The sequence below is a fragment of the Gymnoscopelus microlampas genome (assembly GCF_963454915.1).
Source record: "Gymnoscopelus microlampas genome assembly, chromosome: 21".
NCBI classification, from domain to species: domain Eukaryota; kingdom Metazoa; phylum Chordata; class Actinopteri; order Myctophiformes; family Myctophidae; genus Gymnoscopelus; species Gymnoscopelus microlampas.
The window spans coordinates 45,191,508-45,263,596 of NC_139958.1; the positions used below are offsets into that span (position 1 = coordinate 45,191,508).

At 42.0% G+C, this 72,089-nt stretch overlaps 3 protein-coding genes across 3 annotated transcripts; all 3 read left to right on the forward strand.

The window, feature by feature from the left end:
- Window positions 1-8,021: 8,021 nt before the first annotated feature.
- On the forward strand, window positions 8,022-8,510 carry LOC311038037 (mitochondrial fission 1 protein-like; the record flags this gene model as incomplete). The annotated part of the gene is made up of 1 exon (XM_084047332.1): window positions 8,022-8,510. One exon carries the CDS (start codon window positions 8,022-8,024, stop codon window positions 8,508-8,510), a length of 489 nt encoding a protein of 162 aa, XP_083903458.1.
- Window positions 8,511-11,952: 3,442 nt separating this feature from the next.
- On the forward strand, window positions 11,953-31,460 carry tbca (tubulin cofactor a). The gene is made up of 4 exons (XM_084046923.1): window positions 11,953-12,141; window positions 22,344-22,449; window positions 28,446-28,532; window positions 30,705-31,460. The coding sequence occupies exons 1-4, from the start codon at window positions 12,086-12,088 to the stop codon at window positions 30,783-30,785; spliced, it is 330 nt and encodes a 109-aa protein (XP_083903049.1). The 5' UTR covers window positions 11,953-12,085; the 3' UTR covers window positions 30,786-31,460.
- An 11,875-nt stretch (window positions 31,461-43,335) lies between these two features.
- Window positions 43,336-51,657, forward strand: LOC311037451 (homeobox protein orthopedia B-like; the record flags this gene model as incomplete). The annotated part of the gene is made up of 3 exons (XM_084046625.1): window positions 43,336-43,411; window positions 44,059-44,528; window positions 51,148-51,657. 3 exons carry the CDS (start codon window positions 43,336-43,338, stop codon window positions 51,655-51,657), a joined length of 1,056 nt encoding a protein of 351 aa, XP_083902751.1.
- Between the last annotated feature and the right edge of the window lie 20,432 nt (window positions 51,658-72,089).

The following is a 72,089-nucleotide window of genomic DNA, read 5'->3' on the forward strand; positions in this document are numbered from 1 at the left end:
GTTTTTTTTTTTTTTTTGGTCGCATTCCTAAGCCAATAATTTGATGACCGCCAGCGGTTCCGGTAGGAGACACAAAGAGTCCCCTTTGTATCACCTACCGGAAGAGCTGCCTACCGGTCTGCTGCATGGTCATCAAATTATTGGCTTAGGAATGCGACAAAAACGAAAAAATATCCATGAATTCATGTGTCCATGGGGTGACTAATTGATAGAAAAAAAAAATGTTTTTGGGTGAACTATCCCTTTAAGTTGCACAACGTAAATTAGGCACAGGACGTTCAGAACGTCCTTCTTTTGGGTCACAAAACAGAGTGGGAAAATGTATTTTTCAAAAGAAATCACCGGGAAAATAGCACCAGAGAGGGAGAGACCTAGGGGAGCCTAGAGGAAAAAGAGAGAAAATGAGAGTGAGAGAGAGAGAGAGAGGGAGAGAGAGAGAGAGAGAGAGACACACACGCACGCACACACACACGCGCACGCACGCACGCACGCACACACACACACACACACACACACGCGCGCACGCGCGCGTGCGCAGAGATAGGTTGGGGGTGGTGGTGGGTGGGGGGGGTAGAGCAGGTGGTCTCTCTGGCTCAATAGAGAGAAGCTGTGTGCCCCTCCTCTCGCTAATTGGTCGACTGCGTTCATGCACACATTTCACTCTAATTTCACATTTACTATTCCACCAGTGGCCGAGGAGGCGAGAGGAGGAGAGGAGGCACGTACCCCCCCCCCCCCCCCCCCCCCCCCCACACACACACACACACACACACACACACACACACACACACACACACACACACACACACACACACGCACATACACACACACACACTCACACTCACCGCAGTCCATCAAGCAGGGTTTTTCTTTTTTTTCTTCTTCCTCTGATAAATTAGCTGCTTTGTTTCATAATCAAATCTCCGTGATTCAGCCTTGTTCTCCCATGCACACCGAACCAACCGAACAGGCCCGTCGCCCGTGCAAAGTAGGGATGCACGATATTAGGAAACCACGTGATTGTGGGATAACATTGTTGAATGACGAAATGACTCGCGATATGTAACTAAATACTGAAGTATGTACGGTTTGAATGTCTTTGTCTTTCTGCCTCAGGCATGCTGCTAGCATAGAAGCTCAACTGTATGCACACACTGGAAAAAAGAAGAATGAAATATTTATCCATTCCAATAACATGGATTTAGTGAAAACATTGCACCTGGCTACAGCTGCTATTGACAATGAATAACTTAACAATATACCGTTTCTCACTGCTGCCCTTAAAACGTTTTATTCTACTCTAAACAAAAACGTCCGTTACCTGGATTGTTGAAATGATTAAAACACACTATGTGAGTCTTTTACGATACATTTATTGTGCATGTTGATATTGCAATGACTATCAATTTTCAATATATCGCGCAGCCCTAATACGAAGGCAGATACCGCCTGCACAGCCACGCACGCACGCACGCACGCACGCACGCACGCACGCACGCACACACACACACACACACACACACACACACACACACAAACACTCTCTCTCTCTCTCTCTCTTTCTCTCTCCCTCCATCCCTAGAAATAGAGGCCTGTAGATCGCTGTTTGCCTTCAAATATGACAAAAATACAACCTAGCTCTTCCTTTCAAGTAGTTACAAGCAGCGAGCGCACACACGCACAGTCGCACGCACGCACGCACGCACGCACACACGCACGCGCACGCACGCACGCACGCACACACACACACACACACACACACACACACACGCACACACATTAGAGAACTCCAAAGTCATCCAGTTTGCTCTAATCATTACAATTAGTCCTAAATTATCGCCGGACTCTGACAGACGTTCCTTGTAACTCTCTTTTATTTTCCAGGCCCCGCCGCTAATCAGCGCCTCTCATTACAAACGCTGATTAAACCGCAAATTAGCCAGCAGCTCCCCTGTCCGCGCCTACCAGCCGCCCGCTCAATATCAATTAGGCGGCGAGCAGGCCCGTCTGTACTCTCAACTGCGCTTCCAAATGCTTGATAGTGCCACTTATTAGTTTAGAAAACTCGGAAAATACCAATAATCAACGGCAAATGAAGCTAGAGGGGGGAAGAGACTTGGATGTTCCCTCGATTTATCGCTGTGTCGCGTGAAAACCTTGTAAGTCCAAAAAACTTTGCTTTTCAGGAAATGGCAAAAAAAAGAGCCTGGTGTTCCAATGGATTGAATGGATTTGGTCATAACAAGCTCTTGTTAATACTTTGTTTTGGTTCAATATTTATACAACCCACACACACACACACTTTCACTTACAAGAAATAATCAAAATTAGCAAAAATAGCTAACAACTCGTTGCATGTGACACGTTGTGAGCTTGTAGAGTATTCTTGCTACTTTTGGGTGACACTGCATGAAGCAGCACATTCATTTACAAAAGAAAGCATATAAAGTTGAAATATGGAGATACAAGGTTTCTGCAACAACAACAAAGGCTACAGGCTCATAGTACACACAGAATATGAGATTTCTCTTTTTTGGTACCAATTTGAAAATAGACTTCAATAAGCACCATTGATCTAGTCTAATACTGTAAACCGCATTAGACAAGGTCGTATGTTTCACTGTTGGGGTAATTTTAGGGAATAATGAGGGCATTAACGCATGGCACAGCTAAACTTTGACATCATTAGGTCGTTCCGCGGGCATAGACAATGAATCTCATTTGAAGCTCGTTGGTCTTGGTGTAATATAGTGCTGCTGGCGGGTAGAAACCTTGTATTTCTATATTTATTTATTTTTTGTAAATACATGCCATACATAATAATAATAATAATAATAATAGCTCAGATTTATATAGTGCTTTTCTAAGTACCCAAATTTGCTTTAGATAAAAGAAAAGCAACCAACTTTATTAAGAAAAACAAAGACTAAAAATAAAAGTGCAAGATTAAAAATGTTAGTGCAAGATTAAAAATAAAAATGATAGAAGGCTAAGCATGGGTTAGGGCGGGGTCATCTTAACTCGACCTCAGCTGGGAAAGGCTATCCATCCAGGCACATCATCATCTTCATCATGCTACAGTGTCACACAATAGCAAAAATAGACTATTTACATGTACAAGCTCACAACACACACACGTTGTGAGCTTGTTGATTGGCAATCTTTCCTGGGATTATGTTTTTTCCTGAGATTTCTTTTTTAGGTGATACACTGTAGATATTGAACCAATGAAAAGTATTAAAGGAAAATTTCGCCCCACGTTATTCTTACCTTTATTATGACGCTATGATATCCTAGGACGAGTGGTACAGTACAGAAATTCCATAACTCCATAACGGATCCGCCACAGTTACTCATCCACTGCCAGACTTATTGCTGGCCGCGTTTGCCCACTGCCAGAGATTTTTCATTGAAAAAAAAAGTACTCAGGAGCTGAGATACAGAATTTTTAAGCTTTAAGTTAACAAGGAAGTGGATGGGAGTCTTTTCCTTCGAAAAATCATATCTCCTTGGTCCTTGCTCCTTTGGGCAAAAAAAAAAAAAAAAAAAAAACTTTTTTTTTGGAAAAAATTAAAATTACGTTTTTTACGTCTGTGGCAGGGTTGGTAAATGGGAATAATTACGTTTATTACGTCAGTGGCAGTGGATGAGTTAAAAACACGCGCCTATGGCTCTTGCTTTAAATCACGTATTTTAATAGCTTTTCTTTTTTTCTTTTTCTGGAGAGATCTGACGTTTACTGTGAGAGAGCATTATGCAACTTGTTGTTCTTGAATGCGCTCGACCACAAGCCGCGCTTTCACGACACGTCCGGTCGGGGGGAGGCATACGTAAGTCCGACATCCCATTTCTCCGACTATGTGGCATCCGCGTGCGGTTAGGGTTAGGGTTTGGGTTTGGTATAGGGTTAGTATAGTAAACGTCGGAGGCATGCGCTGTCGGAGGAATGGTTTGTCGGACTAACATATTGCACCCCCGGTCGGGCGCCGGAAGTGTCGTGAAAGCGCGGCTTAACTGTGGCAGATCCGTCATGGAGCTATGGAATTTCTGTACTGTACCACTCGTCCTAGGATATCATAACGTCATAATAAAAGATACGAATAACGTGGGGCGAAATTCTCCTTTAACATGAGCTCAGCTTCTTTTCTTTTTTTTACATTTTCTGAAAAGTAAACGTTTTGGACATACAAGGTTTCCACCTGACAGTGACGATAAGTTAATAAGAACTCATTAGAATATTATTTACTATATTAGAGCTGTTCTTTCTTTCTTCATCAATTGTTATTAGGCCTAACATCAATTCGCTCTCTGACTGTCAATATCAAGGTGACCTTGAGTTATGTACTTAAACCCTATATATGTCCAGTAGAGACCCCGAACGGTGTCCCTCGGGGTTCTATCCTTAGGCCCCTCATTTTGTCCCTCTGCATCAGAGAAACTATGGGTCGTGACCCCAAGTGGGGTCGCAAGAAGGTGACAGTGGGGTTGCGTATTGGCACAATACGGACCATTTAGATATTTAGCAAACAGTCTGAGTCTCCAGTGTGACTTATTACCATAATAAGCATTACTTACAATAAGCAAGGTAAATAATAACACACTGTACATAGAATGCAGAGAGACAGTAGTGCCTCAAAAGCTAGGATACCTGTCTAAGCAATATACTATACACAATTAACATGTAAACAATGAACCTAGCATCTGTTTAATGCTATCCAATTACATAATATTGGTCAAGAAAAAAAACTAAAACGAAGACATGCATGGTAACCATATTTTATTCAGTCGCGAGCATCAATCGAGGCAGAAGGTGGCAGGAAAGTTTACAGGGAGAGAGAAGTGCTAGGGAGATAAGTGGAGTCTGAACAGGTGAGTGCTAGGGAGTGAGGTGGAGTCTGAACAGGTGAGTGCTAGGGAGTGAGGTGGAGTCTGAAGAGGTGAGTGCTAGGGAGTATAAGGTGGAGTCTGAACAGGTGAGTGCTAGGGAGTGAGGTGGAGTCCGAACAGGTGAGTGCTATAGGAGGTGAGGTGGAGTCTGAAGAGTTCTGACTGGGGAGTTTGTTCCACAGTTTGGGAGCCAGGAGGGAGAAGAGTCTGGGACGTGCGGATCGTTGTCCAGGGTGTTTTAGGGAAGGTCCAGAGAGCTTCCCTGTGTTAGTTGATCTGAGTGAGTGGGAGGGGTTGTAGGGTTGAAGATTATTGCGAATGCTGGTTGAATGTGCCTGCTCAGCTCTGTTTTCTAAACACACTGACAGCATTGTTATAATATTAGTAATTATTATTATTTTTATTTACACTATTTTTACACTGTATATTTGTAATGTAAGAAATAGGCAATGGTCACTTGCAAGAAAGTCAAAATCAGCTCATGATTGGCTTCTGTTTCGTGTCTTGAGAAATAAATGTACGGTCCTCACTAGGACGTTGAGATCGGAACGTTATTTATCTCTCACTACTGATACCTCCAGTAATCACTGTCATTTCTGGAGAGTAGTCAAAACCCTTCAACATAAAGGAGCAGCAGGCCCCCCGCCTAAGATTCGGGTTGGCGATTCCTTCATTTCCGACAAAAAATGTATGTCTAATGAATGCTTTTAATTTGCATTTTAAAAAGGGGGGACACATTTTTGATGAGCAAAACGCCAATGCTCCTCAGCAAGACGCCCAGGAAAACGCTGGCTCAGCTGTTGTTTCGGATTTAAATTTTGACTTCTCTCCCATCCTGGTATCGGATGGGAGAGAAGTATAGTGCATACCCTGTCCACCCTAGACCCTAAAAAGTCTGGTGGCCCAGATGGCCTTGACCCTTTCTTCTTAAACTTATCATCGGCTGTCAATGCCCAACCTGTTACTGATATGTTCAACATCTCTCAATCCATCCAAGTTTACCTGAAGCGTGGAAACAAGCAAATGTTTCCCCGCTTCTCAAGGCTGGCGACCCTTGTGACATAAACAACTATAGGCCTATCTCTAACCTCTCTGCCTTGGCAAAGATCCTAGAAGGTAAAAAAATGTCCTTCATTCGCACTTGATTTTAAATCCCATGCAGTCAGGTTTTAGAGAAAAACATAGTACTGTAATGGCGTGCCTTAATGTTATTGATGACCCAGCCTTGGGTAACAAATCTTTTTGTGCTGCCTTATTCATTGATTTGAGCAATGGCTTTGACACCGTAGATCCTAAAGTACTGCTCAAGGTTCTCTCTAAAGCTGATTTTTGTCACAATGTGCTAGGCTGGTTCAAAAACTACTTGGTTGGCCGCACACAGTGTGTTAAATTTGGCGATACTGTTTCTTATTCCATCACCCTTGAGAAAGGAGTCCCCCAAGGCTCCGTTATTTTTCTGTTGTATGTCAATCATATTTGCAGTCAATCTAAGTATCACATGTATCCTGACGACACAGTTCTGTATTCTTGTGCCCCTTCACTTGATGTGGCAGTGTCAAACTTGGCCTCAGATTTTGTCTCTCTGCAGCATGAATTGGTAAACAGCAAATTGCTACTAAACGGCCAAAAAACCAAGGCCATGCTATTTGCTCCAAATAGTACTGTCATTAGCCCACCAAACATCACCACTTTGGATGGAGTAACCATCGAATGGGTGGGGCTTTACAAGTACCTTGGGATTTGGCTGGACAATAAGCTAAATTTCAATCACCACATTGATGCCTTGGCTAAGAAGTTAAAATTTACGTTGAGCTTCTTTTACAGAATGAAGTCCTTTTTTTCTTCTGCCTCACGGAAAAGGCTGGTCACTGACTTTTATGTCGCAACTTGATTATGGCGATACTGTGTACCGATTCGCTGTTCCTCAACATTGGGCAGACTTGATCCTCTTTTGCATGCTGCATTGAGGTTCATTAGCTCCACCTACAGGACACGCCATTGTATTTTGTACTCCTTAGTAGGGTGGTCCTCCTTAGCATCTCGCAGGTTGCTACATTGGTACACTTTTATCTACAAAGCCATTCTTGGTAATTTCCCTTCTTATATTTGTTCAAAATTTAAACTGGTCCAAAATTCTCTTAACCTCAGATCAAACGCTTGGATGCGCTACGTCGTACCCAATACCAAATCTGAGGCAGGGGAAAAAAGCAGTGTTTGCGTTTTTTGGGCCCTGGTCGTGGAATGATCTACAGACCAGATTAAAACTGGCTTCTTTGATCCCCCTAGTGACTTTTAAGAGGATTGCCATGGGCACACTCTCCAGCCATTGCTCCTGCTTTGACGAGTAGCAAACGCTGTGATCTTAGTTTTATATTAGCTTATTAGTTTCATGATATATTGTTCTTATTAGTCTTTTTATTAGTCTGTTATTGGTTAGCTGTTTAGACTCTCTCTGAGCCTCCCTGGTAGTAGGTTTTTGGTATTACGGATGTTATATGTTATGTCATGCTTGCTTCATACCTTGCTTATATATATATGTCCTGTCCTGTATTTGTTGTTACTGGCAGAGCTGTGTAACATTTATTTGCCTCTTCTCTTGGCCAGTGCACAATCGTAAAAGAGACTATGGTCTCAATGTGATTTTACTGGTTAAATAAAGGTTAAATAAAAAAAAAAAAAAAAAAAATAAATTGCACATATTGTACAGTGAAATATGTTCTCTGTATTTAACCCGGGAGCAGTTGTGTCTTGCACAGGGACACTTCAACACATGCGAATAAGCCTCTGTGCTGTGCCTCCCGGCACGGCTTTGAGTTGTTCCGCCACTGCCTACCGCACCCTTATGATACACCTTAATCTTATCCTGTAAATACCCTTTAAATGGACCCCAGGACATATTCATCGCTTTCGGTATGTGTATGGGCAGGTTATGCCGTCATATGGTCATCTTTGACGTCACAGTACTGACATCATAGCTGAGTGACATCATAATAGTCTCAAACGTATATAGACTCGCCATGCACTGCGCGTGTGGCCTCCAAGACCTCCGGAATTAAGTGTGTGTAGGCCTACTAGTGATAGTCCATATAAAACACAACGGTCGATACAAAACGCCTCGCCACGGTTTCAAAAGCATGGAAGCCGTTGTGAGCGAGGTGGTCGCACCAGAAGATCTTTTACGGTTGGAGCGGAAATACAACGGCGAGGCGCTGAAAGGTGTCGCGTCCAAAGAGACCACGTTTGAATACGCGTCGTGTCTGATCAGGAGCAAGTACTCGGATGACATCAAGAAGGGCATCGTTCTGTTGGCTGAGCTGATGCAGAGCGGAGGAACGACGGACGGGTCAAACAACAACAACAGAGACCTGCTGTTCTACCTGTCGGTGGCCAACTACAGACTGAAGGAATACGAGAAGGCCCTGAGGTTCATCGGGACGTTGCTGAGGAGCGAGCCGGAGAACCGGCAGGCCGCGGACATGGAGAGGCTCATAGATGAGGCGCTGAAGAAGGACGGCCTGGTGGGCATGGCGATCGTGGGAGGGATTTGCCTGTCCGTGGTCGGGCTGGCGGGCCTCATCGGGTGGGCGACGTCAAAGGGAGCATTAGGAATATCTAATGAATGATGAACACGGTACACTGTTCTCGACGTCGGGCCTGGGGTCCAAACGTTTTCATGTCAAGGACCCCCAATTAATATGTGTGTTTGTCTGTGGAACCCCTGAGAATATTTTGTGCCAGAACCCAAATAAAAAATAATGTGTTGTTAAAATGGTTCAGAAATATTCAAAATGTGTCACGTTTTTTCGAGATTGTTTTGAAAATAGCTAGAGCTTGTAGATCGGCTATTTTCGGCGATTCTAAAAACGCCTTCTAAATCCTGACCTAAGTTTTCTGAAAAACTTCAAATATTTATTCAATAATTGCTATAAATGTATATTGCTATATACTGTACTGTACACAAAATGGGTTAAGTCATTTTGCTGGGGACCCCCTGAACCCCCCTCAAGGACCTCTGGGGATCCCGGGACCCCATTTTGAGAACACTGATCTACACATTCTCCCTGTCATATATGTCACATATGTCGCAACTTGGGAGCAACATCTGACCATCCATCAGATGTTTAACATGGTCACACCACTTTGTAACGTTTTTTTGGGGGCGAATGGCCGTGCCAAGTGGTGCGGAGTCCACTTCAGCCGACTCGGTTGCATACCTGTACTGTTAATGAGCTTGGGTTAGGCTATTCAATCAATGAATCTAACCCGTTTGATGTCACGGGTGTGAGAATGTGCTGCGCTGTTTGGTGTGTTTAGCTCCAGACAGACGCAAACAAACAACAGGCACACACACACAGGGGTGAAAACATAATCTCCCTGCTGGTCTTTGGCCTGACAGAGATGGAAGAAACAACAAAACAAGGCGTGGTCCAATAAGGACGTGGCTCCCATGTGGATCCATGACATCATACTGATGGTGATGTCTGTCATGGCCAAATACGGAGTGACAGTGCCGGGACGGTGTACGTGAGGTTGTGAATACACAAAGACAATTTTACAAGAATACATCAACCCTGGCGCTCGGGTGGCGCAGTGGTAAAGTCCCTGCCCACCACCACGGACGTACCTGTCAGCAGGGAGTGTTGGGCGGGAGGAGTAGGGTGAAGGCTCTTCATCCTCCTGGTGGGGGCTCCTCGCAGAAATGTGGGGAGGAATCAATTGGCATAACGACTAAATTGGGGAAAAAAGGGATAATATATATATATATATATATATATATATATATCTGCTGTCCAGCGCGAAACTACTAACTCCAAAACGCTCATTGTTCAGGAAACGAAAAAACAAAATATACGTTTTTCAGAAAATGAAGAAAACCTTATATTTTTAAAACAAATCAATACTACCTCATCAAAGTTGGTATAGTGACTGTATATATTGTGAGATACTTGCATGTGTCATTATATTATCAACACTTTACCCAAATCGCGGGTAAATCAACACTTTACCCAGCGCGATTGGAGTTAGTAGTTTCAGGACTAAACAGGACTTTAAATATTACAATAACTTCTGCAAAGAGGTAGTAGAACACTAGCGCGACAGAAATGCTATGAACATCTTTCTTCTTATCACAATGCTCTCCTCATTAAACACTTCATAGATTTTAGAAATATAATTACTTGTTTTCATAACATTAGCGTCAGTGCTAAGTTTGATAAACAGGTACACTGCATAGTTTTAACAGACTACGGGGAGTCTGTTTACGTGTTCCTCCTCCTCGTTCACTGCGCAACGCGCACTGCTAATGCTGTGAAAGCAGCACTGTGTAGAGGAGAGGGGGGAGTTGTTTGTTTTTGACGGACAGTTTGAGGATCCAATGGATTTGGGAGTTTTCGTCTGAGGAGCTTTTTAATACTTTTCATTGGTTCAAATGTTTAGATTTTTTTACACAGATGTGAAGGGTGTTCAATAGCGTCGATTTATAAAAAAAACAAAAAAAGATGAAAATGGAGTTAGCTGGTTCGTCCTGGACACCGACGATATATATATATATATATATACGTATCAACCCTGGTCTATTATAATTAACTAAAAACAAATTTGGTAGGGAGAGTGGGGGGTAGGTGGCAGAGACATACAGAACAGACATACACTCCTAACCTCAGAAAGGCAGAGAGCTTCACGATCAAAGCGGGTGATGATATCATCAAAAGAAAAAACGAAATTACCTACCTGGGCTCTATCTTGGAGGCTGACCTCTCTGGTGACAAAAATGCTGAAAAAACGATCAAAACGGTCCACAAAAAAACACGCTATTTGCGGAGTATTGATCGTAAAGTCAGTAAGAAGACTCTGAAGACTCTTGCAGTGGCCCTCATACAAGGTCATTACGATTATGCATGTACTTCATGGTATCACAACACCACCAAGGCCTTAAAAACAAGGCTCCAAACATCCCAAAACAAACTTGTAAGGCTACTTCTTGGCCTCAACTTCAAAACCCATCTAACCCCTGATCATTTTGATAGGATTGGATGGCTTAGGGTTGCGGACAGAGTACAGCAACTTGCTATGGGCCTGGTCTTCAAGATATATCACAACATTGGGATCCCCCTGTATTTGTCAAAATACTTCCAAAATGTTAATGATGTCCACGATCACAATACCAGAGGCAGCTCCACAAACCTTGTCCAACCCTTTTTTGGCTCAACAAAGGGAAGTAACTCGTTCTCATGCTATTCATCAAAAATGTGGAACGCCCTACCAAAAGGAGTAAAGGAGTGTAAAACCCTACTCTCTTTCAAAACAGCCCTAAAGATACACCTTCAGGAGGCTGCAATTGGAAAATGGCCCCTGTCTAAGTCCTAACCTAACCTACCCCCCCCCCCCTCTCTCCTTCTCCTCTTGTACATATTTTTCACTCTTCATACCAGTAACCTGTAAACTGATTGTATGACATTCTATAGTAGTTGTGTATATCTGTCTGTCTCTTATATGTCATCATGATTTGTGTGCATGGGGAACTCATTTGAAACAAGCTCTGTGCTTTTATGAGTCTTCCAGTTTAGTAGACCTTGTATTGTGAATTTGTACTTCCATGTACTGTTGTTCTCATGTCTTACTAAATAAAGTACATCAATCAATCAATCAAACAATAATAAATACATTCATACAATTAACTACAAATTAGACAAAAATAACCTGTTACAACTTAACTCATCCATACACCTGTGCCATCTGAAACACAAAGGAGAGCCACAGCTACTCATTATTTGTATACTGTATTGATTAATGCTATTTGTAACAAAATAGCACAGCTAATTATCTTTGACATATTCATGGGTTCAACCGTGCACATTGTCTTTCTTTTTTGGATGACTGATTATTGATTTAATGCAATGATTGTTGATTAGGTTACCATGGTGACTGCATGCTCACTGCTGGCCACACACACACACACACACACACACACACACACACACACACACACACACACACACACACACACACACACACACACTCTCTCACACACACACACACACACACACACACACACACACACACACACACACACACACACACGGCGGCTCTAGTGTCATTCATCCACACACACTAGTTGCGAGCAGCTTCACATTGCTTGCACATCAACTCCAGCAGCAATAACATTCATTAATATAACATTAATTAAACGACAATCACCATGGCTGCAGATCCCAGAATCAGACAGATCAAGATAAAAACCGGCGTGGTGAAGCGGTGAGTTTTTACTTAAAAAGTTGACATTATGCTAGGTTACTAAGCCATGACTGTCACGACCGTCATGGATGCACTTCAACATAGTGTTTAGACTTTCTCCCCTTTTGGTCCGTACATCTACATTAACGTTCAGATTCCAAATATAAAGTGCTTACTCCATGGCCACAGATGTTAAAATGATGTACGGGCCTTCAGAAGTACCCGTATGTTCCGTATTGTTCAATGAAAAGCATTTTAATCCGATCGCTGGCCATTTTCTCCGTATTTTCTCCATTGGCTTTCAACTACGCGACCCTATCGGTTGGGAGGCGTATTGCACTCTGATACATTATAACTCTATGAGAAAATGGCCACCGATTGGATTAAAATGCTTTGTATTGAACAATATGGAAGATAAGGGTACTTCTGAGGGTCCGTAAATCATTTTAACATACGTGGCCATGGCGTAAGCACTTTATATTTGAAATCGGAACGTTTATGTAGATGTTCGGACCAAAAAGGGATAACGTGCAAACACTAGGTTGACGTTCATGACTGCCATGATATGACAGTTAGGTTTCAGGGCTACAGCTGTTCCTATGCTAACTAGCTTTTTTTTTTAAAGAAATAACTTGTGTGACGACTGTAAGCTGTTTTAGCTTTCTCGAAAATAGCCGATCCACAAGTTGTGAGCTTGTAGATTGGCCATTTTCGAATGACGTTGGTTTTCACTGTACAATGAATGATGATTCTTGTGCTCATATTATGCTAACTGCGGTTAGCTTGTTAGAAATTACATATTGTGAGGACTGTATGCTGTTTTAGCTCGTGTGCTAATGCTTAGTTAGCATCCACATGAAGCTGTAATTAAAACAGTTTAGTAACTTCAGTTCTACTGAGGAAGACAAACATTAAATGGAGGTATGAACAAGAAATGTTCCTCAAACGTTCAGCTAAAAACTCTCGTGTCGCTTGGTTTTTATGATATTTACTTCTCGCTCTTATCTGGTCTAGAGCCCGCCCTACTGTATCCGGTTAATTCACAAGCACACATGCCTGCACGTACTACGGGCCGTTTCCGTATCCGGATTGGAGCGGATATGCAAACTTCAAAGACTTGCGATATGATCCCAGTCTAAACGTCCAGCTAGCAACTCCACAGTGGTGGAAAGTAACTAGTACATTTACTTAAGTACGTACTTAAGTGCAATTTTGAGGTATTTTTTACTTTACTGGAGTATTTCCAATTATCCATACTTTTACTTCTACTCCACTACATCTCAGATGGAACTATTATACTTTTACTCCACTACAATTATTTGACAACTTTAGTTTCTAGTTACTTTATAGTTTTTGATACTAATTACAAAACATACATTAACCACTTCAGCTCTGTATACATTTCGGCCATTTGAAAATAGCCGATCTACCATTATTTTCTTTTTACTTTTGACTCCACTACATTTCTAGGAAGAGACTCTTGGCACTCACGCTTACAAAAGTAAATTATGAATTAATCACTTAAGCCCTATTTCAAATATAGTGAAAATAAAGGAAAAGGCCATTAGTGCATCAAAAGTAATCAGCAAACTAAACTATAAAAACTAGTCAAACATTGGCTAAATTGTCAAATAATATAAGACAGAGAGAAAAAAAAAAGGAAAATAGCTGATCTACAAGCTCACAACGCCTCACGTTGCTAGGCGTTGTGAGCTTGTAAATCGGCTATTTTCTGTGGAACCGAGTCAAACTAAATGTAATGCCTCTACTCGAATATCTATGATTATTTTGGGGGGTCCCCAGTTCAAATATGAATATTTTGGGGGGTCACGGCCTGAAAAGGTTGAGCACCACTGCCCTAGCACTCACCTCTTTTAGAATAGCATGTTGTTTAGCTGGTATTGAGCCACATAACTCTTCGCCGAAAATTGCAGATCTAAAGGCTCACAATGCGCCACAGCGTTTTAAGCTTGTAGATCGGCTATTTTCTGTGCATGTTCTGTGCAAACCAAAAATAGTTCCTTTTCCTATCCCCCCCCCCCCCCCCCCCCCCCCCCCCCGTAGTAACCTCGAGGACCCCCGTTGAAGGCCCATGATATAGATTAGTATCAACTGTAGATGTACATTCTTTACTGGAGAGTCGGGGCTGGGTTCTGCTCAATGGCTGCCAGTGAGAGGTGCTGAAATGATTATCATTATACATTTTATTATGACAGTAAAAACGTTTAGTGTTCATTAAGGAACTTTGGTGGGATCAATTCAACTGGGCCTCCACCGCAGTTTAGCTAATGAGTCAGGTGGCCATTCATGCCACATGTTATGCATTTCTATCGGCCAGAATGTGAAATCTTGTGGCCAAGGCCATCTGGCCACAATGCTGAGGAAACCCATTGCCTCTTCATCACATTTTTTATTGGTGCTATTAATGTAGGGTAATTTACCGTAGGGACTGTCAATTATTCATTCGTTAACATTACGAATCATCGACGAAAGACATCTAAATTGTGCATCTGTATTTCCCATAGTGTTGAAAGAAACTGCACGTAAATAGTAAAATCGTATTTTGTATGCGTAAGTCCCGGTGAAATACAATGCCGTTTATTTATATAGTCCAATTTACTTTAGTTACATGTGGCAACTTCAGGAGGACGTTTCCATTCTGGGGTGGCCCAGAAATACCAGGCTCATAGTTCACACCAAGCATTATGACCATAACCATAATCATAATAACTACAGTTAATTGTTCACCTCTTTATAGTTGTGGTGTGGACTCTGCCATCCGCTTGAGTTACAATTTATTGTGCTTCATGTGAACAACCCTTATACCTCAGTTTCCTTTACTAATTATTTCATGACCAGGACACGTGGCCAAATTAATTGATATAACATTATTTTGTTGTAATCTAGTGTCCAATCTGTCCATATGTCTATATGTATGTGTCTATATTCTATATCTCTGCTGTCGGGCAAGAAACCAGCTAACTCCAAAATGTTCATTTTAAAGGAAATGACAAAAACAAAACAAAAAGTAACAGCTGAATGGACCTCCAAGCTCACAATGAGGTTGGAGGTCCAACACAGAACGTTTGAGGATCCAATGGAGTTAGCTGGTTTTGTCAGAAGCGCTTTTTAATACTTTTCATTGGTTCAATATTTTTTTAATCAACACACAGACGTAAAGGCTGTTCAATAGCACTGATTTATGGGGGAAAAAATGCAAAAGCGGAAAAATGTGTTTGCTGGTTTCTGTCCGACAGCAACGATATGTTATGGACTATTCTATAGGTTGCTATGGACTACAACCTTTAGCTTGAGACCCAAAAGAGACATTTGATGTCTTCCCGCGACCCAAACTAGTGAAAATAGCTCACAACAATTTTACTTCTTCTGTTTTTCTCAATTACGGAATTTCTTGGATTCTTTACTTACTTATTTATGTATGCAATTATTTTGAAAACATTTAGAATGTGTATATTAAACATTTATTAATTTATGAAAATGAAAAATAAAGGGATATTTACTTACAACCCATATACAAATGGGCCCACGACCCAAAAATGGGTCCCGAACCCAGGGTTTGGGAACCACTGGACCTAGAGTTACATTTTACGGGCTGTAGTTTCGTAGTTTTGTTTCTGTCTCATTGCACGTTTGGTTTTGTGTGTCTTTGGTCTTGGTTTGGTTTTGTGTGTCACTGTCTTTGGTCTTGGTTTGGTTTTGTGTGTCACTGTCTTTGGTCTTGGTTTGGTTTTGTGTGTCACTGTCTTTGGTCTTGGTTTGGTTTTGTGTGTCTTTGGTCTTGGTTTTGGGTTTTGTGTATCTTTGTGGTTTTGTAGTCTCTTCCATTAGCGTTAGGTTGTGTCTCCAGGTCTTCTCTGTCAGAACGTACGGAAAGAAGCAGGCTGTTCTTCCATCCAGGCCTTCTCTTTCTCTCTCTCTCTCTTTCTTTCTTTCCTGCCATTCCAGTCAGTGGCTTTGTGCCCCGGCGAGGCGGATGCCCTTAATAAAATGACAACAGTAATTTGCCTTTGTCATTGGGGCTGTGGAACCCGAACGGCCCTCCACTGTGGGCTCAAAAATACAGTGTGAGAGAGGAAGGCGGCCCCCGAACGCGTGTGTCGACTTACCTCTAATGCCCTTTTTTTCCCTCTATTTTCCAGAGAGCTGCCTTTTCCATTAAGGCGTCGGTGGCAGGTCTATTTAAAAAAAAAGCAGGGCTCCCACAGTCTGGGAGAAATAAGAAAATTAACATCAGGACTGCATGGGGAGGAGTGAATGGACATTTTGTTATTAGACTGTCCTTCAGTTTTATTCAAATTATTCCAGGCCTTCGTCCTCTTCCCCGTCTCCTCCTCTTCTTCCTCGCTTTGCCGCCCTTTCTTTTTTGACTCCAAACAAGTGGCATCGCTCGTCTTCGCTGTCAGACGGAAACCTTGTATGTCCAAAGCCGTTACTATTCAGGAAAGGGGGGGAAAAGACCCTGTGTTCCAATGGATCCAATGTAGTTATTATTTAGTCACAAGCTCTTGTTAATACTTTTCATTGGTTCCATATTCATAAAAACCCAGTTTTCAGTTTTCCAAGTCTGACGTAATTTACGCATCTTACCTGGGTCGCGTTTTTTCCCCCCCATTCTGAATTCCCATAGATGTGTTTAATATCGCGTCAAATAAGAACTGTGTTCCAAAAATAAACAAATGACTCTTATGGATATGAAGCATCAACTGACGGTGAGAAAACGCTAATTACTTCCGCCGAATTAGTACATTTTTCGCCACAAACAGACTGTATCAAATATGAGTGACTGACTATCATAAACGACACAGAGCCACCTCCCTGACAATATCGCCGAGACAGTTTGTTTATTTTTGGCACAGCGCTCTATGAGCTTATAGTAGTTCCGCACCACAATTCTTATATGAGACGATTCTAAGATGACCCAATGTTATTCTCCATTAAATTACTTCCGCGACCCAGGGGATGAACGAGTGACGTCAGGACTTCTGTACTCTATAGCAAAAAATAGCAGATCTACAAGCTTGCGGCTGCGAAGCGTTGTGAATGTGTAGAGTGGCTATTTTTGCTACTTTTGTGTAACCCTGTAGTATGCCATTAATGTACAAAAAAAGACGTTGGAATATGGAAGTACAAGCTTTCTACCCGACAGTGACTTCTTCCGCCTCTCGGTGCTGCCTTTCTTTTGACTCTAAACAAGTGACATCACTCATTCTGCATAAGGTAGGGGGGGTGCATTTGCATATCGTCTCTGTCGGGTGTAAACGTCATTATGTCCAAAACTGTGACTTTTTAGGATTCAAATTCATTGAATCCTAAAAAGCTTGAGCTTGCGGACCTGCTTTAGTCCGTACTTTAGTACCACCTAAGTCTTCACTTAATGCGGCCCGCAGGTTAAAATCTGAATACTGATATATTATTGATTTCAGCTGTTACAATTCCAAACGTGCCAACATCACCCGCTTTAATGACTTCAGTCTATATTAGTAGCTTAATGACTAGTATTACAATTCTATAGTCGTTTTTATGTCCAATGTATTTGTATTTAAGGTCATAAAGTTAACATAAGTATAACTAAATGCATTTGAAATTAAATAAAAATGTTACTTTTCAGGATTCCAATTAAAAAATAGGCAGTCATTTACTAAGAAAGTTAAAATACGGAGGTGTCTGCCCGACAGTATATGCAATGTGGCCCTCTGGAGCGAGTGTGGAAATATAGCGGCCCTCTCCATCATCAAAGTTGCCCACCCCTGCTGTAGTGTAATCAAGTAGTGCGTTGATTTACGAAAAAAAAAAAAAAAAACACACAAAAAGTTAAAACATGGAGATAAACGACAGCTAACGACATGGTTTGCATATGGCGGCTGTTTAAAAGCGTCTTGATGGAAACATATTAAAATGAGCCGTAATTGATGTAAAATATGACAGAGTGCCATTAAGCCAGGCAGCGAGCAACACACAGAGAGGGAGGGGTGTACGGTAACGTGACTGATTAATGACGGAACACACACACACACACACACACACACACACACACACACACACACACATTTGTATCACTATACTTGTGAGGACGTCAACATTTCTGGACGGCATTGGAAATAGCTGACAATGGCCGATAAATAGCAGATCTACAAGGTCGCAGCGCTTCTCGTTGTGGGCTCATCCTTACAGATCGGCTTTTTTTCGATGCGTGATATTTTTTGTTTAAGCATTAAACAACCTTGTGTCTTGTCTGACTAGGCTGTCTAGAATGTCACAATTATTACAAAATCGTCTAATTGCATTTTTTTGACATAATCGCAATTATTTTTGCATAATCGTGAAAACGTTTTCAAATATTAAAAAAAGCAGAAATAGCTGATCTACAAGTTATACAAGTTTTGAGCTTGTAGATCAGCTATTTCTGTTATTTTCAAATGTATAAAATGATTAAATATGTCAATAATTTCTTTGTATAATTGAAGTTATTTGTCATATCTGGCTTGTGCAATTTTTGATTCGGAAGCCTAAAAGTCAAACAGAAATGTATTTTGTATTCATACGTTGCAATGTTCAACGCCAAACACACAATTAAATCGTTGATCGCAATTATTTGAGTGACAATTAATCGTCAACTTAAATTTGTAATCGTGACAGCCAGTGTTGCCAGATTCTGTGAGAGAAACAAGCAACCAGGTCTAGGAAAACACTTTAACACATACATCAGCTATTTGAAAATAGCAGATCTACAAGCTTGTGAGCTTGTATATCTGCTATTTTCAAATAAAATATTGTGGGGAAATTATAATAAACAGATCTGGCAACCCTGGTGACAGCCCTAGTGAAGACCAGGAGAGCTGTCCCCTCAATGTATGTCTATTACTCAATTTCTACAATACTTGTAGAAATTGGCCCTCACAAGTATGGTAATACAAGTGTACACACACACACACACACACACACACACACACACACACACACACACACACACACACACACACACACTGATTCGTTTTATGAAAAATTAATTTCACCTCGCCGTCGTTCCGACATGCAAGCACAGCCTGTAAAAAGAAAAAGAAAAACATTAGTTGTGAATCATTATCAATAGTGATATTTTCAAACTTCATTATGCCAATCAGGGTCAGAATCTATCTAATAGATTTGGTTTCATTTGGCCCGTAATTGATAAATAATCAGAACGTATCAATGTACTCAGGCTCCATTTTCACTAACAATCAAGTTAAAAGTGGCCCATTTACCACCTGACTTGGTTCAAATTAGGGACTAAATTGATGATCAATTAATCTGTAGAAAGGACTAGGGGTGTGTGTGTGTGTGTGTGTGTGTGTGTGTGTGTGTGTGTGTGTGTGTGTGTGTGTGTGTGTGTGTGTGTGTGTGTGTGTGTGTGTGTGTGTGTGTGTGTGTGTGTGTGTGTGTGTGTGTGTGTGTGTGTGTGTGTGTGATAATGGAGATAGCAGAGACTAAGTCGTCGTGGTGAAGTAGGAACTGAAAGACGCCATCACAAGCATATCGAAGCAGAAACCTTGTATCACCGTATTTCAACCTTTTTTTTTTTTTTTTTTCTTTGTCACACCAAAATAGAACAAGCAAGCGCTCTATGAGCTTAGTAGTTCCGCTATTTTTGAATGTTTTAACACATTGCCTGCCAGAGTTTTTTCAGATTTTTAGCTGTTGCCTGCCAGGGTTTTGCCATGTTTTTGGTACCTGTTCGCGTAGCCACAGATTTTTTTCCTCCAGTATGATTGATCCCCAGATGGTTTCTAATCACAGATGAGATTCAGGTGTGGTTTCACAAATGTCAACGAGGTCATTTTGACCTCGTTGACATGTTTGGTTGATGTTTCAATATAGCTCAAAAGCAGTAGTTTTAAACCAAAAAACAAAGTGAATTGTTTGTCCGTTTGAATTTTAACATTGAAGTGAATGGAGCAGCAAATCTTCGAACATTTTTAGCTCCTAATCTGTTCATAATTCGACAAGGGTTGAAATTATAAAAAAATGCAAAAAAAAATAAAAAAATTTTTTTTTGAAAAAAAATTTTTTTTTTTCCCTTTTTTCCAAAGACGTATATATACGTCATTGGCAGGCAACAGCTGATTTCTAAATGACGTATATATACGTCTTAGGCAGGCAATGTGTTAAGTGGAAGCGAAAGTGGTCACATTTGTCTGTGGGTTTTATGAATATTATTCAACCAATATTTTATACATACAAGGTTTCCACCCGAAAGCAACAATTATGTGAAAACATTAATAACTGTTACATAAGAGTGGTGTTTGGAAACCTGGTCAATCCTAAGGACAGTTTTTCCATTCAAGAATGAGACAGTAACTGTATCCTTTTATTTGAAATGTGCGAACACCAAATAAATAAAAGAACACTTTTCAGTTTAACATTTAAAGTAGGGATGACAGAATATAATGCAAAATATGATATTGGCCAATGAACTTAAATTTCATTAACAAAATGTCAAATTGTATTCGTAAACAGAAAGATACACCGTACATATGCCCCACAGACAAACAAATAAACAAACCTATGAAGCATTTCACAGCCAATAATAATACCAGATTAACAAATGGGTTCGGTAAATGGAAACAAAAACAAAACGAAGGGCACTTTTCCTCCCATGTTTGGACTTTGGCCCCCCGCTCACTTCACCTGTTCACCATACTAGGCATATAAATATGAACTGAGTGGAGAGGAGACTGTACTACACGGCACTGTAGTACAGTGCCGTGCCCTTCACTGAGCAAATGCTAACGATGATAAATTCATACATAAAAATGATTGTGTGTTATGTGACAGAAGGTAGACATGTTTGTATACATCCTAATATACAATAGAGAGTCGCGCGCATGCGTGGCTCTCCAAGCTGTTGGTGTCTGGGTCTCACCACCAAGTTAGGTTTCCAAGAGCTACATGGTTTCCAGGGGGAGCTTTCGCTTTTGGTTTGCGTGTCGAAACAAACACCGCTGTTGCATTGAACGTCTACACTGTCTCTCTCTCCGATGTGCGGCCCAGGCCACTAGGGCCCCACGCAGCGGCGAGACAGGAGGGCCACGCAGCGGCCCGAACCTCTAGTTGTATACACTAGAAGTTCGGCCGTTAGCCTGCGTTGCCAGCTTTTTCGCCCACATGATTGGCTGTTAAAAATGTGAGCAGTTTTACGTTTCACGATCAGCCCGGAAGTAAATTGCGAGCTGAAATATATGTAACACCGTATGATTATTAGATAGTAGAAGTGGAGACACATGTGAAGGTGGAAAAGAAAGTAGAAGTACTTTTATACTTTTGCATGAGCGAATTTTGTAGCAAGTTGGGAGGGAATTGGACCGCTGCTTTGGCCGTGAGTTGTACCTAAAGTTTTGGGTCCAGGGTGGGTCCACCCCTCTTATTGGTGTGGCAAGATTATATGATAGTGAATTTTGTATTTCAGTCTTTCTGAACATTCTGCTGGAATAATCACATTGCTGGCTGTTAAATATGTACATGTATTTTACACTTTCCCCCGCCTTATTATGTCATCCGTGAAAGTCAATTTAGTTATCTAAAATAAATGTGCACTCCAAATATAGTTTGATAATATGTTTAATTTGTGATTCATTCAGGTTTCACTCCTTGCAATGAATGGAGTCTTTCGGAGGTTTATACTGATGTTTTGTACATCACTTTTTCATAACAAGGACCCCCAAATGTATTTGGCCGTGGACCCCCTATCTGAAAATAGTTTGTGCCAGGGACCCTCCATACAAGATTTGTGTTGTTAAAATGTTTCAAAAAAGTTTTTTCAAGATTGTTTTGATTTTTGTATTTCTTATAGCAGATGCATTTAGGGTTTAAGGTGCTTAAACTGGTTTTGATGCTATTAATGACTTACTGTCATTTTGCTTGGGATCCCCTCGAGCCCCCTCAAGGGACCCCCACAAGTAACCCTGGAGGTCCCCAGACCTCACTGTGAGAACTACTGTTGTACATCTCCCAAAGAAGACTAGACATACTGTAATGTGTCTTGTTCCCAGCTGAAAAGGTGATCTCCTAAAATGTGTGTGTGTGTGTGTGTGTGTGTGTGTGTGTGTGTGTGTGTGTGTGTGTGTGTGTGTGTGTGTGTGTGTGTGTGTGTGTGTGTGTGTGTGTGTGTGTGTGTGTGTGTGTGTGTGTGTGTGTGTGTGTGTGTGTGTGTGTGTGTGCGTGTGCAGACTAGCTAAAGAGGAGCTCAGCTACATCAAAGAGGCCAAGCAGCAAGAAGAGAGGATAGAACGACTGAAAGCTGAAGCAGGAGACGAGTATGTGATCAAGAAACAGGTACTGTAATGTTGTGGTTCTCAGACTTTGTCATGTCAAGGACCCCCAAATTGACACTTATTAGCCCCCCATTTGAAAAAATATGCCAGAGACGACCTCCATAAGAGAAAACTTTTATGGCTCTAGCAGTGATTCTCAACCACTTTCATTTCAAGGACCCCAGTTTGACATGCATTAGGCTACAGACCCCCATTTAATGGCATTTCTATATCTGGGACCCCAATTGTATTGTAAATTCGATGTTAATTTAACTCTGAGAGTGTACAGATGGAACCAAATGGACCCTAACGGGTCCATTTGGTTCCATCTGTACACTCTCAGAGTTACAGACCCATAAGGGTCCATTTGGTTCCTAACTATCCATCCTTTAGCTGGGGACCCCCTGGAAAGGACCCAAGAACCAACGCTCTAATGTACAGGACTGGTGCTCTGACTTTTCTTTAGCTTCATTACCCTTTTTCATGTTATTTCTGAATTCAAGTACCCCCTGTTGTTAGCTCCGCTGTCGCGCCACAGTGTGTCTACGTAGGTGGTGCACCTCTTTCTTTTCCTGGCTGGTGCCCCTGGGTTGGCACGTAAAGTGACAATTTGCTTGCCACCAGGGTCCGGGTGCCTGACGCAGTGCCCAGCTTTAAGCTATACAGTATATTCTTTGTTGACTAGGTTCCCCCCAGGGCTCTGTGCTTGGTCCGCTCCTTTTCCCCCCCTCTATGCTAAATAGCCGATCAAGATCACAATTATTGTTCTATTTTCACCAAAGTGTTTGCCTGTTTTCGTAGAATGTTGGCCTGTTGTGACATGGTCAGCGTTAGGACGCTGAGGTTAATGAGGTTAAACTGATGTTGATGCTGTATTAAGTCATTTAGCTGGGGACCCCCTGGAACACCCTTCAAGTACCCACTTTGAGAACCACTGGGATAAGTGACGGACTGCAGTAGCCCTACAGTACAGCCGTGGAGAAGGCCCGCACACACACACGGACGCCATTTTGATGGCGTTGATCAGGATTCAGAGTCAAAGCTTGGTTTTGTTTGTTGATTCCCAGAGGAAAGGCTCAGCCTGGGGCTACGGTGGGATTGGTGGCTGTTAACCCATTTAGGCCGGGGAAAGAATCCTTTTTAGATCTCTTTGGGCTATTAAAAAATAGCAGATCTACAAGCTCGTAGCGCGGCACCGAGCGCCGCGCTACGAGCTTGTAGATCTGCTATTTTTGAAAAATCATGAAAGTTTGTGCAAATCTTGGAATATATATATTTTAAAGCAAACATTTGTAACTCAAATCTTTGCTTCTGGGGATTCTACAAATGTCTTCTAAATGTTGCTATAATATGAGTGGTTCTGTCAAGGACCCCCAGAATTATATGTATTTGGCCGCGGACCCCCATCTCAAAATATTTAGTTCCAGGGACCCCCGTGAAGCAAAGATTTGAGTTACAAATTACCTTTTAAAAATATATTTATATTTTCATATTTGCACAAATGTTCAATATCTTCAAAAAAAATTGCAGATCTACAAGCTTGTAGCCGCGCTATGAGCTTGTAGATCTGCTATTTTCTGAATAGCCCCAAAGCAATCTATAAAACGACACAGATGCGTTCCCGGCCTCAATGGGTTAAAGTGTGGGATTAGGGGTGGGGGATTAGGAGGCCAGAGGGATTATGGTTGGAGACGAGGGGTGTGAGGCGGCGCGGATTAGGACGCATTAGATGCTTTCATTTGAACTTTAATGGAATCAATAGACTCCTAAGTGTCATCTTTATCCAGCTGTGATGGGATCATATCCAGCACACTGTGGAGTTCACCGTCACATCTGTGCGTTTGGACTTGCTCCGCTGCTCCGGGGTCTGCTTCACCTTGTCACACAATGTCACACGCTGAGGGACACCAACCCGACACCACCCTGCTATAGGGGCCTGCTGTAGTCTGACAAGACAACCTGCGTGCGTGCGTGTGTGTGTGTGTGTGTGTGTGTGTGTGTGTGTGTGTGTGTGTGTGTGTGTGTGTGTGTGTGTGTGTGTGTGTGTGTGTGTGTGTGTGTGTGTGTGTGTATGTGCAGTACTATACTTGTGAGGGCCGAATGTCCCCACAAATATTTTAGAATAGGCTCTATGCACAGCAGCCATATTATCGCTTCCTTCACAGGTGTTACCAGTGATACTAATGAAGGCTCTGTTCCATTTAGTGTAGCACAGTAGTTCTCAGATTTTTGAATTTCAGATTTCCACGACCCCCATAACTCTCAGAGTTACACACCCGTAAAGGGCCATTTGGGAGTGTTTCCAGTGAGCCAACATGCACAATATCAGCACCCTGACTCCGTCTGACCAGAATGGAACAGAGCCTTCATTAGTATCATTGGTAGCACCTGTGAATGTCTTACAATATGGCTGCTGTGCATAGAGCCTATTAGAGAAACTAGACTATACCCGTCGGGGGATATGAGCACCCAAAGTATGTGCAGTTTGGGTTATGCACTGCGCACAGACAGTATATCAGGGATGGAAAGTGACTTTGTACTTGGTACCTGCAACACTTCCAACACACACGCACGCGCGTCACCGCGGCGCGGAGCCACAGAGAACACCCACAACACTTCCAACACACACACACACGCTTGCAAACACACACACACGCGCGACCCACCCGTCTCGAACACACACACACACGGCCGTCGTGTGCGTGCGCGACCCACCCGTCGCGAACACACACACGCGCGGCGATCCGTCACAAACACACACACGCGCAGCCAGTGTAGTCCCTGCCCAGTCTGTGGCCAGCAGCAGTAAACTGAGCACATGCGCAGTCGTAGTGTTGGGCAGCAGTCATCCCATAGCTGCCTTGCAGGGCTGTACCCATGGCGACGGAATCTCCAGTGTTGACATAAAAACGCTAATAAACAGCGTACATTTTGGGAAAGTTTAAAACGGGCGTCGGTGTTTGGTGCATATGCTAATGGTCAATGGGCGTGTGCAACTTCAGATCAATTGTTCCAGCCATTGAGGATGTTGTGTATTTGTAGTATGGACCCCAAGCTGCTTATATGTATTGAACATAACCCATATATGAAGATGTATTTACCCAGTCTAGCTGTTGCCATCTTTGAGTTAATTAAGGGAAATCTTACTGTCTACTACATGATGTTAATCTTGACCTGTTTGTTCAAAAGGAAGCCGGCTGCTAGGTGTGAATGGCAATTTACGTCATCTTTGTTAACCTGAGAGACAACAGGTCTGGCCTTTGTCTTCACTCCCAAGCTTCCTGACATGCAGTTGATAATCAGGTCGGCCATTGATCAAAGATGTTCCTTGTCTTCGTCTAGGTGGGGGTCTCACTGACCTCCATCAACCCAAATGTATCCGCCTGTTATTGTAATGTGAGCTACCTACAGTATAAAGAATTGAACTGAAAATGTGACTTGTTGTTAGTGCTGTCTCACTCCCCACGCCGTGAGGCTGGGTAGAGGGCTCCCTGGTGCTTATGCTGTTGTACTGAATGCTGAATAAACCGAATCATGATCAGACCGATCTGGATGTCTTCTTCTTCTTTTAAACAGATGGGCCTGGTAACTTCATTTATATGGCTATAATAATGCCTCAATTTACCACAGGTTGAAATACATACACACGCACACAAAACAATTGATGATCTATAAGTTTACGTTGTGAACTTGTAGATGATGTTCAAAAAATGTCAGCATTTTTTGGGACAATTTTCAGACATTTTCAATGCCCTCGTAAAATGGTGATGACCGCACAAGTATTGATTGATTGAAATTGATTGAAATTTTTATTAGGCAAAAGAATGTAAAACAACACAGTTACATTTATAATACCTTTGTCTAAGAGGTCCGACCAAAAAAGTCCTTGTGGACTTGTTTCCTTTGGGGTCCTTGAATTAATTTCATAGACATATATAGTAGCAACCAAACAGTTCAAAAATCAACATAAAAATACAGAGAAAAAATACCACTATGTACAAAAAAAAGCATGAAAAATCTGCATTTACGATTTTGAAGACCAGTCACATTTTTAGTTGTTTAACCCTGTCTTCCACCCTGAGCCAGCCTAGGCTGGCAAAGTGAATGGGAGAGAGGTGGGTCATTGGCCCCAGTCCGAGAAGTAGTCGAATCAGTTTGTTTTGGGAGGTTTGAAGCTTAGTCTTCAGTGACACTGAGGTGTTGGAGTACCAAGAGGAGCAAGCATAGTAAAAAAGGGGCTGAATCAGGGCCCTTGAGAGGGTCCTGAGGACCTGAGGTTTGACAAAAGAGGAAACTCTGCCCATAAATCTGGTTCTCTGGTTTACTCTTTTGACCACCTTTGTTGCCATGCTTTCACCTGTCAGGTATTTGTCAAGAAGACATCCCAAATAGGTAATCTCTTCTTTGCTAGAGATGATTGTGTCATCGACTTTGACCTTTAAGTAATTCACCTTCATCTTACTGAGGGAATGTTTGGTCCCAAAGAGAATGGATTCAGTTTTCCCAAGGTGTAGTGACAGTTTGTTATCAGTAAGCCAGGTACGGATTTTTGAGAGCTGTTCACAGTAGTACAGTAATACAAACAGTGTGTGTGTGTGTGTGTGTGTGTGTGTGTGTGTGTGTGTGTGTGTGTGTGTGTGTGTGTGTGTGTGTGTGTGTGTGTGTGTGTGTGTGTGTGTGTGTGTAATGCAGATGTGCATGCACTACAGATACCATATGTCCATGCTGTAGCGTTCAGCTCAGTAAAGGTGTGCTGTAGGTTAAGAAGTCTGTGACAGCATTCTAGTTGACTCCTCATGCTCTTTAGGCGGCCGTGGCAGTGAAACATTCCCAGGCTGTAGCATTTTCACTCCAGGAGCACCGAAGCCTGAATTATAACCTGCTGTGCGCAGAAAACAGCCGATCTGCAAGCTCACGACGCGCCATGAGCTTGTAGATCGGCTGTTGTTTGTACCCTGTACACCTTCTTGCAGACAACCTTCATTTAGAGCAAGAGCAAAACATAAACAACTCCAGAGTTTGTAGGCTATAGCAGTGGTTCTCAAACGTTTTTGTGCCAGGGGCCTCCAGAAGCAAAGACTTGAGTCAAAAAATAAATCTATATTAATAGATTTGCTAAATAAAAATCATGATTTAAAAAAAAAATCACACCCTGTGTGAAGAGAGTGGTGCCTTTGATGAGCCCCGTATTGACCCCCGTATTGATGTTGTCATCAATTTTTGTTTATTGGACAGACATACATACATACATATGGACACACGGACAAAGTCAGATATAGGAGTGGTTAGCACCACTCAATTAGCACCACTCAAAAATAGCAGATCTACAAGCTACGAGCTTGTATATCTGCTATTTATGAACAGCCAAAGTATAAAATATGGTTAAAGTGGTTAAAATTATTGTGATGCTACCCCTTGGGGGACAAGGACCTCTGAGGGCCCCGGGACCCCCAGAGGTCGAGCTGTGTCAGTGTACAGCCTCATGGCTACGGGCATAAAGCACAGACGAGGTCTAGGGTAGTTTTGCTGGGGGAAGATGAATTTGCCTGAACCCCTGCTGCTCATTCACCCCTCTGTCTCCTCATAAAGGGAGTGCAGGATGATGGTATCGATAGTATTGATAATATTCATAAAAGTAATGATTAGGGATGGGATGGTTGTAGTAATGATTAGGGATGGGAAATGGATCCCTTACGGGTCCATTTGGTTCCATTTGTACACTCTCAAAGTTACACACCCATAAGGGGCCATTTGGAAGCACATGAGGGTCCCTGGACCCTAGACCCACTGGTGTAGCAGAGTGTTTCCAGTGAGCCAACATGCACACAATATCAGCACCCTGACTCTGTTTGACCAGAATGGAACAGAGCCTTCATTAGTATCATTGGTAACACCTGTGAATGTCTTCATAATATGGCTGCTGTGAATAGAGCCTATTGTTTTGGCCCCATTTGTCATGACGTAACTTTCACTTGGTCCCATCCCTAGTATTGACAGTACTGATGATGTATTTTTCAGATTGAGGTACTACAGGAGTGCAGGATGATGGTCCCAGACTGTCATCGCAGGTTGGTGACGGCTCACACAGAACTGCTGCAGATACTGGTAAGATCTGGCTTTATTGACACAGGTTTACAGGTGTAAGTAACTTTATTGACACATCACAGGTTGACAGGTGTAAAATAACTTTATTGACACATCGCTGGTTAACAGGTGTAAAATAACTTTATTGACACATCACTGGTTAACAGGTGTATATAACTTTATTGACACATCAGTTAACAGGTGTATATAACTTTATTGACACATCAGTGGTTTACAGGTGTAAATACATGTATTGTCACCTCGCAGGTTTAAAGGTATAGATAACTTGGTTATTTATGCATGGTTAAAGGTAGGGCTGTGTGATATGACATTGAATCAATATTACAATTATTTCAGAGGTTTATTTTTGAATAGTGAAAATAGCAGATCCACAAGATCACACCGCTGTGCATCATGGCGCGTTGTGATGTGAGCTTGTAGATTGTCTTTATTTGCTATTTTTGTACACCACCATTGTACAACAAAGTATAATACAGGATTAAGTGGTTTCTAAATTCTATTAGAAATTTTGTCAATGTCAATTTGTTGATATAGATAAGAAAAAATAAATCCCCCAAAACATTGCTACTTGATTATTCAACTGCTTCTATTGGTTCTAAATAGTGGTTTTGATATATTTTCAGTTAATTTCCTAGTTAACCCATTGAAACCGGGAAAGCATCATTTTGTCCTTCCCTTGCAATTCTCGGTTAAGGTCGTTTAGTTTTGCTGTCAAGTCCGTAAGAAAACCCAAGTCCAATAACCAAGAATCGTCAGACAGCTGCTCATACTCCTCGTCTCTCGACTTTGCGTTGGCTATTCAAAAATAGCAGATCAAGTGCCGCGACAAAATACTGACACCAGGTTGAAAGTGGGTAATTCGATCTATTTCTTTAAATATTGAACCAATAAAAAGTATTAACAAGAGGCTTGTGACTAAATAATAACTACATTGGATCCTTTGGACTTCCTCCTTTTAAGCCAATGGGGAGTCCGCAATTCCTTCCCATACTCTGAACAGTCGTAAGAGCTCCGGTCACAGAACTCGTTGTGGGCTTGTAGATCAGCTACAGTATTATTGGGCTTTCCGCTGGGGGTCAAAAATGGCAAAGAATTCGTAAAAAAAACAAAATCTATCTTAAAATTTTGATTTAATACAAACCTGTGTGTGTGTGTTGGGGGTTAGTGTTAGGATAAGGCATTTAGAAGTTAGATTTAGGGATTAGAGATAAGAGTCATGCTTGAGAGGCATGGTGGCCTGGACAGCCGGGGCGCCTGATGGAGGGGAAAGGAACTGGTTGGAATAACGTGTTCCTGCCACGCGCTACGCGAAACTCCCCCCTGTCGGGTTATAAGAAGGCTTGTTAGCTCTCATGCATTGAAGGAGGCATGAGCTCGGCTCCCTAGGCTGGCAGAGGGAGTGTAGCGCCCAGGATTACTTAGACAATTGGCACTGGGTGAAAAACATGGGGTTGCAAAATCGTGAGATAAAAATGTAAGTAAAAAAATAAGTCATGCCTGATTCATACTTAAAGGACGACTTCACCGATTTTCAACCTATCTTCATATAATTGTTCCTCACTAATACTCATGATAAAATGGTGCCATTTTTTCCTACTTGGTCTGTGTCTCGTAGGAGGGCTTTGGACAGTCCAGTCTACCAGTGACATCATCGTTAGGCATGATTTTTTTTTCCAACAAGATTTCACATTTTTTATTTAGATTTTTATTAACACAAGAACAATGGCTTATTTTATTGCATTGCAACTTTCCAGGACTAAAAAGCCTGCAGTTTCTATTAGCTTGGATTCCCCATTGATGATGTCACTGGTAGACGGGACTCTGAACTGTCCACTACCGCCCTCCTCTGAGACACAGACCGAGTAGAAAAAAATTGTACCATTTTTATCATGAGTATTAGTGAGAACCAATTATATAAAGATAGGTTGAAAATCGGTGAAGTCGTCCTTTAATTGCGCGCTTATGTCGCGCACGGTAAAATAGCCGTCGCAGCGCGATGCGTTGTGAGCTTGTAGATCTGCTATTTTTTGGCTTTCGGCTTACGATAAAAAATGCCGCTGATAAAATTGGCGCTCTAAAATGTTGGTATCCTCACAGGTTTAGTAATACAAACCTGTGTGTGTGTGTGTGTGTGTGTGTGTGCGTGTGCGTGTGCGTGTGTGTTTCATCCAGGAAACGGAGGAGGATTTGGCTGAAGCAGGAGAGTACAAGGAGGCTCGGGGAGTATTGGACTCGGTGAAGCTTGAAGGCTGAGAGCGTCAGCCTGGCTGTGAAATGTGCTTTTCAAATGTCCATTCCTTCAGTCAGCAGACACACACACACACACACACACACACACACACACACACACACACACACACACACACACACACACACACACACACACACACAGACACAGACAAGCTCCTTCTCATGTATTTATTTCCATATTTTACAACCTGCACCCGGGGCTTAATATGCTTTCTCTCTAGTGTATGTCTTACAAGCGTCACAACAGATATTGTTTCTTACAGTAAAATGGTTTTGTGTTGGGTTGATATGCAAAGCAAATGAATTCTGTTCATAGACGTACACTACTAGTTTCAGTGCTTCTCCAAAATGCTTTCATGTCAAGGACCCCCAAATTATTGTGTTTGGCCGCCCGCGGACCCCCCCATCTGAACATATTTTGTGCCAGGGACCCACCCATGCAAGATTTATTAAGATATTCTAAATGTATCAAATTATTTCACGTTTGTTTTTTAAATATTTTCAAATATCCGAAGTATATATAGGATTAAAGTGGTTAAATTGATTTTTATGATGTATTAACTCATTTAGCTGGGGACCCCCTTTAACCCCCTCAAGGATCCCTGGGGGTCCCCGGACCCCACTTTGAGAACCAGTGTACTGTACGTGTCACAATAAACATATTGTTTCTTACAGGAAGATGGTTTTGTGTTTGTTTAACCCATTAAGACCTGAAGCCGATTAAAAAAATGTCCTCTAAAAAAAAAACTGTTTTCTGAAAAACCTATGTTTCTATGTCAGTGGTGCTCAATCTTTTTAATGTGAAGGACCACCAAAAATGGCCGTATTTGACTGCGGACCCCCATCTCAAAATATGTTGTTCCAGGGATCCCCCAAAAGCAAAGATTTGAGTTAAAAGTGTTTGCTTTAAATACATATATATTCAAAGATTTGCAAAAAAAATCACTATTTAAAAATATATATAGCAGATCTACAAGCTCATAGCGCGGCACTCGGTGCCGCGCTATGAGCTTGTTGATCTGCTATTTTTAAATAGCCAAAATATAAAATAATGGTTTAAGTGGTTACACAGATGCGTTCCCGGTTTGAATACGCAAACCAACTGAACTGCATTCATAGGTAGTGCTGTCGCCATCATGATGACACTCTACTTGACGATTAATTGTCACACAAATAATTGTGACCAACAATTCTATTGTGTTTTTGCCATTGAACATTGGAACATGCAGTATGAATTAAAATTCACATACACATTTCTGTTTAGGCTTTTAGGGTTCATAAACAAAAGGTTGCACAGGGCAGATATAGCAAATAACTGAAATATACAAAGAAATAGAAATACAAATGTGTAAAAATGTATTGCGGAACTAGCAGATCTACAAGCTCACAGCGCGTCGTGTTGCACTTGCAACGTGTTGAGAGATTGTAGATCTGTTTTTTCCACTATTTTTGGAAGATTTTGAAAAAATAATCGTGATTAGATGGTTATGCAATAACTGTGACGGGCCTATCCATAGACTTATGCTGCGTTCACACAGGCAGAGAAAAATACACAGCATATTTGTCGCGCTGTTTGTCAGTCGCTTTGTATCTGTGTTGCCAGTGGTGTAATGTAACTAAGTACATTTACTCAAGTACTGTACTTAAGTACAATTTTGAGGTACTTTTACTTTACTGAAGAATTTCCAATTGTCTATATTTTTACTTTTACTCCACTACATCTCGGAGGCAAATATTGTACTTTTACTCCACTACAATTATTCGAAAACTCACTAGTTACTTTGCAGATATACATTATGACATTATAAAACATACATGAACCACTTAAGCCCTATTTTATACTTAGGCTATTTGAAAATAGCCGATCTACAAGCTCACAACGAGTCGCATCGTGACACGTTGTGAGCTTGTAGATCGGCAACAGACACATAAGCTTCTACATTAAGGCCTATGCATGGTCTTTATTTAACCATGGAGACACATTAAGCTTCCATTAGAGCCCGGGTCTTTATTTGACACATTTGGGTAATTATGGGGTTCCGTCTAAAAGTCTCATTAGCGCCTTAATGAGGCGTTAGTTAGCGGTGTGACACCCAGCCTGCTCTGTCTAGTTGACACACAACGCTGATGATTTGATTTTTTTTTACAAACATGATATTTCTTTGGGATAAATCATGAACTAAACGGAGTCCACAAACACACACACACACACACACACACAGGTTTGCATTACTATACTTGTGAGGACATCAACATTTTAGGACAGCATTGGAAACAGTTTAATCTTTTTCTAATTGTAAACCTAAACTCTAAAAAAATATCTCTCTTTACCATAAAACAAGCATTTCTCTTCCTCAAAATGTCTACTTCTCTAATTCTACTATACTTGTGGGATACAAGCACACACACACACACACACACACACACACACACACACACACACACACACACACACACACAGGGCATGTAGAGGTGATAATTGAGGTGTGACACACAATGATATTGCTTTGGGATAAATCATGAACTAAATGGAGTCCATACACACACACACACACACACACACACACACACACGCACACGCACACACAGGTTTGTATTACTATACTTGTGAGGATATCAACATTTCAGGACGGCATTGAAAATTGCTGAGAATAGTAAAAAAAATAGCAGATCTAAGCTTACAACGCGTCGCGCTGTGATGTGTTGTGAGCTTGTAGATCAGCTATTTTTCGGTGTGTGACATCGCCGCACAACTAAGTTTAAAATAGGGGAATCTCTAACCCCGACCACTAGGCCTAAACCTATAGCCTCTGAATGTCTAATCCTAACCTGAATCTTTTTCTAATTGTAAACCTAACACAATCTACTTCTACTATACTTGTGGGACGCACGCACGCACGCGCACGCACGCACGCATGCATGCACACACACACACACACACACACACACACACACACACACACACACACACACACACACACACACACACACACAGGGAATGTAGAGGTGATAATTGAGGTGTGAGATGTGGGGACGTGACTTCATCCTGCTTCAACCAGGCGACACGCACAGCACTGCTGTCATACACATCACCCCTGGTGGACATTAGCCTACATTTTACTCTAGTCATTTTTTGGGAGTATCCGTACTTTACTTGAGTAGCCTATAGAGACACACAGGCTGACTCGGGGACTACAAATTTCACGCCCACTTTTGAGACAGTGCCGCTACTCGAGGTCCGTTAGAACGATGAACTGCATCTCTCAATGCAATCTCTATGAGAGGCATTGTAAAATACCGTAATTTCACTGGTTAACTACTGAGGCTGTAGCGATTTTTTTTTGTTTGTTTAATTTATCCTTTTTAATGTCCCATATCTGTCATCTCGATATACTACCCACAATATACTATAATATACTCCATCAGTGTGTCAAAAGTTCTAGCATCTAATAAAGTTTAAGTGGTCGCATGGTATATACGTCACGGACGCATCCCTTGAGGTTTTCAATACCCAGATACGTTTGTTTCTCTCATGTATCATTTTTATAGGCTATTTATTTTGGACGATTATCCAAACAGCATCTTGCAAGACTATTTGTATATTAATACTATCCTGGAGAATTCATTCAAGTAGTTGAAAATGTCGGGATATGTCACTCCTCCATTTAGTTGGGTTATTTCCCCAACTTACATTCAGGCAAGTTAATACAACAGCAGTAAACCCACATGTTTTAATTTTTCATGTACCGTCGGAGCTCCACGGTAGGTAGAAAATGTATATAAGCCTATGAGATGTTCAAAATAAAGTCAGTCGGGATTTGGATGAGAATTCATAGTCGGCGCTCGGTGCTCGTAAGAACAGCGATGTCACTGAACTGCGACAACTTGTCTGTCTGCCGTCTACCCTCTGCTGTGTTAACATTATGGGTAATCCATTAAAGTGGCAAATTAAATGTGAAACACATCAACTATTAAGAAAACAAGAAGATAAGTTGACAAAGACACTCCATACATTTGGTTGGACCTAAAATATTTTAGCCAACCAAATCTTAAACATCCGTGCGCTTTGGAATCTATCATTAGTTTTTGGATACGATGTAGATAAAAGAGAAAACAGCGGAGCCTTTGCAGCCGTTCAACCGATTCTGGGAGACCTCGACATAGAACCTCATCTCGGAGCTGTATAGCGGAGTGAGAGGTTCTTAATGGAGCTATTCTTAGTGAAACTGCAAACTTGGTATGCTGGTTCACTCGACGCCAAATCTCTTCGGCAAATGTAGCCGACCTACAAGCTTAAACAACGCTACACGTGATGTTTGTAGCTCTGCTGTTTTTGGCCGAATTGCACCCCGATTGAGTAGGAGTTCAAGTGGTTAAGGCCTGTTTTTGAATATATTTTGGAAATAGCAGATCTACAAGCTTGTACTGTAGATCTGCTATTTTCACTATTATTGATATTTTTGTAATGGTTTTGGAATTACATTTTTTTTAGCAATGCATTGACATAAAAAAAATAGAACGTACTCTGTAAGTTGTCTTTAACTCGACTACAGTACAAATTTGACAAAGCAGCATTCACTTCACCCATTAAGACCGGGAACGCATCTGTGTCATTTTTTATTTCTTTGGCTATTCAAAAAATAGCAGATCTACAAGCTTATACAAGCTTGTAGATCTGCTATTTTTGAATAGCCAACATATAAATGGATTAAGTGGTTAAAATGGTTGTGATGCTGTATTAAATACTTTTGCTGGGGACCCCCCCCCTCAAGGACCCCTGGGGGTCCCAGGACCCCACTTTGAGAACCAATGTTGTACAATACTAAAAAAAAACTTTTACGCTACTATTTGTCTGTCAAACTAAAAAATAAGTTGTTGCTGTCGAGTAGTTCTCAATCTTTTTTATGTGAAGGACCCCCAAAATGATATGTATTTTGCCATCTCAAAATATGTTATTCCAGGGACCCCCCCGAAGCAAAGATTTGACTTTTGACTTTGAAATAAAAAAGATATATTCAAAGATTTGCTAAAAAAAATTACGTTTTTTCAAAAATAACTGCTATTTTTGTAGTATAAAAGGTTACAGTGGCTAAAATTATTGTGATGCTATATTTACACATTTTGCTGGGGAACTGCTGGTACCCGCCCAAGGACCCCTGGGGGTCCACGGACCCCACTTTGTGAACCAATGTCCTAAAAAGTAGCGTTTTTTTGGAGTTGCGAGGTTTCCGCGCGACAGCGACGAATCCTCCCCCCGTCTCCATCACCTGCAGGGGGAAAAAGAGAGAGAATGTAATTTATTGAACTAAACCTTTGTGCAGATGGGAGATCGATTTGTCTTCTCTCTCTCCGCTTTACAATTCTCTGTTTGAGTGAAAATGCAAACAGGCTCAGTTCTGTTCTGCTGGGTTTGGGAGTAACAAAAATGGACCCTGGCTGCAAGGTCAGCAAAAAAACAACAACACTAAACACTAAAAAACATCCTGTTTGATGGACAGTGAATGGCAACGTGCACTCACATTTAACCCATTCAGACCTGAGGCCGATTCTACAAAATGTGACTAAATGTGTCTCTTGCTAGTTGACATTGAGTCATCTAGCATTTTTACATTTTATTTTCAGGGAATCATAGCAAAAATAATGATATATTGGTTAATAAGATTGAGTGAATAGTTTTGAAAGTACAGCTTGTAGAACTAAAGTCAAGTTAAAACTGAAGTAGAGAAAACACCACTTGAGCTACCGGTTGCTAGCCCTAACCTGATATCTTAGCTACATGTTTATGCATTTATTTCATATTTACCTGAATACATTTATTTAAATGTATTCTCTGTTTATTTTAGAGCTGGAGAGACAGCAAGACCTCTGTTACTGAACAATGATTACTATCAGAATGTAGAGCTTTAACCTTTTGACAAAACACTTTTTGTTTTAAAGATTTCATGACATTCATTTTCATTTTTCCTGTTTGTTTTTGTTTTATGACCTCAATTACACCCAAAAAAAAACGGAACTTTGAACATTCAGTGGGTTTTCTGTGGTCTGGGGTTTTCTGAATAATTAGGCTAAAAAAAGTGCTGGGATTGGCCCTGGACTTTGATGTCACAGTCCATTAATCCCGCCCCCTCTCCTCCCCGCACCGCCCCTCCCCTCACCTATCTTTCTCCTTTGGGGGGGGGGGGGGGGGGCGGAGCAGAGGCAAAATCCCTCAACAGCGACACCCGCAGGCAAATCTTTTTTTTTTCTTCAGTGCAGCTGAAACGGCCTCAGAACACAGAGAGAAAAAAAAACGTGCCATGGCTCACTGGGGTGGATTTTTCAGTTAAAACCTTTTAATGCACCTTTGAAGGACCATGATAAAGACCTTTTTAATGTTTTGTAAATCTTAATGTCATGCAACCTATAGAACAATATCACCTTACCCTATAACTCTGGGAGTAAACAGAAGAAGAAGAAGAGTGGGAGTGTAGGGATACAAATGATTGATTGGTGTTTTTATTTGACAAATATGCACAATTAACTACTTAAGCCCCATATGGGTAACCGGAATCCCTCAGGGCTCAATACTAGTGTCTTTTCAGTTTTCTGTTGTTGTGGGGAAAGCTTTCGCTGAAAATAGCCGATCGACAAGCTCACAATGTGACGCGTTGCATCGCATTGTGAGCTTGTCGATATGCTATTTTCAGCGAAAGCTTTCCCCACAATACAGATGCTATAGGGTTTGGTTAATGGCCATATATCTGTACATATCTGATACAAGGATAACAAAATATATTTTTTTAAAGCTCGAGAGTCTATTTCCATTGTGGTCCTTTATAGGGTGTAAATGGATCAATTAACACTGATGATTCTAGCTGTGTGCAGAATTGAAACATATACAGTATGACCTTAAATGGCCTGCTGGAAGTGTGTGTGTCTCCCATACCACCCACAATGGCATTAGTAAATTATTATTTATGTATTTGTGTTTTATGAAAAGTCACTCTGCATTCAAATGTCTACTTTACAGTCAGTTGCACAGCATTAAGCACATTGTCTATTTTGTCTATTTTTATTTTATTCCTGGATCAGGTTGAGGTGCGTGCGTGCGTGCGTGCGTGCGTGCGTGCGTGCGTGCGTGCGTGCGTGCGTGCGTGCGTGCGTGCGTGGAGTGTGTGTGTGTGTGTGTGTGAGGGAATCACAAGAGAGCATTAATTTAATGTTATACTCTAATTACAACAAGTCAACACCAAACACACATCAAATACAAAGTATTTCTATGTATTTATTAGTAAAGATGTGCTTCAGAATTAAATACATAATAATATAAAAGTGTCTTCAAGTAATAATAGCTTCAGTAGGGATGTATTATGAGTTAACTGTAATAGCATATATTATTACTATTATTATTATTATTATTATTATTATTATTATTATTATTATTATTATTATTATTATTGTTATTATTATTATTATTATTATTATTATTATTATTACTATAGGCACACATTGAACGTGTGTGTATTTTGCTATATTTCTAATAGGTTGTAATTGTATAAAATAGACCTATAGTTTTTGTCTACAAAATGAAGAAGGAGCCCAATTCATGCAGAAATGTGTCAGAAATGGTCGTTTAGGTTCAAGAACCAACTAAAGGTAAATAAATGATCTTCACTGGAACTATTTAAGATGTAGTGTCCTGTAATGGGGGGGGGGGGGGGGTTGATGTAGATAGTAGATGGCAGTGAAGTGTCAATTAAAAAAAAAAAAAAAAAAAAAAATGTTTTTCCCCAGTTCAAATATGATTATTTTTTGGGGGGTCCCCAGTTCAAATATGATTATTTTTCTGGGCTCCCCAGCTCAAATATGTGCTGGGGGGGGGGGGGTCCCAGTTCAAATATGATTTTTTTTTTTGGGGGGGTCATGGCCTGAAAAGGTTGAGAACCACTGTAATAGGCTATATCATGAAAAAATAAATCATCTATGTTTTCTCATTCATATGCTATGTAAGTATTTAATATGCTATAAATGTTGCATATGCTATGCAAATATTACATGGAGATCTAACAACAGCCTTTAGTTATAAATCTAAACATTTGTGATGACATTATGATATCTGGTGGTTGTTTTGGGTTAAAATTGAACAGTGGTTCTCAACCTTTTCAGGCTGTGACCCCCCAACATAATCATATTTGAACTGGGAACCCCCCCAAAATAATCACATTTTAACTGGGGACCCCCCACCCTGATAAGCACTTGGAATGTAGTTGAGGCATTACATTTTCGGTTCCACAGATAAATATTGTGAAAATAGCAGATCTAGCAGATCACAACGCGAGGCATTGTGAGCTTGTAGACCTGTTATTTTCAAACTTTTTGCCCCTATCTCATATCTTTTGACCCCCTGGGGGTCCCGTCCGACCCACAGGTTGAGAGAACCACCAAAATATGACCCTCGGCTGTAGCGGGGAGAGTCGGGGTAGTTACTCACAGTGTGTTTGTTCATGCTATAAAAGCACTGATCTCTGAAAAGATGATACGGATGATATCTGGTGGTCGTTGGGGTTAAATTATGACCCTCTGCTGGGTGTTTGTTCAGCTAGAAAAGCACCGGGGCTCTGAACAGATCGTAAAACGAAGCAGCTTCACATCAATCATCCCTTTAAAACGTGGAGAGTGGAAAAACTAACAATGCTCATGTTTAAACGACCGTTATGGTTTACTAAAGCAATCGTTTTAGCTCGAGCCCCAAAAGAGACATTTGATGTCTCCCCGATGCAGGACCCAAAGTATAGTGAAAATAGCAGATCTACAATCTCACAACACCCGCAAAGCCAGGCGTTGTGAGCTTGTAGATCGTGTATTTAAAAAAATGTTTGCCTCTTTCTTATATAATTTGACAATTTGGCCAATGTTTGACCATTTTTTATAGTAAGGTTTGTTGATGATTTGAACATTTGTTTTTCTAATCTATCGAATTTCTTTGATTTTTAAGTGTTTAAGTTTGTAAACATTGAATTTTTTTCTAATTCATGAAAATATTTGCTTGTTTTGTTTAGTTTTTCTTGAATTGTTTTGGAAAATATTTTGAAATAAAAATAATACAAAAATAAATGCATAGGAACAAAAAAAAAAAGAAGGGATATTTATTTACTCGTGACCCACAAAAAAAGTGACCGTGACGCACAAATGGGTCCCGACCCACTGTTTGAGAAATAGTGGTTTAAATGCACTGATACAAATAACTCACATTAGAATAGATACTCTATAACAGTCAGTATGGCGTCTTTATGTTTAATCAGCCTACATAGGTTGTAACTTTCTCAATTATAGAGGAAAGAAATACTAACCTCTTCAATTAATCCTTCACTGGGATCCAGTGTGTGTTTAAAAAAAATAGAAGTCCAGCTTCTTTGAGATTTAGGAAGTAAAAAAAAGAGAGAGATTTAGAAGTGACAGAGAGAGGAAAGCAATTATTTCCAAGTCCGCTTCATTGACGCATCTTCTCACCGCGGAGACGAGCCGGATCTGATCCGAATCCGAGTGCCTGGAAAGCGGCGTGAAGTCTGTCCGAGCCCCGCTGTCTGGTACCAATGTACATAGAGGCGTCTTTTGCCCCCTTTTTTTTTCTCCTTTTCTTTTTTTTTTTGGGGCGAAAAAAATAGCTGATCTACAAGCTAGCGGATAGTTTTTAGGGGGGGGGGGGGGGGGGAGGGGTGAAGAACTTTTAGAAAAAAATATTTTTCAAAACAAAATATTACATATAAATATATATATAAATATAATATTCTTTAAACAAAATTTCGCCATGCCCAAAATAAGGGGGCCATGCTGTTTTCAAATTGATTCATGAATGTTTGCAGACAAGAATACAATAAATAAATAAATGTTGATTTAAAATTAGTTTAATCTGCAAAAAAAAAAATCAACAAGAGTGGGGGAAATATGAATTTAAGAAAAATAAAGTTTGAGGTTAAATGTGAAAGCTATAGGGGGGGTCACCCCTTGGAAGTTACCCCAAATGACACCCCTGGTCCTATAGCCTCGATCACTGCCTGGTGTGCTCTGGTCCCATCACAATGTCACTGTCACTGTTGCCAGGTTTTGTGAGAGAAATAATCAGCCAGGTCTATGAAAACAAGCCCAAAAAGAATAGGCTACATGAGCCTATACTACATCGGCTATTTGAAAATAGCAGATCTACAATCTCACAACGTGTCGCGATGCGACACGTTGTGAGCTTGTAGATCGGCTATTTTCAAAACAAATCTTGAAGAAAATTTGGAGAGAAAGAAATATATAATAAATATATATATTTGAAACATTTTAAATCTTGTATGGGGGTCCAAGGCATAACATATTTTCAGATGGGGGGGTCTGCAGACAAATACATATTAATTTGTCAGGGTTTCCTTGTTTAAGAACCACTGGTTTAAAAAACATTAAACAAGCCCAAATAAGCAACTACAAATAAACAATACACTTTAGAAACAAGCCCCCCCGCCAAAAAACGCAACTACCAATATTTACAAGCAACTTTACAGAAAAACAAGTCGCTTATAATAAGCCGACATGGCAACACTGTCCCTGTGCCCAGTATACCATCATGTTCTTCTGTCCTGGTATCATCACACTGTCCAGCCCCGTCACGCCGTCACACCGTCCCGTCCAGCCCCGTGGCCTGTCTCATTACCAGCAGATAAAAGCCCACCGGTCAGAGAGAAAGAAAGAAAGAAAGAACGAAAGACCCCCCCTTTGGACCCCCAAACTGGATCCATGTTGTTCACGCCTGGACGGATCCTTTATGTGTCTCCAAAGACACTATTCACTGTCTGATCAACACTGTCTGCTTTCTCATAATGTCCCACATCTGTCTTTTTCCTTTCTTCTACTTGTTCTGCTTTCTCATAATGTCCCACATCTGTCTCTTTTCCTTTCTTTCACTTGTTATGTAAGACTGGGTTTCGGAGGGATCCATGGTTTGCGTGACAATTACAATAATGTCTATAATTGAGTGTGATTGTGGTTTATTTGATGGCAACAGGGCTGCGTTTATTATAACCGGCTTTGAGTGGAGATGAATTCACTTAATTAGGAAAGATTATGAAAGAAGAAAAAAAAAGAACAGTAGGCCCTTATATTATGGAAGAATTGATCAGATCAAAGTGTTTAATAGTGTTTTTCCCGCGGTTAGACTCCATCATATTGTGTTCATGTTCAACACAGTGCGCGCTTTTCCACTTTCCGCGCCAAATTATCCACTTAATTTATCACATATCATTTACAACAAGTCCCGCCCTTCCCGACAGTCGGGTTTAAATGCTAGTAAATCACCTCTAATTTATACTGATTTGACTCTAATAATCGCAATAAGAAGCGTATAGATTTGGCACTAATTACATAAAAAGCCTAATGGTGTTGAAAATTACTCTAGTACAGAAATATATAAACTTTATTATTTGGCTGAGTGGGAAATTAGTGATGTTAGAGGAGGTTGACTTCAGTCAGTGGACATGCTGGACAGAGGTCGACACACAGTGGCACAGAAATATCACGGGTGGAAACCTTGTATGTCCAAAACTGTTACTCTTCAGGAATTGAAAAAAAAGAGGAAACAAATAAGCATTTGATCCAATTGATCCAATGTAGTTAACTAGTTATTATTTAGTCACAATCTCTTGTTTATACTTCATCTGTTCAATATTTATAAAAAATCCTCAGACCACTTTCAATGTCATTGAAACAAAATGGGAAAATATAGCACAAACAATTGCAGATCTACAAGCTCACAAAGCACTGCGTTTTGACGCGTTGTGACCTTATAGATCGGCTGCTAGATGTTTGACACTGTTGTGCAACAAAAGAACATCACAAAGTTGAAATATGGAGATGCGAGGTTTCTGCCCGCGACACCAACAATTGCTATGAAATTACAAAGCCCTGATCCAATGAACTATAAGGATCCTTTTTTTTCCACCAAAGCTTTGCCTCTCTAGGAGTCAGTGTATTTTATCATTGACACACACAGACACTCACTCACTTTATTAGCTGTTGATGTGAGCAGCCCTAACCTCTGCTTAAAAACTCATCAAAGCCACAAAGAGGCACAAAACGCGCAATTAAACAAATATTTCTCTCTCCCTCTCTCTCTCCTCCTTTTCAATGTGTCGCAGCTTTTTCCACACACATTAAATCGTGTTATTTTATCGGCTGTAATTTAGAGAAGAAATCAAAGCCAATTAATGTGAACGAGGAGGAATGAAAAGGCTTCTTTTTTTTTTGGTGGGGACGTGACAGTTGATTGGCCGGGTCACCTCTCCTCCCAGCGTCCAAGCTCTGATTGGCTCTCGTTTGAAGAGAGGCATCGTTTGGCTTCCCCACAAGCGCCTCCCACCGTCCCTGTAAAGTACATTATAATGCAAGGGAACCTCCTTTTTTAACCACAAACCGAATTTGCTTTCATTTAGGATCTATATATATTTCTTAAATAGGTTAAAAAAGTTATAGAGATTTTTTATTTATTTTATTATTTATTTTCTGGGGTTTTCTTTCCGCCCTGGCGGAGCGGTGCGCTATGCTCTCGCACGCCGACCTCCTGGACGCTCGGCTCGGTGAGTTCTCGTCACCAAACTCCGCTCTTCAACTCTACTGTAAGCTCAAGGCATTTAAAATCCTTAAATCAAGCACAGAAAATTGACAATTTGTTGCTTAGATTATCTTTAATGTGTCCGAAATGAAGCTAATTCATTGGAAAAGTAATTATTATTATTATATTAGTGCGGTAATTTGATTTAGCAACGTTTCTTTGAAGTGTCGATGTGATCGAATTGAATTAAGTATGTTTAAGGGGGCAGATTACACAACTGCATGCTGTTTTTTTGTTGTTGCTTGTAATAACGGCATTCGTCTACAGTGTAATTTAAATTCACATACTGGTTTAATTTTACGCATGTTCATTTGGATCATATAGCTAGACAGGCTATTTGTAATTTATGACAAAAGTCGTGAATCTATTTTCCACTGCCATCAAACAATTGATTTGATTTGAAATGTTTGTTTTGAATAAGGGAATTTTAAAAAACAATGACAAATGAAAGCAAATTATTCAGAATAACAGTAAAATAAAAAAAATGCATATTCGAAAAGAAATGAGAAGAAGCATAACTGTTGTAACAATGCTGTTAATTGTTTTTTTTTATCCCCCCCACAATCCAAAGGGCATATTAAATACAGGAACGATTATCCGATTTTACATCTCACAGACCCCGTTTTTTGTGCTTCTCTCTGGCTGCTGCAGGGATGAAAGATGCGGCCGCGGAGCTTCTAGGCCACCGGGAGGTTTTAAAATGCCGTCTGGGAGCACCGGACTCCGGCCACGGTGCATCGGAGCTGGGCCCGGGGGGCGGCGGCGGGGGGGCCGGTGACGGGATCGGGGGGACGGTGGAGGGAGCCACCATGGTGGACGTCGATCTGAACACTGGAGCCAACAACAACCCTGGAGCCAACAACGGCAAGGATCAGGAGAAACAGCAGAATAACACCAACAACAACAATAATAATAATCATAGCAACAACAATAATAATAACCCTAACAACCAGACTGGAGGAGGAGGGCAGCAGACGTCCAAACAGAAGCGGCACAGGACGCGCTTCACGCCCGCGCAGCTCAACGAGCTAGAGCGCAGCTTCGCCAAGACCCACTATCCTGACATCTTCATGCGGGAGGAGCTGGCGCTGCGGGTCGGCCTGACCGAGTCCAGAGTGCAGGTATGGTTCTGGATGATTGTTGGTGACGAGCTGGATTTGAACTTAGTTTTTAATTGTTTTGTTTGATATACATACCAGTGGGTTTTCAACCTTTTTTTCCATGCCAAGGACCCCCTAAATTGATACACATTCAGCCGCGGACCCCCATCTGAAAATGATTTTGTTCCAGGGACCCCCCAGAAGCAAAGATTTGTGTTAAAAATGTTCGCTTTAAAAGATATATATATATATTCAAAGATTTGTACACATTTTCCAGATTTTTTTTTAAAAATAGCCAAAGCTTAGAGGTAAACATTATTGTGACGCTATATATGTTAACTGGTGGTGGTCCCCGGACCACTGGTTGAGAACCACTGTTTTATACCATTAAGCAACGCATTCTCACCCAAGAAGTCAAACGGGCGACTTATTAAAGGAATAGTTCACCCAAAAAGTAAAGGTACTTATTTTCTATCAATTACATCATGAAGCCTTGAATTCATGGAGATTGTTTTGTTTCTGTCACATTCCTCAATAATTTGATGACCACCAGGTCATCGGACAATAGAAGATCGAGTCGACTCCGCCAGCCATCAAATTATTGTCTCAGGAATGCAACAAAAACTGAAAAATCTCCATGAATTCAAGGCTTGCATGGGTGTGTAGGCTAATTGATAGAAAATGAGTCATATATAACTACTCCTTTAAGATTTGAGGCCGACTCTACAAATGTCTTCTAAATCAGTAGTTATCACACGTTCAAGATGAATCCAAAAATGTTCAAAAATAGCAGATCTAGCACGAAGCTTGTATATCTGCTAGTTTTGAATAGGCAACGCAGACATCTAACACGGCACTGTCACACTGATGCTCTCCCTTAAGTTAAGGGCCTTAATGGGTTAATATTTTATTTTTTATCGCCGTTGATTTTTAATAGGATTTGTCAAAACAATTGGAGCGTAAAGGAAATTATAGTTTAGTGCTTTGAATTGATTTTTCAGCCTATAGAGGCCTATTGTTTGATAAGGTTGGTGCCTCATTTTCTTGCGTCATAATGGACCGTTGAAGGGCTATAGCTTGAACCAGGGTTTGGGTTGAGATTTCCTCAAAACGCTGCTATTCTAAACCAGTGGTTTTCAACCCTTTTCATGCCAAGGACTCCTAAATTGATATAGATGTGGCCGCGGACCTAGCCTGGGGAAAAGACATTCCATTTGCCTAAACTTCGATCTTTGATTGATTGATTGATTGATTGATTGAATAAATACTGTATTAACAGTTTGCTAAAACGCTACAGTGGTACAGATTTATACAAAAGGATGCCAAAAGGATAACCCGAAAAATCTCATTGAGGATGTATTCAATTCATCGAGACATCAATCTCTTTACGTTTTAAAGACAAACAATAATATACAATATGCAAATATGAGTAGTATATTTGTAGCTTGATAAAAATGGAACTATGATTACACGTCTTATTTTATTTATTTAACCCATAGCTCTTACTGTATTATTTGTAATATTTCAATTCTAGGTGATCAAATCCTGTTTTGAACTGCAGAATTGCAGATTTAAATAACCTCGGCGATTCTAGAGAGCGCGATTGAACGATCCAGTGGTCTGAATCCCTTTTCACTATTAATGTAACAATTATACAACGAAAATCGTAGCTTAATAGTTAATCCAACTGCAATGCGTGCATCAATACAATTACAAAACGTATCACTATTATGCTAATTCACATTAACATTCATTCCGTCTACCTGCTTTAATACAAACTCTAAATGATCAAGTCTCAATACATGTATAGACTACATACACTACGCAAGGAATATATTTGTATAGCCTATATCTCGAGTTGGCCATGAATAATCTACAGATAATATTGAGGGCTAAATTAGATCTGAATGGCATCACCAAATTTGGGGCATGTTTTCAAAACATGTCAAACATAGTATTTATTATTATGATTATTATGATTATTATTATATTATTGTAATGTATTTGCTATAATACCATTCGCTGCATTGTATAGGCTAATACTATATGCAGCATATGGTAGGCCTATATATCAAATACATTACAATGTATTTATTTATTATTAGCCTATTATTATAATAATTATTATTATTATTACTAATAATGTGTTCACTATTTGTTATAGGGCTCAAGTCTAATCAAGGCAGCTCAAGAGTTTGATTGATTGATTGAATATTTTATTAGGCAAAACATGTAAACAGCACAATTACATTTATAATACTTTGTCTAAAAGGTCCATCCAAAAGAAGTCCTTGCGGTCTTGTTTCTATCGGGGTCCCTGGTATTCAATTCATAGACGAAGTTAAGAAGACTCAAAGAACACATTCGTATTTACAGATATAAGGACCTGCATGGGAGTGTGGGTGTCAGATGGGGGAGGGGGGGGGTCTTCTATAAACTAACATCCACCCATATGAGCAACAGCCATACTGGACCAGTCGGAGGGTTCACTTCTGTGCCTTGCTCAAGGGGACTGTGTTTAGATTTGGACGATATATACAGTATAGGAGGCTTTTCAAATTCAATTCAATTCCATTGTGGACCTGAGTTGTGGCTCTAACACTCGGATCAGTTTTTCCCCACCACACCAAATCTCTTCGCCAAAAAAATAGCCGATCTACAAGCTCACAAAGCATTGCGTTGTGAGCTTGTAGATCGGCTATTTTTTGGGCGAAGAGATTCGCTCCCCCGTCAGAATATGGATGCATGGGGTTCAAGTCTATTATGCGGCTGTGCTGCGTCGGGCGTTCCCTGTGCGTAATGGATATAGCAGCCTATACCATCTCCACATGCTATATGGAATTATTATTATGATTGGATCTTTATTATCCCGCGTGCAATCATGTCTTTTATATGGCTTCATTATGAATATCGAAAAAAAATTGCACCTTGCTCTAAAAGCCTCGAATCAACGGTGAACGGGTATTATAAGCTGTTCTTTATGGGCCAAATATATACATTATACAGATCTACAAATGTACAGACCTACAACTGTACATACACCTGCAAATGTCTAGATCCATTAGATGTATACATAGGCCTATACGTATTTTAGGCTTAGTTTTTTATTTATTTAATTAAATTAAAATAAAACACAATAAAAGAAAATCATTCCATGTCAAAATGAAAATGAAAAATATCGCAGCTGTCCTGAAAACATGTGCAACCTTAATGATAACCGACGGAAAAAAAGAGGCTACAGTATAGAGTCTAGATCAGTGGTTCTCAACCAGTGGTCCGGGTCTTATGGGGGGACTACCCAAGGACCACTTAGCTTTGGCTATTCAAAAATAGCAGATCTACAAGCTCATAGCACGGCACAGCACATCTTTGAATAGGCTATATATTTTTTTTTTCCGGATGGGGGTCCGCGGCCAAATGTATATCAATTTAGGGGTCCTTGGCATGAAAAAGGTTGAAAACCACTGGTCTACATTTATAAATGTATATATATAGATGTTTTAGGCGTCTGGTGGTGATTATAATGGGTTTTATAATGATGTATGCACAGGGGTGTTGTTCTAAGCCTATGTATGAGGAGATGATATCAGCCATATTCACAGTTATATCACCTCCATCATCATGCCTTATTAAAGCCGCAATGGGAAAGACATTGGAGTCGCTCGGTCGTGAAATAATGGTCGCCATAATCATTGTTATAGCGCCTACTATTTACATAAAATTAGAATTATAGTGGAATGATGCTCATCCATAATTATGATGATAAGGCTGCCAGAGGAGAGAGGTTGAGAATCAGTGCATGCAGGTATGTGTGTGGCTCAGGGGTCCTCAACGTTTTCAGGCCAAGGACCCCCTAGCTGAGAGAGAGATGAAACAGGGACCCCCTCTATATTGTGTTTCAGATTTTTTTTTTGTTTACTTGGTCTGCTCTTTTTTTCCCCTCTACACCTATATACCTCTTTGCCAAAAATAGCCGATCTACAAGCCCACAACGCCTCGCAGCGCCAGGCGTTGTGAGCTTGTAGATCTGCTATTTTTGGCTAAATTTCGCCTCAGAAAAAGGGATGCTATAGGGTTCAAGTGGTTAAGGTACAAAAAAAAAATCATATCACACAAAGATTTGGCGGACCCCCTGTAGTAACTCTGAGGACCCCTTAGGGGTCCCGGGTCCCTGTTGAAGACCCCCGGCTGGTGTAGCTGTTGGGCAGAAACCTCATATCTCCATGTTTCAAGTGTTTTATTCGTAAATGAATGCCCTACTTCATCATGCAAAAGTGTCGCACAAAAGTAGTGAAAATAGCAGATCTGCAAAAATGATACATGTGGCCGTCGGGCAGAAATCTCGTATCTCCATGTTTCAAATTCTTGTTTTTTTTCCGTAAAATACTTCAGTGGTTGTCAATCTTTTTCATGAAGGACCCCTAAATTGATATACATTTGGCCGCGGACCCCCATCTGAAAATGTTTTGCTCCAGGGACCCCCAGAAGCAAAGATTTGTGTTAATGTTCGCTTTAATATATTCAAAGATTTGCACACAGTTTCAAGGTTTTTCCAAAAATAGCAGATCTACAATAAAGCTTGTATTTTTTAGCTTGCTATTTTTTAATAGACAAAGAAAGCTAAGTGGTAAAAAAGATTGTTTGTGACTAATTTCGCTGGGGACCCCCTGGTACCCCCCCAAGGACCACTGGTGGTCCCCGGACCACTGGTTGAGAACCACTGCCCTACTTCATCATACAAGGCCGTCGCGCAAAAGTAGTGGACATAGCAGATCTACAAGATATTTCCACTATTTTCACCTTTTGTTTTTAAAATGTTATTTAAAAAAAGGCAATTTTTTTTTGGACATACGAGGCTTCCACCTGCCAGCGACATTATGTCTTAATGTCGGACGCTTTGAACTGCTGCTCTCAGGTCTTTTATAGGAAAACAAGACATATTTCATTGCTGTTACAGTTTGCATTATTTTTTGGTTGGATAAGATTTCAGGCTGGCATTAGATATATAGCAGAATACAAAAAAAACAAAAAACAGTTATCTCAAATACATTCTAATCGACTAAAAGGAGCATTCTAGGTTATATGAATTATAGAATTCTCAAGGAATGTACTATAGTGTGCTCGCTAAAATCAGATGTACAATATAATGGTATGTAGGCTATAGCATAACATTATTATGGTTGCATATTGAATATACAGTAGTATAGGCCTACACGAATATACAATTAGGCCAATAGTGACAATATAGCGGCCGAATTTGCTGGTGAAATATCTCGAGAGTAATAAAATAAAATAAAATAAGACCTTTTTAATACCCAAAAAGACAATTACCGCATCAAAAGTAATCAACAAACTACTATAAAACATTGGCCAAATTGTCAAATAACATAAGAAAATAGCTGATCTATATGTATTGTAGATCTGCTATTTTCACAATATTTATCTGTGGAGTCAAACGGAGTCAAACAAAATGGGGGGGTCCCCAGTTCAAATATGATTATTTGGGGGGGTCACGGCCTGAAAAGGTTGAGAACCACTGGGCCATATAGAATGTTGAAGCCGTCAACAGGCCCAGAAGCGTATAGTGTCCGTTGGGCCACTCGGGCCTTGGCCCCAGTCAATAGAGCTCTTAACCAGGCTATAGCTGCTGTAAGACGGCAAGAAAAAAAATAGCTCTGCTCCTCCAACAACAATAGATACATTGGCTGCCCCGCCCCCATTCACCTTTTACCAAGCTACGAAAGCTGCCGACTATAGTGCATATCATTGGTCCATTGTGTGACCTGTTAAGTACCGTAGTCTGTATAGGAGGCATAGGCTACTGTCAGATGTCCTGAAGCTGTCCAAAAGAGAATGGATAATGGTCCCGGATTCATGAATTAAATTACAGAGGTGACGTGACTTGCGACTATAGCTGTTGAGTCTGTCTGTGTGTGTGTGTGTGTGTGTGTGTGTGTGTGTGTGTGTGTGTGTGTGTGTCACTTGCTACGAGTGACAAAGTCACAAGTTGACACGGAACCAGTAGATTAGCAACACTAATCTACTGGCTAGTAAAGGCTGGGAGAATGTGTTGTTACTGTTTTTTTTTATGGTCGTTTGAATTGTAGTTTATATTTTGGAATCAATGGGAGCGCCGTGACATCGCGACACTTGTCAATCTCAAAGACACCTGACTTAATATTTTGAGGAAATCTAACGCACAAATAAGCGTGCATGCGGCCACACAGTATCGGCCAGGCCCAGCCAATAGGCTCTATTCACAGCAGCCATTATCACTTCCTTCACAGGTGTTACCAATGATACTAATGAAGGCATTCTGGTCAAACAGAGTCAGGGTGCTGATATTGTGCATGTTGGCCCACTGGAAACACCAGTGGGTCTACAGTACACTCTCAGAGTTATGGAGGTCGGAAAACCACTGTGCTAGACTAAATGGAACAGAGCCTTCATTAGTATCATTGGTAACACCTGTGAATGTCTTCATAATATGGCTGCTGTGAATAGAGCCTATACTGCAATCCTAGCTACGCCACTGACGGGGCCATATCAATATAAAACACAAACGGAAGGCCTATATCCATCGTTTTGTTTGTTCTGTCTTCTTCTAAAAAAACGCGCTCTCTTCATACTCGTTCCACAGGTGTGGTTCCAGAACCGCCGTGCCAAGTGGAAGAAACGCAAGAAGACCACCAACGTGTTCCGCTCTCCGGGGACCCTGCTGCCCACCCACCACCACGGCCTCCCCCAGTTCCCGTCGTCCATGGGGGACAGCCTGTGCTCCTTCCACGCCAACGACACCCGCTGGGGGGTCTCGCAGCTCCAGCTGCCCCCCGGGGCGCTGGTGGGCCGCCAGCAGGCCGCCATGGCCCAGCAGGCCCTGTCGCAGTGCAGCCTGGGCAACGGGCCGCCCGGCAACTCCATGGCGCTGTCCAACATGTCGGGCAACGGCTCGGGCCTGCAGTCCCACGCCCTGTACCAGCCCACCTTCCCCGGCATGGTGGGCTCCGGAGGAGGACACGGCAACGTCGCCGGCGGGTCGCCCAGCCAGCTGTGCGGCGGCGGGCCGGACAGTGACATGTGGCGGGGGACGAGCATCGCGTCGCTGCGGCGCAAAGCGCTGGAGCACACAGTGTCCATGAGCTTCACTTAGCCCGCGGCAACGACAACAACCCCGCCGAAAATGCTACAGAACTATCCATCCTTTGCTATGTACTGGAAACAGCTGGAGCACATGTGACCGTCACCTAAAACAACACTTCAAACCCGGTATGGGGCATTGCAGTGGTGGCCATTTTGTGGTACCACAGATCGAAAGCCTATTCATTTTCCCCACAGAGATTTCCGAAAATATTTATATTGATTATTTTAAGCCTGGCCGGCCAAGCCATCCAGGCTCCTGGTGAATCATGACCATAAAACATTTGATTCTGTGAGATTTGTTTTTTGAAAACCACAAAACAAAGGGTATTTACTATTTATGAATAATTCAATATTCATTTATTTTCTTCTTCACATAATCAAATGTTATACGGTCATGATTCACCAGGAGCCTGGATGGCTTGATTCCAGGCTTAAAATAATTGATATAAATATGTTTGGAAATCTCTATGGGAGAAATGAATGGGCTCTGAATCGGTGGAACCACAAAATGGCCGCCACTGCTATGCCCTATTTCTGAATGAAAAGGACCTGGAACTGTAGCCTACTTCACTTGGACCGCTCACCCCCCCCCCCCCCCCCCACGCCCTCTAAACTCCAAAATAACCGATCTACAGGCTCACATTGCTTGTAGATCGGCTATGTTTTGGCTAATGTCCCAGTAGAATAGTGATGCTGGGGTTCAAGTGAAACACCTAAAATGAAAACCTGCTGAAAATGCAACAAAAACAATCCATCTTTGCTATGTTACTGGAAACATTATACAACCCCTGGCAGGATTCTGGTTCAGCTCACACAGCTCACGCAGCTATAATGATGTAATAATGATATAATTACGGCATTGACAGTTTTCATCATCAAATGACGATCAGTCACAAACAAGAAGGACATTATTTATCATTATAATAGGCCGTAATAACAGAGCACAAAGCTCGCGTTGCAGTAGGCTATATGATGTCATGTTTCGCATGTAGCCTATGCCAATTATTTATTTATTTATGTATTTATTTATTTATTTATTTATTTATTTATTTATTTATTTATTTATTTATTTATGTATTTATGTATTTATTTATTTATGTATTTATTTATTTATTTGTTTATTTGTTTATTTGTTTATTTGTTTGTTTGTTTGTCTGTCTGTCTATATATTTATTCGTTCATTTAAATTAGCTTATTTGTTACTTTCTTCTGCCTGGCACATTAAAGTACTTGCCTTTAATGTTGCATGATATTTTCTTAGTGATCTAACGTTTTTCTGTCAACAAACTTTGAAAAACAAGGAACAAAGTCTACCTACTGCACAGCATGCGACCGTGAAGGTCCACCTGGAAATTGTATTTTTAATTTTTGTGAGAAACTAAAGATTCAACTGGACAGAGATGTGAGGAGAATAATAATAATAATATCACAAAAATCATGACAACATGGAGAAAACACTAGAGTGCATGTGCTGGCCAAGGCAAAAAAAAAAAGAGACATAATTATGATAAATTGGGAATTGACTTAAAAAGTATATCTGTTATATAGGATGTTTTGTGTAGCGGAAGCATTCTTCTTCCCATATTTGGTCAGTTTGTGATAATAATTTTTGTTCTAAATTATCGTCTGTGCTTATTATCAACCTTATGGATTTCTTAAATGTTTGAACGAAGACATTTCAGTTTCATGAACACATGTTTATATTAATTAAATGTAAATGCTCAAATAAAATCATTTTCAAGTATGTCACAACCTGCACGGATCAACGCTGCTTTCTGGAGAAACAGACTGGAGAATTGTTCCTCCATTGTCCATTGTTCCTCCATTTCCTCCACACTAAAAGACAAACCTACTCCAGTCGGTGCCATTGAGCAAGGCACTGACACTGGAGCTGCTGGTCCATGGCTGCCCTTCAGATGATGAACTGGTATGTGAAAACATACAGTAGGCCTAGGCCTGTTTAAATGCATAACACGCTGAATAGAACATTCCACTTTCATTTACATCTCACAGTTAATAGGTTATATCAATCAGTTGGATCTCAAATGAATATCAAGCTGAAAGTTGATCAACTTCAGGGTGAAGTTCCTGATTAATTCTGAATCCAGATTCCAGACCAAATTTCAAACTCAGTTTTAAACGCAGCAATTGCATATAGGCTACCACTAAATACACCAACAAAATTGTCCTGGGTAGTTGAATATAACAAATTAAACCCTATTATTATACCGGGGTCCCCCAGGACTGTATACTAGGTCCACTGCTTTTTTTGTTTTGTTATTGTTGCCTCAATTTGCCAAAAATAACCGATCTACAAGCTCACAGATCGCGTAATGTTTGCCCCCATAGGGACACTATAGGGACACTATAGGGTTCATGTGGATAACCCCTTAAACCCTATTTACGTTTTTCGGAGTCCCCCAGGGCTGAATACTAGGTCCCCTCGTCTTCAGCCAATCTACAAGCTCAGGTCACGCCGTGAGCTTGTAGATCGGCTATTTTCACCTCCTGTCCAACCCAGAATAAGGACACAAGGGGTTCATGGTGGTTAAAGAAGTCTCTTAGATATGACACCACGTTAAATCGGTTAACGCCCCCACCCCCACCCCCCGCCCATCTACGTCTGTGACGGGCTGACCTCAAATGTGACGAATGCTACCGCGCGCTAATGGTGATTGATTGCACACATCTCTATAGAAACCACGATATCGCAGGCACACACACACGCACGCGCACGCACGCACACACACAATCTATACCGCGACCCTGATGGCGCGATGTCACTTAAAGTGGAGGCATGATACTAATAACGTCCCCTTCAGTAAAATGCTGTCAGGTCTATTATAGTGGCGGTGCGTTATCAAACACAAGCTGACATAAATGTATTATAAATCATATATGATAACATTATATATTATAGTAGCTGTGCGTTATCAAACAACAAGGTGACAGGAATGGTTGAAGGCATCAAGATAATGTTGATCGTTTTTCCACATAGCATAAGGCCCTGTTTCTAAACGTCGGGCCCGCGTACCCTGCAGGGGTCCAAATGGACCATTACAGGTCTGTAACTCTGAGAATGTACAAATGGAACCAAACTCTCGGGTCGGTAACTCTCAGAGTTAAATTAACACTGCAATTTCACAGTGTAGATTAGGGTCCCAGAGATAAAGAAGCATATACAATGGGGATCCATGGTCTAATGCATATGAAACTGGGGGTCCTTGAAAATGTTACACGCCCACTGTGACTGTGCGTAAGCAGTGCCTACTCTGTTTGATGAATGTGTGCTGGTTTTCAAGCTGTACTACTCTGTTTGATGAGTGTGTGCTGGTTTTCAAATGGTACTACTCTGTTTGATGAGTGTGTGCTGGTATTCAGGCAGTAGGCCTACCATTCTACTTGCTGTGAGGGTGCTGGTATTCAGACGGTACTACTTTATTTAACGTGTATGTGCTAGTATTTAGACGGTACTACACTATTTGACGTGCATGCGCTGGTATTCAGGTGGTACAACTCTCTTTGATGTGTGGGTGCTGATATTCGGACGGTACTACTCTGTTGATGTGTATGCGCTGGTATTCAGGCAGTACTACTCTATTTGACGTGTGGGCACTGGTATTCAGACGGTACTACTCTATTTGATGTGTGGGTGCTGGTATTTATGCGGCACTACTATTTGATGTGTGGGCGCTGGTATTCAGACGGTACTATTCTCTTTGATGTGCAGGCGCTGGCAGTTGTTGCACTGTCTGCTGGTTGTGTTTGATTAGTGTTATTGGTTGCACATTTGTGTTGCAATCAGCTGCAGCTGTATGCCATGCTCATACAGACGGATGGACGGACAAACACACACACGGTCAAATGTAGAGCGGCTGGCACCTCTAAAAGGTTGAGAATCACTATAAGGAATGGTCTCCAGGGTGCCCCCTTCAGCAAGCCAGTAGCTATGAATTTAGTACCCTCCTCCATCATTGAAATAGACACATTTATGACTTTTATGATCATAGAAATAATGGTGTCCAGATGAAAATTATAGGCTATACTGTAAATGTATGGTAGAGGGTTGTCTGGGCATAGGTTTCCAACATATCACAAACTATTTTAATAAATTCAAACAAGGACAGTGATCATTAGATTATATGAGTATATTATTCTTGTCAGGTGGAAACCCTGTATTTCCAAAACATTTCCTTTTTATAATAATTCAAAAGGTAAAACAATGAAAAGTGTTGATATAATAATAATAATATATGCTATGCCTAGGGGATTTATTTGTCACAGTATATTTGCACATACGTGAAATGTATCCTCTGCATTTTAACCATCCTATAACAACTAGGAGCAGTGAGCAGCCATATGTTGCACTCGGGGAGCGATTAGCTCAGGGACACATCGACATCGCTGGCCTGGCATGGAATCATACCTGGGGCAACCAGGGCCTCTGGCGCCCCAGGCGGGCTCACTAACCACTCAGCTATGGCTAGTGATACAAGCTCACATCTACTCGATCTACAAACTCAGCTTGTAGAGGGAATATTTTCACTACTTTTGTGTGACACTCTTGTATGATGAAGTAGGGCATTTATTTATGACAATTTTGAAACAAGGTTTCTGCCCAAAGGCAATAATATACGAGTAACAATCAATTCAATTCAATGTCAATTGAGATGGTAAATGGCACTTGTTCTCTTCATGTGTTTCTGAACATTATTTTTGACTTGATAGTTTATGAAAGTTTATGTTTATAAATATATTAACATTAACATACACAGAATTAAATATAACTTAAACATACACAGTATATTAGATCATTTATAATTATATTAACTTAAACATTCACAGTGCACAGTTCATAAAAGTGTACGTTTCTAATTGACATAAACACAGTACACAGTTCTAGAGCAAAGGAAACACATTTGTCTTGTTTACATCCAGTTTCAGGTGTCGCCACGAAGATTCAAGTGGATGTTACACAGTAATACTTTAAATATATAACCTTAAAATCACAAAATATTTAAGCCATCTGTAGCTTCAATATTTCATCAAGCTGTTTCAATAAAACAACGCAGCAAATCAATTCCAATTTATCCTCCCCTTTCCCTCTGTGTGTGTGTGTGTGTGTGTGTGTGTGTGTGTGTGTGTGTGTGTGTGTGTGTGTGTGTGTGTGTGTGTGTGTGTGTGTGTGTGAGAGAGTGTGTGTGTGCGCGCGCGTGTGCATTTAATAGTTCAGGGCTGATACAGTAATTAACCTTTGATGAGTGAAACACGGCCATTACAATCATCCCTCATGTGACAAATCAAAGTGACAGTGGCTTCAGTCTGGTCAGCTCTTAAAGGTGATGCCAGTCATCTTCTGGACAGGATGGCACGCGCCTTCTGCTTTCAAATGACACAAACCTGTTTGTTTTTTTAAATGATCAATCAATGTACAGTGCCTGTCACGATGCCTTACAGCTGTGATCTTTTGTGATATTTTTGAGTGCCGTGATTTTCAGTGACCCCCCCCCCCCTAAAACATAATCATCAGGTATTATGGTTATACTAGGAGGAAGATTTTTTTTCGAAAAAGTGTACAGAAATTGTTAAAATTATGTTTTTATGTGGACACACCTCCAGTTCATTAGGTATACCTGGTTCTCACCTTAGCACCTCCTCCACCACCTTAGCACCACCCACCTGTCCTAGTCCCTCCTCCTCCTCATGCCCACACCTGTTGTGTTATGATAATGAGGGGGAGGGTATGTTTTTACTATGTCACTAAAGCGCTGTTTCTCTATTGGCACGTTTGACCCTCAAGGTTTCAGCCTCCAGGTAGAAACTCAAAATAGTCAGAGAAGACATAAAACACCATAAAAACACTTAATGAAGTTCTATCAACCTCATAGACACATGAAAAACTGAAAAAGTGCAAAACCATGGCACCACCTCTTTAAGGATTTGATATGCATTAGAACCAGTGGTGTAAAGTAACTAAGTACATTTACTCAAGTACTGTATTTTTCAGTACTTTTAATTCTACTCCACTACATCTCAGAGGCAGATATTATACTTTTACTCCACTACAGTTATTTGAAAACTTTAGTTAGTTACTTTGTAGATTTTGATTATCATTTACAAAACATACATAAACCACTTCAACCCTATACACATTTCGGCCATTTGAAAATTGCCGAATAGCGCCGCGACGCATTGTGAGCTTGTAGATCTGCTATTTTCAAAGGATTTCTATACATTTGAAAACTTGTGAAATGGGATGATGGATCTGTTTTTTCCCTTATCACCCACACAAAGTACCGGTAACTTTCATAAAAGGCGACAAAGAAAAACCAGACTCAGAACACAGGATGTAGTGAAATATCTTGTATTCAGACAGAGAGAGTATGGAAGGTTACAGTATCAACAGGTGTTAACGCATCATCGGTCGTCGTCTCTCTCCCACATAGCATGCCAAGACTGGACTTTTACATGGCCCGTTATCAGTTAGGTAACATAAACAATGACATCATAGGATGTGACATAGATGAGTTTCCGGGCGAAGGTGGACTTCTTGGATTGGATGAGAGTGATGATTACGTCGTCGTCAGATGAGGATGGTAGATGATGAAGATGATGATGATGATGATGGTGTGACAGTTTATCTTTGGACAATCAGCGTCCACATGTCTCAAACAACACGTTGACCTCGGCTCTGACCGGTCACTGGTGACTTCGTGACACTGCAAGAAGGGTTATGCATTGGAGAAGAACACCGAGATATAGTGTTCTCAAAACAACAGATAGTCACAGAAAGCCTGTAGCTAGTTTGACCTTGCATAGACAGAGAAATAGCAGAATAGAGTACATGACTGAATTTAGGCCAATATGACACCTATTATATTAATTTGACATTTAAAGCAGGTTTAGGACACTAGACAAATTATGATCAAAATCAAGATAACGAGAGTTTAACTCTATCATGGGACGTTCTGCATAATGAGTACTTTCTACTTTTAGGTACTTGAAGTACGTTTTGATACCAATAAATTTGTACTTTTACTCAAGTAAATTTTGAATTCCGGACTTTTACCTGTAACAGAGTATATGTCTACATTGCAGTATTGATACTTGAGTACTTTTTCCACCACTGACTGCAATCAAAGCAATTGCAGGCCAGCCTATGACATCAATCATGTATGACATCAGTCATCAATGTATCAGTACTATGACAGCAGTGTGGCTCTCCATATTTGGGCAAAAGTGAGACGGTCAGAGACAGAGATGCCTGCATTTATAGATGATGCATACACACTAAAAGTGTGGGGTCTTAAATAAACATAAACAGTAAGCCTTATTGTATACTTTGTTGCAATTTGACATACCGTGAGCTTGTAGATTGGCTGTTTCCTCTACTCCTCTACAAGAGGAGTCTCCTCTACTCCTCTACAAGACCCCAGACTTACAGTGGAGGACTGTGATTCTCAAACGTTTTAATTTCAAGCGCCCCCAGTTTGATATGCAGTAAATGGAAAGGTAGGTTTTTCACATGAAGGCACCAACAAGGCAAACGTCAGGCAGCAAACCAAACGGACAAACAAGGAAACACTTGAGACATACAGAGAAGAGGAACAAAGCCATTAACAGACGACAGCTATGCGAACAGACATAGCCTACGTCATAGTGGGAGCGTTCCGATTCAAAATCAAAACACAGAAAAAACACAAGAAACACTGCATAATCCTCTTTAGTATGACTTCATGAGAACGGGATTTGGGTTCAAAATCGGCGACGCAGCCCTTAAACCGTACAGCATAATCACACAAATAAGGCTAGTCCGGGTTTGGCTCTCTTTCCCGCCTTACCTTCTCCCTTTCAGGGGATGAAGCAGAAATAAGGTGGCTTAACGTCACTATCAGCTGAGCAACACAGGCGTTTCTATCCCTTCTATAATGTGTTGGAGAGATGGATTGATGAGTTGTGCATACCTACACTGTAACGGAGGTCCTCTTAATCTCCGTTACGTTACAGGACTTTGAGATATGTTCATGTACTTGTCAGGGGACACACAGTTATACAGGTATATATTGCACATGATAAATGAGTAGGAGACAAGTAATGGATTATAATTATAATCTTTATTATCTGTTGCCATGTATGTGTGTTCCAGACATCGGGGGAGGGGTCACCTGTGAAAGACAAATGGCAAAGTTAGAATAGTTATGCTATGGGCTCTAAGAATATAAATGTTATTGCTATGTTTCTCACAACTTACTTGTCCTTTCCTGTCTCCTACTCCCAGGGTGCAGTATTAAAAGAGTCCCCGGGGAAACAACAGCTGCTTTTATAGTTCCGGGAGGGTTCCATCACATAGGATTGTGCCAGGGGTGGGGAAAATGTTATATAGTTATGTTTGTGGGTTATTGTGGGGTTTGGGGATGGTAGTTCCTTTAGATCAGTTAAGTGATGTCATATTGTGGTTTACATAGTAGGTATATTGCTGGGTTTGGTATGTGGGGGGGTTTTATGGGAAATTATTAGGATAGAGCAACCCTGTAGTTGGTAGCACCTGAGGGTGGGGAGTATAAAAGGCTGCTTTCTATGCCAGTCTGTAATAGGGCTGGTCAGAGTAACATCTGGCCAGAGGACATGATTTTATTGTTAGGATGTATATTATGGACACTGTAATTCTCTTTGGAATAAAGGCCCACCAAGTGGCATTTCATATATTTCCTGCCTCTGCCTCCTCACTTCGGGTCATGACCGCTCGGTCAATCTAACAAATGGTGTCAGAAGTGGGATTTTTTTTTCTTTTTTGTTGACCTTGGTGAGGAGGTGAAGATGAGGAGAGGATTAAGAAAAAATGAGGAACAGGACGAGCCTGATAACGGAGAAGTGATGTCGGGAACTGACCAGGGGGCCACGGCAGCCCCCACCGGGGACACGCTGGAGGAGCTGTCTGGCATGATGAAAACGTTCATGAAAACTCAAGCAGCAAGAGAACAGAAGCATGACAAAGAACTGTCTCGCCAGGAGTTGAGATGGAAAAATTTGGAGCTCCAGTTTCGGCAGATTGAGGGCCGAGTACAGGACATGAGAGGAGAGTACGACGAGGAGCAAGAAGTAACGATTGACGAAGATGACGGTGGGGGTGATGATGATCTGGAGGTGAGGCACAGGCGCAGGTCACCTGTCCATCGAGACCCAAAACTGTTGCCACTGTCTCCCGGAGATGACATAGAACAGTTTTTAACCACATTTGAAAGAATGGCGCGCGTATGCCGTTGGCCTCCAGATGAGTGGGCTGTCCGTCTGGTTCCTCTCTTGACGGGGAAGGCCCGTAGTGCATATGTGCTCATGGACATGGCGGACTCAGAAGACTACAAGAAGGTGAGAAAGGCGATTCTTGTCAAATATGAAATCACCCCTGAAACTTACCGACAGAGATTTCGTGCCTTGAACATCCAGTCGGGTGAGACACCCTGTGAGCTGTACGCCCGCCTGAAGGACATGTTTAACAAGTGGGTCCGAATAGAAACCACCACCGTTAAAGACATGGCTGAACTTTTGATCCTTGAGCAGTTCCTGAGAATGGTGCAGCCAGAAATGGAAGTGTGGATTCGGGAGCGTGATCCAAAGACTGCTGATGAGGCTGCCCGTCTTGCGGAAGTGTTCCTCTCTGCCAGGAGGGGCCGCCAAAACTTTGCCGCCAATCAGAGTGGTCCCCCCGGTTGGAAAAGTAAGTCCTATGGGGAGGAGAGGGGTGGTTATGGTCAGGCCCAGAGTAGAAACTCCAACAATAGGCAGGACCCCCCATTTAGACCCACCTATACCAAAAAGCCAGACAGGCCAGAGTTGAGGTGCTATCAATGTGATGAGTTAGGCCACACCCAGTACTCATGTCCTGTTGCTAGACAGAATAAAACATCTCTTCTCTGCTCTGTTCCTAGACCTACTGGGCTAACTGCTGTCAGTCAGGAAAGAGGTCGTATGGTGTCAGTGCAAATAAATGGTCAGCGGGAGGACGCACTTGTAGATTCAGGCAGTTTTCAGACTGTAGTGCGATCCAGCCTAGTCCCCAGAGAACAGTGGACTGATGACAGGGCTAACATTAGCTGTATCCATGGAGACGTAAAGGCCTACCCCACTGCTGAGGTCTATTTGACAGTGGAAGGGCAGACATTTCTTCTTTCAGTGGCACTAGCACCCAAGCTCCCATATCCGGTCATTTTAGGACTTGATGTTCCCACTTTATTAGATTTTTTACAACCCACAGAGCCACAAAATAGCCTGTCTAGTCACAAGTCTTTTACTCCCATTGAAACTGTGTCTGCGGTAGAAGTGGCCCAGGAGTCAGTGCTCTGTAAGGTCGAGTTGGAGGAGGATTCAGGGACCATATCAAAGTCCTGTAATGTGGCCACTAGGGCGCAGAGTGCAAGGGAGGCCCTCAGGGAACTACCGTTTTATGACGCTGAACTGAAGGCAGGTCCAGAGAAGCCACTAAGGTCCAAGACCCAAAAGCGAAGGGACAAATTTTTGGGTGCCCCTAGGGAAAGCGCAGAGTTGCCCAAACCCGACCACCCCTTAGACATGGACATTCCCCCTGATGTAGGTGTACTGCAGCGACAGGATCCTACACTGAAGTTATGGTTTCAGAAAGTGTCAGAGGTTGAGGGGCGCAAACATGCAAAGGTGGGCTGTTTGGGGGGGGCTACCTACGTAATTAAGAAAGGTATTCTGTACCAGTGTCAGGGCAGTAGTGAGGCCTTAGCATTACCACAGTCCCTCAGGCATACAGTCATGGAGCTAGGCCATTCAGTTCCTTGGGCCGGGCATATGGGGTTTTACAAAACATTGCGTAGAATCAGTAGCCGATTTGCATGGCCAGGCATGTACACCCAACTTTCACACTTTTGCAGCTCATGTGACACATGTCAGATTACCTCAAGGAGGAGAGTAGCGAAGGCCTCCTTACAGCCATTGCCTATTATTGAAACACCATTTGAAAGGATAGGCATGGATGTAGTAGGACCTTTAGAAAGGAGCGCCTCAGGTAACCGTTTCATTTTAGTTATTTGTGACTATGCCACTCGTTACCCAGAGGCATTCCCCCTGAGGTCAGTCAAAGCCAGACACGTGGCAAATTGCCTATTACAGTTGTTCTCCAGGGTAGGAGTAGCCAGAGAGATCCTCACTGACTGTGGAACTAACTTCTTGTCTAAATTATTGCAACAAGTGTATCAGCTGTTAGGTGTAAAAGGGATTAAAACCACCCCCTATCATCCCCAAACGGACGGGCTGGTTGAGCGGTACAACCAGACCCTAAAGGATATGCTGCGCAAGTTTGTGTCTCAAACAGGCTCCGACTGGGACCAGTGGTTGCCATACCTTCTTTTTGCCTACCGTGAGGTGCCACAAGCTTCTACCGGGTTCTCCCCTTTTGAACTGCTTTATGGACGGCAGGTGAGGGGGCCCCTGGACCTGTTGAAGGACTACTAGGAGGAGCCAAGGGGGCCAGGGGAGGATGTGGTTTCATACGTGGTGAAGATGAGGGAAAGACTGGAGAAGATGGCTGCTCTGGCAAAAGAAAACATGGCCACTGCTCAAGAGAGACAGAAAACGTGGTATGACCAGAATGCCAGGGAAAGGGTCTTACAACCAGGACAGAAAGTACTGCTGTTGCTACCGTCATGTGAAAGTAAGCTGCTGGCAAAATGGCAGGGGCCTTATGAAGTCACCAAACAGATCGGTAAGGTCACCTATGAAATCTATATGCCAGACAGAGTGAAAAAACATCAAAACTTTCACATTAACCTGTTAAAAGAATTCCATGTCCATCCAGATCCAGAGCCAGTTGTACAACAGTTCCTCATCCGACCTGCGGGGGTGGAGGAAGTGGAGGAGCTGGTGTTCCCGACCAGCACAGCACAACCCAGCCCAGTGGATGTGACTCATCTCACAACCCCACAGCAGGAGGAGATGAAAGCTCTCCTAGATCCTGGGCTGTTCCAAGAGCGACCAGGGTTCACCAATCTAGTCCACCACAACATCTACCTTAAAAATGTGGCACCCTGCCGGAAGAGAAGCTACCGTATCCCAGAGCGGTTAATGCCAGCCTTGCAGCAAGAGATACAGATGATGTTGGAGATGAAAATCATTGAAGAATCGAACAGTGAGTGGTGCAGCCCTGTGGTCCTGGTGCCGAAGAAGGACGGCTCTTTAAGATTCTGCATTGACTTCAGGCACCTAAACTCCATTTCTAAGTTTGATTCATACCCGATGCCCAGAATTGATGAACTGCTAGAGAGGGTGGGTAAGGCAAAGTTTATCAGTACATTGGACCTGAGTAAAGGGTATTGGCAGGTGGCCTTAGCACCAGAAGCCAAATCACTGACTGCCTTTACAACACCTTCTGGTCTGTTCCAGTTTCGAGTTATGCCATTCGGCCTGCATGGTGCCCCTGCAACATTCCAGAGGCTTATGGACCAGGTCCTGCGAGATGTCCCTGGATTCTCTGCAGCCTACCTTGACGATGTGGTGGTCTTTAGCCAAACCTGGGAAGAACATCTGGCCCACCTACAACAGGTCCTCCATCGGATCAGGGCTGCTGGGCTGACAATCAACCCCCGTAAGTGCGTATTTGGGAAAAGGGAAGTGGAGTACCTAGGTTACGTCATTGGGGGCGGAGTCATCCGACCTCAAGTGAGTAAGGTGGAGGCTATTACATCTTATCCTATCCCAACCACGAAGAGGAGACTAAGGTCCTATCTGGGGCTAATTGGCTGGTATCGCAAATTCATACCGCACATATCAGAGCTAGCTGCTGTCTTGACAGACCTAACTAAAGACTCTGCACCAACCAAGGTCCGGTGGACTGAAGAAAGTGACAAAGCCTTCAGAGACTTGAAACAGGCAATCAGTACCGAGTCCGTTCTACACAGTCCAGATTTTAACCAGCAGTTTACCCTTCAGACAGATGCCTCGGGGGTGGGCCTTGGGGCTGTGCTTTTACAGGAAGCTGAAGGGGAGCTGAAACCAGTTTTGTTCCTCAGTCGGAAGCTGCTGGACCGTGAGACCCGGTACTCAACAATTGAGAAGGAGTGCCTGGCCATGAAGTGGTCTATTGAGACGCTGAGATACTACCTGCTGGGGCGCAAGTTTATCTTGGAGACAGATCATCGAGCACTCCAATGGTTACATAAGATGAAGGATGCAAATATGCGGATTGCTGGATGGTACCTTTCTTTGCAACCCTACAACTTTACTGTCAAGTACCGGCCAGGGAAGTCCAACCAGGTAGCTGACTGGTTGTCCCGTAGGTCCGAATGTTGAGGTACTGTGCTTCTGGGGGGAGAGGAGGAAGGTAATGTAACGGAGGTCCTCTTAATCTCCGTTACGTTACAGGACTTTGAGATATGTTCATGTACTTGTCAGGGGACACACAGTTATACAGGTATATATTGCACATGATAAATGAGTAGGAGACAAGTAATGGATTATAATTATAATCTTTATTATCTGTTGCCATGTATGTGTGTTCCAGACATCGGGGGAGGGGTCACCTGTGAAAGACAAATGGCAAAGTTAGAATAGTTATGCTATGGGCTCTAAGAATATAAATGTTATTGCTATGTTTCTCACAACTTACTTGTCCTTTCCTGTCTCCTACTCCCAGGGTGCAGTATTAAAAGAGTCCCCGGGGAAACAACAGCTGCTTTTATAGTTCCGGGAGGGTTCCATCACATAGGATTGTGCCAGGGGTGGGGAAAATGTTATATAGTTATGTTTGTGGGTTATTGTGGGGTTTGGGGATGGTAGTTCCTTTAGATCAGTTAAGTGATGTCATATTGTGGTTTACATAGTAGGTATATTGCTGGGTTTGGTATGTGGGGGGGTTTTATGGGAAATTATTAGGATAGAGCAACCCTGTAGTTGGTAGCACCTGAGGGTGGGGAGTATAAAAGGCTGCTTTCTATGCCAGTCTGTAATAGGGCTGGTCAGAGTAACATCTGGCCAGAGGACATGATTTTATTGTTAGGATGTATATTATGGACACTGTAATTCTCTTTGGAATAAAGGCCCACCAAGTGGCATTTCATATATTTCCTGCCTCTGCCTCCTCACTTCGGGTCATGACCGCTCGGTCAATCTAACATACACCATCAGCTCATCACAAACTCAGCGAATGGGTCACATTGGTGGTGTGGTGAAAAAATAATCTTAAGGAAAATATTTAAATATAATAATCTTATATGACATAGGCCTATCTGATGACTTCATATTCTGGAAAGATGTCAGCCTGGTCTGACCACCACTGACTTCACCTATAATAATAATATTATTAAAGCTGAAGTCCTTGATGATACGCTGAGCTGCTTTGACTACGCACCACAACTGGAAATGGATCTGTATGTCTGTCTGTCTGTTTGTCTGTACGTGGCTAATCTCACAAACCGCTGGATCGATCAGCGCTAAATGTCTTGTGCACGCTCCGGCAAAGAAGTACCACATGTTTTATATGTATAGACAGACAAACAGAAATATCCATTTCCAGAAAGAAAAAGTTCGGTGTATCATCAAGGACGATCACCACCCCAGCCACAATCTGTTCACTCCACCATCGTGACCACGGCCAGGCAAGGAGCTCTACCACAGAATCAAGTGCAAGAACACCAGAATTCTCTGAACAGTTTCCACCCGGCTATTATCAATCAGACTTGTTGAACAGGGCCTGAACACCGGCTGTCACCAGGCTCTGGCACTGGAATACTTTCCCTTATGTCGGTTTAGTCTCCTCAAGCTGGATTGCCTTTCCTCATGTACACTACTTCCTCATATGGATTTATCTTAACGTAGATCGTGGATTTACCAATGTGAACTATGTGGATTTATTCTATGTGGCTTTACATTTCCTTGTTGCACGAAGACCTACGTATATGTTCCTATGTCCTTTACCTGTTACACCGGTCTAGTGACCTGCACCTTATAGCCCATTACATGCTCCTTCCAACATCCAAACATCCATCTTTTGATGTGATATAACTACAAATTGACGTCATTCTGAACCTTTTGAAGACACTTTTTCTGGGAACTAAAAGAAACGAACACGCATCATCTTAAAATAATAAATAAATCAATAAATAAATGAACGAATGAATGAATAAATACCTTCACTCGTCTACCTTCCTGAAGCACCGGTGTCCCCTATCGTCGCACTCTGTAAACACGAAGCCTGGGGGCGAACCAAAGCTGGCGGGGCAAACGTTGATCTGTTTGGGACTATGCATCGTGCCATACGTGGTAATCGGCGCCGTCTTGTTCACACCGCCAAAGGCGGCACACGAGAGGTGCAAGTTGTTGTAGGGTGGGATGCTCTCCCTGGTTGCCGCGGGTTGGGCTTCAAATTGATCCTGGTAGGCAGTCGTGCCCCCAAACTTATGGGTAACAAGGTGGTAATTATCAAGAGGCATAATCGGTTCCCTCGTACACTGTTCCCATGCCTGGAAGTGATCTTTGGACGTCGGAATGGTGTCCAGTCTTCCCTTCATTACATAGGTAGTCTTTGGTTTAAGGCTCTCTCGACGGGCAGAGGGTTGCGCTGCAAATTGATCCTGGTAGGCAGTCGTGCCCCCAAACTTATGGGTAACAAGGTGGTAATTATCAAGAGGCATGATCGGTTCCCTACTACACTGCTCCCATGCCTGGAAGTGATCTTTGGAAGTGGGAATGGTGTCCAGTCTTCCCTTCATTACATAGGTAGTCTTTGGTTTAAGGCTCTCTCGACGGGCAGAGGGTTGCGCTGCAAATTGATCCTGGTAGGCAGTCGTGCCCCCAAACTTATGGGTAACAAGGTGGTAATTATCAAGAGGCATGATCGGTTCCCTACTACACTGTTCCCATGCCTGGAAGTGATCTTTGGACGTCGGGATGGTGTCCAGTCTTCCCTTCATCACATAGGTGGTCTTTGGTTTGAGGCTCTCTCGGCGGGCAGAGGGTTGCGCTTCAAACTGCTCAGCGTAGGCGCTTCTTCCCCCAAACTTGTTGGTGCGAAGATGGTAGGTGTCCACAGGCAAAATGGGCTCCCTCTTACATTGGTCCCATGCCTGGAAGTGATCTTTGGAAGTGGGAAGGGTGTCCAGCCTTCCCTTCATCACATGCAGAGTCTTTGGCTTAGTGCTGGCGCGTGGTTTGTAGCTTGCATAGATAGGGTATTTGGTTCTGTACTCCGTCGGCATATCCGTGCTCGCGTTCACCTTCTGATAGATGGACGTGCGCTCTTGGACGCAGCGGTGGCGGCCACAGTTGCATATGTCGCATAAACATGAGGTCGCCATGATTTACAGCAAGCTGGATGGGTGACCCCTGTTAATGAATAGTGAAGCTTGTGGTTCTCTGTTCGGTTACTCTGCTCTCCTGCCTCCAACGGAACGGAACTATATATGGTCTCCGCTGACGCGCCGGTGATGTAACAATCTGCTCTCCTCCGCCTCCAGCTCAGAGCCTTGTATCAGAGAGTTGCGTCACCTCGGGAAACAGCGCCGGTCACGTGGTTCATTTTAACTCGAAATGGTGACAAACGCTCATAGACTCCAGTGCATTCCGTAACCTTCCGGTTCAGGGCTATGTCACTATTCGCCAATAGAAGGCCTCTGTAGAAGACTGACCCGATGAAGTGAACGGAGGCGACGCAACTCTCCTTATATGGCTCTGCTCCAGCTGTACCACCTGTCGCTTGCAGCACCATGTGTATGGTCTACTCTACACCGTCGCACACCTTATACGTCACTCAAGTGTCTGTGCAGCATCATGAATGCAGACAGTGCCCCCCACTGGTGGGGGCACTACCACCCCCGCACCAACAAGTTTGGGGGAAGAACCACCTACCAGGAGCGGTTTGAAGCGCAACCCGCTGCCCGTCGAGAGTACCTTAAACCGAAATGGTAAATGATGCATTATCCGTGTGCTTAAGTGCTTTGTCATGTACAGTACATTCACCCATACATTCACACACTGATGCCAGACACCAACCTGCTCACCAGGAGGGGTTAGAGCAATGGTTCTCAAAGTGGAATCTGGGGATCCCCATCGGGTCCTTGGAGGGTTTCCAGGGGGTTCCCCAAATTTGCTACCTTAAATATTTAAAAAATCACACCCAGTGTGAAGTGGGCGGTGTGGTCATCACAGTGGTCATCACAGTGATGGAAGCTTACTTAAAAAGAAAGTTTGCACTGGACATTTTTTTTAAGTGCATAGTCCTATTTATAGGTTATTAATTTCATCATGTGTCTCGCTAGCCAATCACAGTTCTGAATAGAGTCAGCCAATAGAGTCAGCCAATCACAGTACAGCTAGGGTGTACTAATGAGGTGTCCCAACCCCGCTTATAGGGGCGGCTACACCTCCCAAAAATAGCAGACCTACAAGCTCACAGCGCAACACTTCGTGCTGCGCTGTGAGCTTGTACATCTGCATAAGATTTTAACACTTTAACACAAGTCTTATCTTCTGGGGGTCCCTGGCACCAAACTTTTTCAGATGGAGGTCCGCGGCCAAATCAATTTGGGGGTCCTTGACGTGAAAAAGTTTGAGAACTACTGAGATTGTGGATCAGTGTCTTGCTCAACGACACTGACCCAGAGGGGAGCTGGGGATCGAACCGGGGAACTTTAGATTCCCAAGTAGCCGCTCTACCTCCTGAGCCCCTGCCACCCCATGCTGCATTCGGTGGTTGCTGCACTGTTCTCTTTAGTAGAGGCCCCAGGAGGGGTCCACGCGCACCCCCTTATTTTTTTTCTAGTATGTGTTTTATTCATCCATAGGACCTCTAGAAGAAAGATTTTGATGATCCCAAGAAAAAAAGTGGTCCAAACTATGTTTTTTCACTGTTTTATTACCCCTATGAGTCCTGCGGAATTGCTGGCAGGAACGCTGGCGAGACTGTCTTTCAGAGACTGTGGCACGCTCAAATTTTGACGTAGCCCAAAAGTAAAGATGCCATTTTATTCTAGACAACCTCAGGTTTCCAACGGGACCAACCTTGTCATGCTACCTTGTCAGGAAGGGGGCTAAACTAAATACCTAATGATCCAAAGTTAGAAAAACTTTGGTGAGGGAAAAAAGGCCATCGACCATTTTCCAAATGGTCCCTTGACCTGTCACCTCAATATATGCGAATGGAAATGGGTTACATGGGTACCTACAAGCCTCCCCTTTACAGACATACCAAATATATGCAAATCACATGCAGTTTTGGGCAAGAACCATGCAGTTTTGTGCATGCAGTACAAATATGTAATTATCGCCTATTGTAAAAATGCTGTATTAGCCAAGTTGTGCACACTGGGGGCTCTTAAACAGTAATGGAATTGCATAATTTGGGTGTGTCTGGATAGCTGAGGCTCTTTTGCATCCAATATTGCCCAGATGTAGGCTATTAATGTGTCGTCTTAGTCCCCATGGTGGTGGACCCCATTGGCTGAGACCTTAAATGGCATTTAACCGATTAAACTCCTCGATTATGAAGAGTCAATTTCACCTGCTGTCCTGCTCATTGCTACACTGGTCTGGCAAAAGCGTTTGTCACCATGTCAGAGCCTGGACCAAGCCGGAAAAGAAAAAGGGTTAGTGAGTCTGAAGTTTCTAGGCAGATATGTATTTTACATAATATCAAACTGAAAGATCCAGGAACATTCACCACTTTCAGCGCATCAAAGACTGAACCTAATCAGAAACTCAAGCAAGTGCTTAGTATCCGTGACGAAAGATGCCAGGAGCCCTTTGGCTCGCCATACCGGATGAAGGACATATGTGACCTGGGCCTGTTCCTCAAAAGGGAATTAGAGCTTAAGGCTGGCTTTAACACCTATCCTGGCTTAATTTAGCCAGGATTAGGGCTGAATCGGTTCCTCAAAAGCTGAATTAGCTTGAAGATTAGTTTAGCCAGTTCACCCTGGCTAAGTTTAGCCATGAACCGATTCCTCAAAAGAGAATTGAAGCAATCCTACCTTAGTTACCATGGCAATTTAGCTGTGAAGTTAGCCTGGTCAGGAGCAGGCTAACAGCCAAGCTTACTTAATCCAGTGCCTTGTTCTTCAAGTTTTTCCACAGTTAATTCAACACATGTGTTTGAATATGGACTCATTTTAATGACCTTGCATTCAAATAAAATTAAATAAATACAATAAGATATAATCAAATGAATTATATTACTGAAATAGTGTGACCATGAATCATAATTGTTTCACAATGACTCGTGATATGTCATTGTCACTCTTTTAACACTATAGTTCATATTGTTGTTAGATGTTTGATAATATATTACAGATTTTTTTTTAATATTATAAAAAAAGTCTATATATTTGTATATATATATATATATATATATATATATATATATATATATATATATATATATATATATATATATATATATATATATATATATATTAAAAGAGCCTCTTCACTGAATGTAGGCCTAAGTCAATGAGGAGCATATCTTAAATTATCAATTTCTAGTCAATGGAGAAATTATTTTTTATTTCTTGTCCACCTTTGGAGTTACATCATGAACTACACAACCCAAACCTCTACCAAAGTGGTCTTGCAAATGTGGGGTTATTGCCCGTCCCGTCCCCCCGTCCCCCCGTCCCCCGGGCCCGTCCCCCGCTCATCCCGTCGCGGCCCCCAGTCGCGGTACACCCCCCGTCCCGTCCCGTGCGTCCCGTGCGTCCCGATGCCGCCCCGTCCCGTCGCGCGCACACGCGCGCACACACACACACACACACACACACACACACACACACACACACACTCTGTGTGTGCTTGCAATACTTTGCCACGCTTTCTCCCTGGATCTATTTATTGCGGTCGCGTTTCCTTCTCGCTTATAAAACATTTCACTTCCTTGTATGATTCCATGAGCTGCTGCAATGCTGCTGTTCAGCCACAGAGAGGAACGCCGCTCTGGTTTTGGACTCCATGATTGGTCAAGTTCAAGGATTCTGCTATCGACTTTCACGGTCTTTTATAGAAATACGTGAAGCTTGGCTTCATTATCCTGGCTCGACACAGCCTGGCTTGACAAGGCCTAGCTCGACAAAGTCGCTCCTTTTCAGCCTGGCTTTGCTTTGAGGAACGGAATAAACGAGGCTTATATGGACCCGACTTTGTCAAGTCTGGATTTGGCTTAAGTCCAGGCTTAGTTTATTCACCTTTTGAGGAACAGGCCCCCTGATTCCTGAATCACTAGAAGGTATGAACCTACAGAGCACAGGTTGGCACAGAAAAGTTTAATACTGAATACAAAAATCATGTCAAAACCAAGGAGAAAAGCTGTAAAACTAATCAAGCACACATTTCTGCTGCCCACGACCAAGCACTCACTGTGGTCTGCAGTTACATAAAGAAACACATAGTGGAAGAGCAGCAAGTTGTCCCACTGAGCGTACTGCGTGACCATTATAATGA

Coding starts and splice junctions, on each gene's coding strand:
- tbca (XM_084046923.1), top strand. CDS start 12,086: ATGGCTGCAGATCCCAGAATCAGACAGATCAAGATAAAAACCGGCGTG. Junction 12,142..22,343: donor AAAACCGGCGTGGTGAAGCG/GTGAGTTTTTAC, acceptor GTGCGTGTGCAG/ACTAGCTAAAGAGGAGCTCA. Junction 28,533..30,704: donor CAGAACTGCTGCAGATACTG/GTAAGATCTGGC, acceptor TGTTTCATCCAG/GAAACGGAGGAGGATTTGGC.